The sequence below is a fragment of the Dreissena polymorpha genome, chromosome 8 (genome assembly GCF_020536995.1).
Source record: "Dreissena polymorpha isolate Duluth1 chromosome 8, UMN_Dpol_1.0, whole genome shotgun sequence".
NCBI classification, from domain to species: Eukaryota; Metazoa; Mollusca; class Bivalvia; order Myida; family Dreissenidae; genus Dreissena; species Dreissena polymorpha.
The window spans coordinates 104,660,325-104,720,689 of record NC_068362.1 but is presented as its reverse complement, the minus strand read 5'-3'; the positions used below and the strand labels follow the sequence as shown (position 1 = coordinate 104,720,689).

The 60,365-nt window shown below is 35.8% G+C and overlaps 2 protein-coding genes and 1 non-coding gene across 6 annotated transcripts; 2 read left to right on the top strand and 1 right to left on the bottom strand.

Moving 5' to 3' along the window:
* Window positions 1-725: 725 nt before the first annotated feature.
* On the bottom strand, window positions 726-12,220 carry LOC127842686 (4-galactosyl-N-acetylglucosaminide 3-alpha-L-fucosyltransferase FUT6-like). The gene is made up of 3 exons (XM_052372323.1): window positions 12,134-12,220; window positions 3,520-4,289; window positions 726-1,459 (listed from the first exon to the last, which is right to left on the bottom strand). The coding sequence occupies exons 2-3, from the start codon at window positions 4,270-4,272 to the stop codon at window positions 908-910; spliced, it is 1,305 nt and encodes a 434-aa protein (XP_052228283.1). The 5' UTR covers window positions 4,273-4,289; window positions 12,134-12,220; the 3' UTR covers window positions 726-907.
* Window positions 12,221-15,028: 2,808 nt separating this feature from the next.
* On the top strand, window positions 15,029-15,191 carry LOC127843284 (U1 spliceosomal RNA). Its single transcript, XR_008032194.1, has one exon. It is a non-coding gene; the product is annotated as a U1 spliceosomal RNA (small nuclear RNA).
* Window positions 15,192-21,744: 6,553 nt separating this feature from the next.
* On the top strand, window positions 21,745-57,317 carry LOC127842462 (WD repeat-containing protein 11-like). Of its 4 annotated transcripts, none has more exons than XM_052371990.1 (29): window positions 21,745-21,835; window positions 22,621-22,829; window positions 24,833-24,902; window positions 25,497-25,538; window positions 26,341-26,506; window positions 26,913-27,086; window positions 30,757-30,867; window positions 31,292-31,421; window positions 31,903-32,086; window positions 32,645-32,738; window positions 34,227-34,414; window positions 34,687-34,906; window positions 35,164-35,361; window positions 35,651-35,723; window positions 38,367-38,478; window positions 40,018-40,236; window positions 41,867-41,973; window positions 43,515-43,647; window positions 44,589-44,754; window positions 45,551-45,625; window positions 46,080-46,197; window positions 46,509-46,574; window positions 47,300-47,384; window positions 48,156-48,299; window positions 48,848-49,014; window positions 49,433-49,527; window positions 50,296-50,468; window positions 53,806-53,950; window positions 56,835-57,317. In XM_052371990.1, the coding sequence occupies exons 2-29, from the start codon at window positions 22,765-22,767 to the stop codon at window positions 56,951-56,953; spliced, it is 3,639 nt and encodes a 1,212-aa protein (XP_052227950.1). In that variant the 5' UTR covers window positions 21,745-21,835; window positions 22,621-22,764; the 3' UTR covers window positions 56,954-57,317. The 4 variants fall into 4 exon arrangements, with proteins under 4 accessions (XP_052227950.1, XP_052227949.1, XP_052227947.1 ...); XM_052371989.1 differs by lacking the exon at window positions 21,745-21,835 and adding an exon at window positions 22,229-22,287; XM_052371987.1 differs by lacking the exon at window positions 21,745-21,835 and adding an exon at window positions 22,240-22,313.
* The last annotated feature ends 3,048 nt before the right edge of the window (window positions 57,318-60,365 follow it).

Genomic DNA, 60,365 nt, shown 5'->3' with positions numbered 1-60,365 from the left:
TTAATAATGCTAATGGAAACACATTGATCTTTCATAAACAAGTCCAGAATGCTTTCTACCCACTTGATGCAATTCATCCTTATTCAAACTTATTCTGATTTTCTTTACAACCAACCAAAAGAAAAAATAAATACATATTAACCCTTTTTATCAAAAAGAAACCACAAAAACAAAAATGTATATATAAGCATATGTTGTATAACATGTTTGAACATTATTGCTACTACATGGTTTATTTTTGTCTTATGATCATACGAATGTTTTCATTGTATGTCTTTTATTGAATAAAAAAAGACATTGATACTGTGCGAGATGGAATGTAACGCATTTAAAGAGGTGTTACAATTGCCCTTCTGGTACGACGGTTTATGCAAAACTCAATACTTTTAACATTTTTAAAGGTTAATTATGAAAATAATATAGAATTAATAATTATTTTTATTGTTTTCTTTATATTATCAGAATAGGGAACAACAATACTCTTATGACATAAAATGTACAAGTGCACAGAATGCAATGGTGTAGTAATTGTTCAGTGTGAAATTGTTGTATCCGCTTAGCATTTTACATTGGAGATCAAATAGTTTCACGCTGAACACAAAGCTTACAAAGTGTCAAAATGCAATTCTGCATCCCTATAATTTTTAAATTAGCCCATCTATAATAAAAATTATGTTTACGCTATTCCTCACAAAAGATATCGTTAATAAAAATTATCTGTTATTTTAAAAAGTCAAAATGTTGTAGTTTGAACGTTTTCCTTTTTGCGCAGTTGTTCACAAATAACAAATTTTTTCATTTATTTATAACTGGCGGAAAAGGTTCTCATTTTTTTTATTGGAAAAGGTCAAAAGCTAGATAAGACAGCTACACCGAAACAAAAGACAAAATGAAGTTAGTATTGTTTTTAATATTTACACCATTTCCATACACATCCGAGGATACAAATGATAGTAAAACATCCTAGCAGTATATACATGGTAATTGACATGTGGAATTTAGAAAGATCGTTTGGTGCCCAGCACATGACTTCATGAATATAAGTCACGTGATCAGAATACGATTTTCGGTTTTCTTCCAGCCTATTTAGTTTTTCACAAATGCTACAATAAGGCGATGGAGCCCAGGGATTAGGCGATAAATATTTTGACTTCTCGTTTAAATAATTTAAGTATTTGTCTTCGGAATCTGCTATTTGTAATAGATACACTACTAACTCTTTCGCGGATTGAAACCGCGCGGTGTCAATGAAAGTGTTTTCGGGTAGCAGACGACTGTAGTTTGCACCGCCTCGCGTAACAAGAACTATTTCCCATTGAAAGTAGCGGAAGAATTTCTCCGTAATATAGTCCGTACAAAGGCTGTTTTCGAAGCTCAGATAGAATTTGTAGTCCATTTCGATTGCTCTTTGAGAAACGTCAATATTTTCACTTCCCGAGCAGCGTCCGAAAATATCAACCTTAAACGAAACCAAACAAGTTTACTTTTAGTATTTCAAGTAATGGGAGCACGCATTGTTCAATAAAATGCATCACAATACTTCACAGACAATGAACAACCATGCGATATCAGTATGGGACTTTTGCAGAACTATATTCACAAAGTATACTGTGTCGTAACCCAAGAACATCGAGGGGGTGGCTTTAAAGAGGGACCCCGGGGCGGCGGTACCTAGTGCGCTCAACGCGCTGGGGAAACCGTCTCGGGGATGAAGACGACGGCTGATGACAACAAGTGGGACATAAAGGCGGAGCTGTGTGCTGCAGCGGTGCTGCGTTCAGACATGAATTTGTCTTTTGAGATTGTCTATCTACCAGTGCACATTAAGGTCTCATTGGCCACCGTGCACTGGTCTATTTGGATCTAAATTATTTCTTTGGCGAATACCCGGGAAGCCGGGGTTAATTTGACCTACTTTGGCTCTAAATTAATCTTTCTCTCCTGAAAGGTCACAGGGGCAGGTCGGGCTACTATACCCTCGTGAAGAGGCCAGTAGGACCTGTAAATAAACTCTGAAATACACACGGAAGTGAAGGAGAAATGCTGATCGGTAATCTCCGTAGAGTGCGGAGGGAATTCGGAAACTTCGGTAGATTCCGGATTGTGCCTTTCCGTTGGTTAGGTGGCGCTCTGTTCGCCAGTATATAAAGGCTTGCAAATAGACACGTTAGACACTGTAGCGGATCCGTGGTCTAGTGGTAACACACTGGCTTTACAATCCAGAGATCGCTGGTTCGATCCCCCGCTGCACCTAACCTACTAACTCGTCTTTCGCATGAGACGTTAAATCGAGGTGCAGTGTACTAGGTGCTATACACCGGGCACTAAAAGACCCAGGGTCACCTCTGGAACGGGGTGTCTCCTGTATCTTGCACTATCCCCCGTAACCAACTAACACGTCTTTCTGGGGACGATGGCCATATGGGAGACAATCCCGGTGCACTCGATAAAAAATAATGAAGAACACGTTAGACAGTTAGTCCTCCGCGAGGGACGTTAAACGGGGGTGCAGTGTATCGGTGCTGTACACCGGGCACTTAAAAGAACCAGGGGCGCCCTCTGTATCCCGCTCGAACCCCCACTAACACTTCTTGGGGCGGAGAGCACAAAAACCACACACAAACTATAAGGAATTAACATTATTGCCAATAAGGATAATGCTAATCTAGAGATAATAGGAATACTGCAAAAACCATTTCGATAAAAGGCAAACCACTATATAATCCATTAAAAAACAAAAAAAAAAAAAAGCATCTAGTCACATTAAGGTCTCATTGGCCATCGTGCTATGATGTATAATATGACCTTATTTTCTCCCAGGTCGATACATCTGTAGTCGAGAACACGCTGGACGACCTGTAAATAAATCTCAAATACACACACACACACACCACGTTAGACAGTTCTCCGGTGTATGAGAGCGGATCAACATCTGAAGAAAAGGGACGTTACTCTAAAAAAGACAGTGCTCTGGAGCAGTTGGGTATTTACGTTGGCTGCAAGCTTTAAACGGTGCTGCCCGGGCTGCAGAGTTCCTGTTTCTTGGAGAGGGTCTTCAGAGGGTTGGAATCTATGGACGTCGTACAAGGCAGTGACGGAAGCTTCACCTAAGGCCTTGGGGTAGATTCACGGAGGCGGTAGCCAGTAGCTTCACGGAGACGGAAGCCGGTAGCTTAACAGAGGCAGAAGCCAGTTGCTTTTAAGGAGGCCGGTAGCTTCACCGAGGGATTGGTGAAGGGTTGCGGCTTAATTGAAGCTGGGAGTAATAGGAAGCCGGAGGGTTCGTTGAAGACATCGGTCCCCTCTGTGGTCGCATTGTAAATTATCGTAGCGATTCGATTATTTTAAGTTCATAATCAGAAGGCAGGTAACCTAAGGAAAATTATAATTACATTGTTATTTTGTAATTGGCCTTCCGAGGGTTTCGGAAGGAACATCGGCATTGTGAGGCCGCGCACATAGCGCTCGGTGGCGGTCTCAGGTAGTCGGCGGCTCGCCCTACACATGCAAATACCTTACCTTCAAACCGTAATCGATCATTTCCTGTACGTATTCGTCCCTCATACTATCCGCCCTACAGTGGCTCACAATCCATGCGGCATGCTTGGTTTTCCTTCTAAAAACACTCGGTTGAACCGGCTTGACACCTGGTTGTAATGTTTCCAGCATACCATAGGGGAAGAAGATGTCTGAATCAGTGCGATAGGACATGGACCAATTCATCGTGTTCGACCAGCTTTTATGTCTATAACCATTAAGTTTGTGATTTATTGGCGATTCTAACCCGAAAAATATCCATACTTGATCAGGTCGTGTGTCGACTCTTTGGATTGGAGGCGAAAACATATTTGGTTGAGTCATCGTAAACACAATGGCGGAATGGTTTTGGATGTTACCTGTGTCATCGTCAGTCATGAAGCAGTTTTGATAGGAGCATACTCTAGAAATCGCCTCGTTGGCGCGATCAAGCCCAATCCAGTCTGGTTTCTTGTACCATAATATTGAATGTTTTACTGAGTTATTGTTACTTCTATGTTCCCGGCTTGATTTAACGCCCTCCTTCACGTCAACCAGTGTTCTGTGATTTTGAAATGTAGCCTTTACGTTATTTTCTTGAGAACGCCAAGTTCCAATGGAGAATGTGGGCCAGTATTGGTGGCCGGTCATGTTGAACATTATCTCAATCATCCCGTACATGCCAAGAGTCGCTACGAGCAGCAGGAACAACAGCGTCTTCAGTACTCGTGCTTTGCACACTGGTAATTGTCGCATACCTGTCTTGATAGGAACTGAAATAGACGAAAAACGATTGGCGTTACAATCCATTTTAAAAATGGGCAATCAACTTTATGCCTTTCGGTGACAACTGCAAAATGTCGATCTGGGTTGATGGAACCATCAATATAGCAACGATATCGCGGTGAGTAAATGGAAATGGTATCCGCGGGGCGAGCAGATCCCGGGAAATGGTATCCGCGGGGCGAGCAGATCCCGGGTTTGACCCCCACTCTGGGAGCGTTCTCAGGTTCTCCTTAAAAATCAAATATATTTTCCAGGAAACAAGCTATTCTTGTCTATAATGTTTAAATACAGTACAGCCAACGCGGAACAAACATATTTCGCGATCCGCGGCGGCAAGGGGCAACGAGTCGATGCCGAGTCGGCCGTTGAAGCCGCATCAGTATGTGGCGGCAAGTCGCATTCGCCGCGAAGCTTCGCATCTGTCCACCGAGACATGCCGCGGCAAGCCGCGATCCGCGACATGACGCCGAGTCCATGCGCATCTTCAAATCAAAATCTTTTGAAAATGATAAGTCAAAGAAATTTAAAAGAACAATAAAAGTAATATTTAATATCATAATTATTTTAATGTGTGCGGTTTCAAAATAGATAAACTAGTTATTAAAAAAGCATGCTGTTGTTTTGTTTTTAATGATTACATTCCCGTTTCTAAAGAAATTGCTGTCATCCGGATAGAAATACTTATTATTTTAAAAGAATGCAAATAAAAAAAATCGAATTTATAAAAACAAAATAAACAAACAAAATACGATTATCACGGGCATGTATTAATAAAATTCCAATAATAATTTGCCATTGTCATTTTTAGAATCGGCTAAAGTACTTTAAGTTACTTTTTGTGCGTTTATTGTGCCGTATGATTATTGTCTTTATATTAAACGATCAACAAACATATTTGTTTTGAGTTTAATTTTAACGACAACATGTATTAGCATTTAAGCATATTTAATGTGTCTGGCCAAATTAGTTTGTTTCCCGCCCGTTGTGTATGTATTTCACACATAAATGTCACGTAATTATGTTTTGGCACATACGTGTGGTCAAGACTCCAGCAGTTGGTGGATTTATAATTGCTTGTTGTTTTTGTTATTATATTTTAGCTGAGACAATTAGCAGTTTGAAGCCACAACACTTAACACTTAATTGTTAGTTTGTTAATTATCAACTTATTATAACTATTGTTTGACTATGCGTTTATAAAGTAGTTTCATTGTGTTTATATTATACAGTTGATATCGCTAATCATCATCGTTGGTTCTATTTTAAGTTATGGGTCAGAGATATGGGGCTACACAAAAAGTAAAGAAATTGAAAGGATTCACTTAAAGTTTTGTAAGCGTTTACTAAATGTCCCCACAAATACATGCACTGCCGCAGTCTATGGCGAACTGGGTAGATACCCTCTGTTTATAAATCGCTACGTTCGCATTTTAAATTATTGGCTCAAGATTATTTCGACTGATAATATTATCTTAAAGCGTATCTGTTCCCAGGCTCTAGCCGATTGTGACGATGGTAACCGAAATTGGGTACACAATATAAAAAATATGCTTAACGAATACGGACTTACTTTCTTATTTGATAATGCGCATTTTTTAGATGTAAATACATGTGTATGTACCTTTAAAAACAGGGTAATAGATAACTTCAAACAAGAATGGTCTCGTTCCCTTGAACGTAGCTCTGTGTTCGATATGTATGGGCAGTTCAAAAATACCTTAGAATATGAAACATATTTAGATGAAGTCCCTAGAAGCCTAAGATATTATGTTTGTAGATTGGGAATGTCTGCCAATCCTTTACTAAGCCAGACTGGGAGACACATTAATAAACCTTGAAATGAAAGATATTGCTTGTACTGTTTAAATAACAACACATTTGATATAGAAGACGAATACCACTTTGTATGTATATGTCCTTGCTTTCCCGATTTAAGAAAAAAGTATATAAATAAGAAATATCGTATACGACCATCAGTGTTTAAATATATACAGTTATTGAAAAGTGTAAATAGAATTGAACTTATCAAATTATCTTCATTTATAAAAGAAACATTAGGTGTACGTTCTGCCTTTTATAACAATATTGTGTAATTGTTCATCTCCACTGCCTATTGGCAGTCATTAATAAACCGACTTTAATAACCTATTGTTACATGAATAATACTTACTTCTTTCTTACTGTTTATAAACTGTATGTTTATTCAATAACAATTGCTGCAATGTATTTCTAATACACCATTGTTGAAATGAAATGTTGTTAGTGTGTGAAATTCACGTTGTCACTTTGTAAACTATTTCTTGTGTTATAGACGATGTACCATGTACAAGTCTGAAATAATCCATGTACAAGTTTGAAATAATCTGTCTGTCTGTCTGTCTGTCTGTCTGTCTGTCTGTCTGTCTGTCTGTCTGTCTGTCTGTCTGTCTGTCTGTCTGTCTGTCTGTCTGTCTGTCTGTCTGTCTGTCTGTCTGTCTGTCTGTCTGTCTGTCTGTCTGTCTGTCTGTCTGTCTGTCTGTCCGTCCGTCCGTCCGTCCGTCCGTCCGTCCGTCCGTCCGTCCGTCCGTCCGTCCGTCCGTCCGTCCGTCCGTCCGTCTGTCCGTCCGTCTGTCTGTCTATCTATCTATCTATCAATACCCGATAATCCCGTTTCTAAGCAAATTCCGGTAAATATTAACAATAAAAGTGCTCAAGACCCACACACATTCGCAATTATTCTTAAGTATCAAATACATGTTGGCATTTGTTAATATTTAAAGATGTGATGAAATAACGTCAAATTTGGGCGTTTTTTTCCCACTGAACACGCATAAATCGCCTGACGTGATGTTCATGTTTTTATACTTCTTTATTAACGTTTCGGCACACGCCTCTATCAAAATATGGACACTATGTGTTATCTAAATGTTTATGTTATTTTTTTTCAATACAACGTATAAAATAATATTATACCCCACGTGACTTTCCAATCTTGAATTTCAATATAGATATACATAGCGTGCGACCATCTTTAATGTCGCATGGGGCATTATACATGTATAAGGTTACCCTCGCGCGGAGCTGAAAATAGAACTACGGAAAACCCAACATTGAACCAATTTTATAATAAAGAAATAATATTTTTCTATCGGTTTGTTGTAGAATAACACACGGTAATGAGTATAGATACGTCGGAATAAAATCAGACTTGTTACACGGCTTCTTGCTGACCCCGAACGGTTTGAGAGAGGGTCGGTATATTAATATTGGTCAGTAAGAAGCTGCGTACGAATTTATCTGACCGAGTACCATTCTTTCTTCAGCATCAACTTAATAACAGGAGAAAAGATTCCTATATTGTATTTTATAAGAACGTCTTGTCCATTTCGGTGCAGTCATTAAACGTTACTAACCTCATATTAAAAGCTTCTGACCTTATATTGAAAAATACGCGGTCAGCATGTGACCTGGCTTGGTAAATGAAAAACGAGTATTCTGAACTAAGTAACTTAGTAAGATCGATTGAGCACCACGTGATCTAAATTAATGTTCTATAACAGAAAATATTGTTTTGTATGATCAAGTGTCAAATTTAATTTTATATAAAACATCAATCAAAGAATAGCAAAATAATCCGTGTTATGTTACATTGCCATTATAGTATCGCTATAAATTTAAGATTTTTTTTTAAGTGAACGTTATCCGGGGGGTATGCGTATACGGGAGCTTAACGCATTTAAGTGAGAACGTTGGAACAAAACTTTAAAGATGGCATTGTTTGTTGGGTTTTCTTGAAGGAAGAGAGGATATTTTTACCCGGTAAGCCCCTTTGTATTTATAATCATTTTAAATGAATAAGCCCTTTCGGCTGTCCGGTTTTTGTGCTTCCTACGGTTTTTTGTTTCAAGATCGTAGACGTCGGGATTAAAAAAATATTGAAGGAAAACCGTCCACAAATCTTGTCTACTTACGTTTGAGAAATGGGATGTACAAATATCATTTTCTCTTATAATACACAGTATTGATGCACGTGTACGGTAAAATATAACTAAAACCATGATTATTTCATTTTCCCGACGCCGTTTTACTATATCTCTTATAACTAATTTATTGCCAAAAACTATTCGTGTAACCCCTCTTTTTGGAACTGACTTCCTTTTAAGCACATTTTGGGACATGACTTCCAAATGACCAGAACAGCTCATACCAGTGTAAGAAGGTAATACACGAACTTTCTGTCGTGAATGAATTTACCATTGATATGAATGTTTTAAAGAACGTTTCCTCTGTTGAAATGCATACCTCTTTCATACTTTTCAAAGACACGAAACCTCAAGCTACATTACAAAAGATGAAATATAACTTGTATTGTTATAAACTGCGACATAATACGTGGGGAGCTTCACTTTTTTGCAATATACATGTACTTTTAAGCAGCATAGCGCCCTTTTTGGATGGGATATTATGTTCTGATGTTATGTAATCGACGTACCGGTTCGGAATCCATTTTAAACTAATTGGCGGGTGCATACAGCAGCGGATAATATGCAGGTCAAAACTAGATTTTACATCCGGTTATGCTGGTTTTGACACCCGACGCATATACATTGTATACATTTATGAATGAAAGGCTTCATGAACGTTGACGTCGCTCTTGATTACCAGAAAAATTCTCACGTACGGATTTCAACCGTCTTTGTTTACAATCTATTAAGTGCACAAGCACTGGAATTTGTATAGCGTTTTTTTAAAGGTGTATGTCCAGCGCGTGCGCCGAGAAAACAGGGCTTAATGTATTTTTTGTTCAACTCTATAATATTTATATCAAATCTGTATGAAAAAATGTCGGTGAACATTAATCCGGTGTTAATTTTTGAAAACATCGAGGCGTTCATTAATTATGGATCTAAAACGGAGCATTAATCTGCATATTAAAAAACACCGGGCGTATTGCATTTTAGTTCGGAGACATGTCGAAAGAAAGCAATAAGAGGTTCAATTATATATGAGCAAGTCTCGCTGCACACGATTACGCACTTACTTCTCGTATATATTTGACTCTTATGAATCTTGGCAAATACCTAGTGTTTTATTTTGCTTAATCTAAATTAAGTCATGCATCTATATGTACTTTAAGCAGCATAACGTGACTTCCAAATGACCAACAGCTCTTTCATATGTGAAAGAGATTGACACGAAATACCTACCCATCTATAATAAAGTTTATATGTGTACTTCAATATTATAGTTTTCTAGCATTTTATGTGGTGCAATATAAGTGTTTTCTTAATCATTTTACTGTAGAATTATAAAAATGCTGTACACAAAACCTGCTGACCAACTGAATCAATTAGCCGATTTTAAAGAAGATGGGTTGTGGGGTGGCTGATGTACGATATATTTAGAATGTAGAATGTTTATCAGCCTTTCAGTAATATTTTAATTAATTAAATGTATTTTATGACGTGTCGAACTTGTTCTGATATGAAATTTTCTTTAACCATGCTTTTACTGTCTTTTCAGATGATGAAGGTTAAAGGGCGATAATAAGTGCAACTTTCGTTGCAGTATAAAATTATGTAATTAGGAATTTAAAATAAGCGGAGGACTGGTATAACATTCCCCATTTATGGACCACATGAGTTTAAATGTAGAATATGCAAGAGAGAGTCCTTCAACAGAGCCGGATTAAAGCAGCAAATAAACCAAACGAACCAAACAAAAAATGTACAGCTGATGTATTATGTGTTTGTTTTTGTTGTATTTCATTATTTCTACATAGACAAGTGTGACATATAATTGCTATGAGTGCTACATAATTACACGTTTTGTTCCGTATAAGTCATGATGCTAGTTTCTCACCTTTTATGAAAATAAACCATTATCTGTGTTACGTCATTTCTTCCTAGAGACATCCTCTGCATACATTTTCAATTGTATTCAGAACTTACATACATGATTAAAAAAGACTTGGGTCGGAATGAATTCGTTATGCATTTGACATATAAACATAACTTAAGATTAGAAGGCATTTTAGGAACAAACGAAATAATCTTTCTAAGTGAACCGATACTTTATTCCCTCAATACAACAGTCTTAAATAATATGTATTCACATAGGTATTAAAGAGAAAAAATACATGTATATATTGATCACTTCTACAGAAATCATATCGTGTATTGCATTTGCACAAATCTTTCTATCCACTACAAATTCACTTTTTCGATTATAATAATAGTGACCAACTCAGGACTGGTTTAAACGAAGGTCGTCATAATGTGTCACATCAAAGTCATATACATGTATCAGTATCGTTATGGTAAAACGTGTCAAATGTTATTGTATTAAATATATATAAACAATTAATAAATGTATTTAAGTTTTCATTAAAAAAAAACATCCACCGATATGCATCATCTAAGCAGGTGTCAGGTATTCCAAAAACATCCACCGATATGCATCATCTAAGCAGGTGTCAGGTATTCCAAAAACATCCACCGATATGCGTCTTCTAAGCAGATGTCAGGTATTCCAAAAACATCCACCGATATGCGTCTTCTAAGCAGATGTAAGGTATTCCAAAAACATCCACCGATATGCATCTTCTAAGCAGGTGTCAGGTATTCAAAAAACATCCACCGATATGCGTCTTCTAAGCAGGTGTAAGGTATTCCAAATTGCTTCATGTATTCCCAATCGCAACAATCGCAGTATTTGGTTACAGCAACCTTATACTAGTATCGAAACGGCTTTGCTCTTTTCTGTTTTTCATTACACTTATATTGCACGTACATGTGATTGTTTGGCGTGGTACTTCGACGTTATCTTTTTTGTTTGATTGGTGGGTTTTCATGTACTTTTCGCTTTCTAGAGCGGTACATACTTCGTTACGCCGTCTTTTTAAATCTTGGCATACTCGACGTATATAACTGGTGTCTTGATATCTGGAAATAGTAAGCATAGTATTCCGTTTAGTAGGCATTTTATTCCGTTTGATGCATATTCAAACATAAGTACATGTGTATGTCCATATGTGTTAAAATAAACAGGTAAGAATTACACTGTGTTAATAATACCGTTGAATGTCTATATTACACACACTAAATGTAAGCGTTAAGTACGCGATAAAACATATAATAATAATAATTAATAATATAACAATTTATAAAAAATATAACACTTGATTTCCTCAAGTGGATATGTTTCCAAAACATTCACACCAATGCGGAATTCATTCACGAAAGGTTTTTCGCATAAAACCTTCTTACATAGGAAATAGCTGTTTATCATATGGAAGTCAGGTGCCAAAATGTGCTTAATAGGAAGTTTAGCTCCATAATGGGGGTTAACCCGTTATAATTCGGCATTAAATGAATAAATAGACATAAAAACGCGTCGAGATAATAAAATAATTGTGATTTATGTTATATTTTACTGTGAACATGTACAAATACTGTTTATTGTGAGAGAAAATGATATTCGAACATCCAACATCTCGAAGGTCAAGAAATTAAACAACAAATTTGTCGACGGTTTTGCTTCAATAACTTTTTTATTCCGACGTCTACGGTATTGAAACAAAAACCGAGGGGAGCACAAACACCGTTGAGCCGAAAGGGCTTATTCATTTAAATGAAATATAAATATAAACTGGCTTACCTGGTAAAAAAATCCGCTACTCCTTCACGAAAAACACTAAAAAGATGCCATCTTGGAAGTTTTGTTCCAACTTTCTCACTTAAACGCGCTTAGCTCCCGTATACGCATGCCCGCTGGTAATAGTTTATTCCAATAATGAATGTTAGATAAATAGAATACCTTACTAACATTTATATAACTGTGCACAGCTTACCTCTAGTTTCACTGGTAATTCAATTTTCAAACTTTTTAAGTTAGCTTCCTTAACTTAAGCGTTGATTCAATAATGAAACGAACAAAGACATGTCTAAATGTAAAGCACTGATTCACGTGATGCGTGAAAAAAAGGGTGTCGAATTTCAACGACATGAATTTCGGTAGATTGTTTGTTCAGTCGATAGAGTATTTATTCAGTCGATAGATTATTTGTTCAGTCGATAAATGTATCCAGTATGATCAATGTTCACTCAATAATGAAATATCATGTTACCAGCGTTGCATGAGATCGTCGGTAAGCGGGTGCTAAATGACTGCCAACAGACGCTCGATTCTGTCCCCTTAGACTATATCGCGATGCAATGTCGAATTCTCTGATGTTTTCGAGTACATTACCACACTATCTTTGGTATCGTTATTTTAGGTCGCAATATACTTATTCCAATCCTGATGTAATTGAATGTAAAACGATCAAATCCAGTTAAAAATAAAGTCAACATTTTTCACGGAGGGAACCCCATAAACATACATTTTCTTAAAAAGCATTCTAAGCTGAATGAATTTAAGAAAAACAGGTACGTCAAGTGATATGTAAGAAAGAACTTAACAAGTATCAAAGTTCACTTTGTTTTTCAAGTCTTTTATTAATCTTTCTCTTTCAATATAGCATATAGCTTTTTCTTTAAACGACCCGATCTGTCAGGTACAATGTCGGCCATATTTATTGTCATTGTATTTAGCTTGCGGATCCTACATTTAGTATTTCAATGCGTATTTATAGAAAATTCGTAGTTTTCCGCACATTCCCGGATAACGTTCGGAGTGACGGATATGTACGAAAGAAGGCGATATTGCACGGAGTTTATTAGAGTGCTAATACCTTTAAAAAGTGTATCAGAAAAATTCTTCATACTTTCTCCGTAGACACTCGTATATTTTCGGCCTAGACCGTCAAGTGAGGAACTTATTCTCGCATGAATATGCAAACAATAAGGTCACATAACCCCATACCGGAACTCCTGTTTGCAGGGTTACATGCGGTCAGTTTCATACTTAGCACACATTGTTCAGTGCATGTTGCATAAGATATGTAAAATACATTGCAAATGGAATGTTTTGGTATCAATTTGAAGGTATATTTGTAAGCAATAAGAAAAAAAACCATTTTTGTGATCTATTTTTTCTGTTGATGGTTCCCGGCTTCGAAAGTAGGTCATACTATTTGAGCCCAAAATGGTCGCCTGCACAGCTGTCAAAACCGTTGTGCCTATTCTAAGGTGAATATTTTGAGTTACAACGTATATAATTTAATCACATCCATTTTTACAAAAGATTGTGTATTTATCTTTCCAATGATGTGTGATAATATAGTGGGTCATTGCTTGATCATGGTAAAAATTGATATCGAACTTCATTTATTTTATATGTAATATAGAAGGAAATTAATTGCGCATGCGTAACCATAATAAAAACTATGTCGTACCCAATGCTTAGCAATTTTGCTTCAATAATATTTTGTTTCACGTTTTATGACACTTTCATGTTATATAGTGATGTTCTGTATTTACAATGCGGGTTATTGAGATCTGCGAAGAACTTCTTTGCAGGGACCTATTTGTTTGTATAGGTCCCTCTTCTTTGATTGCGCACGAATGACCGCAAGGTTGTAAATCGGACTTTTGGGAATTCATTCATTCGTGGATGTTTTGGCAGCCAGCCCATTCTGACTGTCTCAGAAATTTGTATCATTACTATGGCCTAAGGGCTTCGCCACAGGCCAATAAAAATGCAAATTGCACAGTTACAGCCATGTGTTGATTTTATGAGTTTATTTTTTTTGTCATCATAGTGATGAAAACAAGTCATACACAGGACAAATGACATGGTCACTTGTAGTGTCTATCCCACCTTTACAACAGCGGAACAATTTGTAGCACTGGGGATGACAAAGAAAAGTTGAGACATAAAGATAAAACATTGTATGATTCTTGTTGTTTGTGAGCTATGGGATTCTTTATAGATTGAGTCATGTTAATTGGAATGAATATGTGGTTAATTCTCATCCGTATGCCTCTGCCATTACATAAACTCGTGTTCGCCATAAGTGCTTATTGAGTTGTTATTCCTTTTCTACTGTAATACATATAAAATAAAGCAAACCAATGAAAATTGCCTTTCATTATTATAAAATAAGGTTATGTTTGCAATGTTAAGTTATTTGTGAATGCTGTCAAACGTATCTGACCAAAATGCCGATGGTATGAAGATAATCAATAATTGAAAATTATGAATTTTCCGTCACCAGAAGTAATTAAAACTTAAACGAACCCAAATTCATCCTGAGATAATATTTGATAACATTTAATTTTAAAATTTTGTTTATTTTAAGTATAAAGTGTAAATTGTTCGTTATATAACGTCACAAATCATGCTAAACAAAACTGGTTTTTGAAAACCACAAAGATAAAAATGTCCGACTCAAGGACAAAATCGACTCAAGAGCGAGTTACCCTACTGCTATTATCCAGGGGAGAGAAAGCGTTAAGTTGAAATAATTAGAGTTGTCAACTATAAATACATCAACTATTTATAGATTGGCATATAACGCTTTGTTAGCAGCATACGGGGTATTTATAGAAATGTGTTCATTTCCTCAATGAAGATATGTAAATTTCTTTGATAAAATTCTTCAAAACTATTAAATAATTAATATAAAATCATAATTTAAAGTTCAGATAAAATTGTCTACCAATTTATAGAATGACTTAAATAGAGCAATTTCTTTAATAATAAAATTTTGGAAAAGGTTGATTGATTCAGATTGTTGGCCAATTTTAACATGATTGCGAATATCGTGACTGAGTATAAATATTAATATCAACCCAATCAAATCATACTTACCTGGTACAGGGAACACCTTGATCAAAAAGGAGGTTTCCCCAGGAAGAGGCCCTTCCATTGCACTTCGGTTGGGCTGACGCCTGCGATAGCCCCAAATGTGGGTTACTCGGGTACGCAATTTATTTGTGTGGGGTCTGCGTTCGCGCTAACCCTGAAAACTGGCAAATGATTCTTGTCGACAGTGGAGCGAAATATGCTGGCAACATTACATAACACATTAAAATTGAATGTGAATATGTTCATTGGTTGTCTTTAATTTTCAGAAGCCCAATCTAGTCCAAATTTGATGATATCTGAAGCACCTATGTCTTTTTGTTGAGGCTGTCGGCCATTTTTTTCCCTAGACTGATATGACTAAAGATTTTCATTAAGACAATTTTGTTAAAGGTTTTATAGTTTTTTTTTGCTGACATGTTATTTGTAAGACTATTGATGTAAGCCTTTAGACTTTTATAAACCGAAAATCAGAAAAACGTCTCGCGGTCAGGTGAATGTTTTCCAAGGGATAAAAATGCCCGGATATGGGATGTTGGCAGACGAAATGGATAAGATATTTAATATAGATTTTTTTTATTCTTACAATTTTTCACTTACAAACTCTTTTGGAAGATTTTACTTTAAGAATTCTTCTAAGACCATTTTTACAATAGGTTTTATGTTTCGCTGAAGTCCAATAAAGATGACGTGGCTTAGTGGAAGCGCGTGCGCTTACGGATCATGACGACACGAGTTCGAATACCGTCATCCGTTTTTTTTTCAACTTTTTTTTCTTTCTTTAAAAATAAGTGAAGTCTATTAAAAACATGAAAGATTTGTAAGCAATCATATCTTATGACATTTGAAAATCAAAGCGCTGAAGGCACTGAATTTGTTCGCTGTTGTATAATCTTAGACTCAACTCAGTTTTCAAAATGATGTTATTATAATAGATTTTTATATCGCAAGTTTGAAATGATCACAACCCATTCAAATTTATAAAGAGTGTGTCTTAAAACACAGGTCGAGATGTGTTTGTGCTTTTTTCAAATCAATGATACAGCTAATCAGCGTGCACAGGCTAATCTTATTTGACATGCATTAAGCCCCGTTTCCCCTGAAAGCAGCCAATATGTACAGATTTCAATGATAAACAGTAGACTGACCAACGTTGTCTTAAATAAATAGGGCCACAAACTCACACAATGTCTACTTTTCAGTTGTAATTTGGTGTGTTAACAACAGAAAGCAAAAATGATTATTTTCATAATATTTAAGTTTGTTTTTAATATTTTCCAATAAAATTTGGCATACATATACTTAAGTATACAAACGATATGTATGTGTTATTTGGTGGTTGTAAGTTATATTGTTATTGATCTACAGAAAAAAGTTTTTCGTTGTCTGCTTGAAATTCAAATTTCCCTGTAAATGCTAAGCACCGCCAAATTGAAATATGAACTTCTCTCAGCCAATAGCTAGCGAATGACTCAAATCAAGTTAACATGTAAATACAGATTCAACTAGATGTCTGCTCAAACACGTGTTGCTGTTTATAAACACTCTAATGTTATCAGCAAATCACTGGCAGATAAACCCAGCCCACTAGTTAATGTAGGTTAAAATTTTACCACCGCAAAATCAAGCAAGTAAGATCCGGCTTTTAAATGCTTTATGTACTGTACCAGTGAAACAGAGAGATGCGGTGATTAAAGCAGACTTTTAGCATTATCGTCTGCTAAAGTTTACTGGAGTTATCCACACAGGCAGTCACGGGTGACTGTTCCTGCCGTAGCTAGCCCATACTGATCCATACTGATTTGCAAATTTGCGTCTGCATTATTTGTGAGCTTGGCTTACAAATAAAAATGTCAAAACATGTTAACAATTCCCTTAAAAACGTGGATAACAACACAATTTTGATTAAAATTTCGTTGTTCCACAACCTGTTTCATATATATGCCTTCATTCCAATAAATATGTTCCTAATATGTGCCTTATGTAGGCAATCTCTATGTTCCATTGCCCTTAACTTAAGGTGACCACGGGGACTTTGCTTGTTTTTCTAGGGGAGACAAACTTAGTGGCTAATGATTTGGTGTTTTTCTAGAGTTGTCCCCCATTATATTTGCCAAGACTTAATAATGTGCATTATATTCATGGTTCTGTGTTGGAAATGGTCTACTGAAATATGTTCAGTTATCCAAAAATAGGCAAAGTTATGTGCCAACATTTAGTAATAAAGTAACTTTATAAAAGTTTCATTCCCACAGTTGTTCTCACCAGATTACTCCGTAAAAACAAGTCTGCATGTCTGCATTTTGTCTGCAATATATTTAGAGGATAATACACGGCTGAGCAGGACCGGGCAGTGATAATCGGCCCGCAGGGAGCATAACGGCCCGATTATCACTTCCCGGCTCAGCCGTGTATTAACGTCTATAATATATATCTTACTTTGTTTTGTTTATCTTTGTTTTGTTTTTTTCTCTAAAATTTATTGCAAACCAGCTTTCCGTACTTTTATTTTTATCCAATTGATTACGCAATTTATGACGTATTTCTGTGATGTAATATATGTGACGAAAAACACCAGTTTTAGCTATTCGGACGTGAAAAGTATAAATATTAAATATTTTTGAAGTATCGAACGAAAGCAAAAACGTATTTCGGATTGTGCATTTGTCGTGCATAATTGGAAGCTTTGATAAAATTCTTGTAAACTCTCCGACAATTCATTCGATTTTGTAAATCGAGTTTTTGGTGGCAGTGGTTTGCTTTCGCATATCAATACAATGAATATAGATATCCGGATAAAATAACAGAAAACGGCTTGCACAACGTTGTTATTTTATTATTATAAGCATCGGATTAAAGTTGTCATAGAGGTTAGTGTGTCTTTTACTTTTTAAATTTTGCTGTTTGGTGAAATCTGTTAAAGCTCAAATAGAGGCATCAATCTAATGTGAAGCAAAGTTTCATTTTCTATTGGTATTTGTAGTATCCAAAGTGCGTGCTACCTGTCATTAAATAATCCAAATATGATTGATTATTTCGTTGATTTAAGGCTAAGACTGAATGTGGACGCACACTGTCGGCCCCATGACCGAATATTTATAATGACCCCGAAATGGTGATAATTGCATGAAAAACTGTACACATTTGTTACTATATATAGTAAGGTATGTATTATCTATATTATATATAAAGTTAAAAAGATAATTGAGCCAAGCTATGCGAAAACATTGATTAATGTAAAGGGTCATCCCATATTAGCCTGTGCAGTCCTCAGATATTTTATTTGATTTTATTTTAAGTTAAAAGTAAGTATCAACTCAGCGAAAATTAAGTTTAGACCAAAAGTGTACACTTTACGCACATGCATAAAGCCCCAGTTTAGACCAAAAGTGTACACTTTACGCACATGCATAAAGCCCCAGTTTAGACCAAAAGTGTACACTTTACGCACATGCATAAAGCCCCAGTTTAGACCAAAAGTGTACACTTAACGCACATGCATAAAGCCCCAGTTTAGACCAAAAGTGTACACTTTACGCACATGCATAAATCCCCAGTTTAGACCGAAAGTGTACACTTTACGCACATGCATAAAGCCCCAGTTTAGACCAAAAGTGTACACTTAACGCACATGCATAAATCCCCAGTTTAGACCGAAAGTGTACACTTTACGCACATGCATAAAGCCCCAGTTTAGACCGAAAGTGTACACTTAACGCACATGCATAAATCCCCAGTTTAGACCGAAAGTGTACACTTAACGCACATGCATAAATCCCCAGTTTAGACCGAAAGTGTACACTTAACGCACATGCATAAAGCCCCAGTTTAGACCGAAAGTGTACACTTTACGCACATGCATAAAGCCCCAGTTTAGACCAAAAGTGTACACTTAACGCACATGCATAAATCCCCAGTTTAGACCGAAAGTGTACACTTAACGCACATGCATAAATCCCCAGTTTAGACCGAAAGTGTACACTTAACGCACATGCATAAAGCCCCAGTTTAGACCAAAAGTGTACACTTTACGCACATGCATAAAGCCCCAGTTTAGACCAAAAGTGTACACTTTACGCACATGCATAAAGCCCCAGTTTAGACCAAAAGTGTACACTTAACGCACATGCATAAAGCCCCAGTTTAGACAGAAAGTGTACACTTTACGCACATGCATTAAGCCCCAGTTTAGACCGAAAGTGTACACTTAACGCACATGCATAAAGCCCCAGTTTAGACCAAAAGTGTACACTTTACGCACATGCATAAAGCCCCAGTTTAGACCGAAAGTGGACACTTAACGCACATGCATAAAGCCCAAGTTTAGACCAAAAGTGTACACTTTACGCACATGCATAAAGCCCCAGTTTAGACCAAAAGTGTACACTTTACGCACATGCATAAAGCCCCAGTTTAGACCGAAAGTGGACACTTAACGCACATGCATAAAGCCCCAGTTTAGACCGAAAGTGGACACTTAACGCACATGCATAAAGCCCCAGTTTAGACCAAAAGTGTACACTTTACGCACATGCATAAAGCCCCAGTTTAGACCAAAAGTGTACACTTTACGCACATGCATAAAGCCCCAGTTTAGACCGAAAGTGGACACTTAACGCACATGCATAAAGCCCCAGTTTAGACCGAAAGTGTTCACTTAACGCACATGCATAAATCCCCAGTTTAGACCGAAAGTGTACACTTAACGCACATGCATAAAGCCCCAGTTTAGACCGAAAGTGTACACTTTACGCACATGCATAAAGCCCCAGTTTAGACCGAAAGTGTACACTTTACGCACATGCATAAAGCCCCAGTTTAGACCAAAAGTGTACACTTAACGCACATGCATAAAGCCCCAGTTTAGACCAAAAGTGTACACTTTACGCACATGCATAAAGCCCCAGTTTAGACCGAAAGTGTACACTTAACGCACATGCATAAATCCCCAGTTTAGACCGAAAGTGTACACTTACCGCACATGCATAAAGCCCCAGTTTAGACCGAAAGTGTACACTAAACGCACATGCATAAATCCCCAGTTTAGACCAAAAGTGTACACTTAACGCACATGCATAAATCCCCAGTTTAGACCGAAAGTGTACACTTAACGCACATGCATAAATCCCCAGTTTAGACCGAAAGTGGACACTTAACGCACATGCATAAAGCCCCAGTTTAGACCGAAAGTGGACACTTAACGCACATGCATAAATCCCCAGTTTAGACCGAAAGTGTACACTTAACGTGCAGATTTATATTTTTAGTTCATCATAGCCAGCTTTTCTGCTTGTCTTTTCTGTGCTGTGGCATGTACGTCTTTGACTTGTGGATACTTTTAAAGCCACATCATCAGCCAATCTTCTTGAAACTTGGTCAGACAATTATATTCTTTCCATATGAAATCTGGTGTAAACAATTAGGTCTGTATGTCGACTTGAAAAAGCTCAAAGAGACTTTAATAAAAAGTCACTTGTTATTGCTAAGAAGATTATTTTGTTCTGTTGATATCTGTGAAGAGTTTGAAAATGGTGGCTGCCCAGTGGTTTATATGTGACTGTATTGAAACATTGCAAACAAGCCAGAGATAATCTTTTCACCCAATCATCATTAAACTTATTCTGAACATTTGATCTTATAATAATAATTTCTTGGGGACGTTAAAAGTTGTTTGAGAGCAGTAATTATAATCACTGGTTTCCAAGAGATGATGCAGTTTTCCTGGTATGATGCTATGAAAATTATGTGTACCCGACTTTTATTGGATTTTTCAAAATGGCCAACCTGGAGCCATTTTTGTTGCCAAATTTTCAAAAATGGTCAGAACATTTGGTCGTATAACGTCTCGGTCAAGATATAATCTGCGTCACACAGGTTAAAAATACTTAGCTAGAAAACACATTAACTGCACAAAGATCACGAAACATATCACATTAAATTAAGGTTTTGTAGGTCTCAGGTGAGCGCCTGAGGGCCTTTTGCCCTCTTGTTCAACAAAGTTTGTAAAGTATTGTTATTTGATTGTGGTATGATGGGTCCTTTTCGCTGGAGTGTAGAGTAAAACAGGTTAAAACTTGAGTTTTAATAGTTATTATTCTGAAATGGTGTTCGTAGCGTACATTCATACCTAGCATTGGGATTTTTATTTGGGTCAGGTCGGTTCAAGATCATGGTCATTGTTGTTAAACAAAAACGATTGTCACTGAATACATTTATATGGGTTACGGTTTTGTACTGAAATAAAGAGAATTTTTACCTTATAGCCAATTCAAATAAACTATCATAAGATTGCATGTGGGACATGTTGTATCAGGGTTATTGTCAGTGCTACTAAAACTAGAAAGTTTGAGTTCACTTTCTTGAGTTTGGATGGACACATTGTGCCGGCATTTTGTCTGTAGAACTCTGACTTGTAAACACAGCCTGTGAATGCAGAATGAATTAATAAATGAAACGTTTTTTGACATCCTGGTTTCGTGGCTTGTTCGTGTTACTTGTTTTGTTTAACACTATATTATAAAATCATTAAGTTAAGTACGTTATATCATAGTATGTAATAATTAACAATCATCCATGACATGTACACCATAACCCGTTGGGAAAATGATGTATCAGTCGTAAATGTAAAGTTAACTGTGCATGATAATCTTCTCCACTTAATAGAGTGAAATTATCAACGTTGAGGATACGGTCAGCTGTTATCTTATTTCAAGCAATGCAACATCTTAACAAGATAATTATGTTTAGTAAAATTTTAATAAAGTCTGATTAAGGTTGTTGGAGACATTATTTGGACCGGGATTATGTACGAAATTAATCTTGAAATACGCACATGAACATGTATATGGGCCCTGCTCTGTGGAAAGGGAGTTTAATGCATGTATGTAAGGTGTCGTCCCAGATAAGCCGGTGCAGTCCACACAGTCTAATCAGGGACGACAATTTCCGCCTAAACTGGATTTTTGCTAAGATGAGTCTTTCTTTAAACAAAAAATATCATAAAATCGGAAAGTGTCGTCCCTGATAAGCCTGTGCGGACTGCACAGGCTAATCTGGAACGACACTTCACACACATGCATTAAACCCCCTTTTCACAGAGCCAGGCCCATATTTACTTTCTGAATCATAAAGGTATCATGTATCTTATCACACGTGGTACATCAATTAGCTATTGGCTATATTATGCTCGGTGGGTCCGTGTTAATGTATCATTTGTTATCATCATACGTGTAGGTTAACCGCATACTCTTATTACTTGTTAGTATCCGTGCTAGGCAGTGGAGGTTTTCATACACTTAATTTTGAGAATTGAAATAAAAAATACCTCGCTCTGTGAAATGGGTTTTAATGCATGATCGTAACGTGTAGTGTGTACAGGCTAACCAGGGACGACACTTTCCCCTTATATGATACTTTTCGTTTAACGAAAGTCACTTCTTATCAAAAATCTAGTTTAGGCGGAAAGTGTCGTCCCTGATAAGCCTGTGCGGACTGCACAGGCTAATTTGGGACGACACTTTGCGCACATTCATTAAATATCTTTTCACAGTATATATATATATAATATACCTTGCTCACGTGCTTTCCTAGAGGCGCTTCAAGCTTTACGTCTCAATTTACTGATTCGATGGCCAACGGATTTAAAGTGCCAACAAGGGAATATATGAAATAAAGCTCGAATAGTGAGGTCAAACTTTGTTTATTTTTACATGTAAGTTGAAGTTTTACACAAAAATGAATCCGTGTCCGAAAGTCATCACTGGACATTTGCATCAACAAAATAAAGGCGCTTTTGACTGGTGAGTATACAGCTGTTGTTAATTTATCAAATGCAATAATTAATTAATTACATTGAATAATATTCATTCAAAATAAGTGGACGCGTTCTTAGAAGGTTCTTGCAATAATGTTTACTAACACATTTTCCTTAGTTCTTCTTTAAAGGTCTGATCTTTCATGAGTACATACGTACAGCTCATAGCCACCAGGAGGGTCAATAGTTTGGAGTTGGATTAGTGCAACTAACATTTCCCCATTAAAATTAAGTGTACTCGTTCATATTAAGTTTTTTTTACTGTTCCTCTTACACATGTACTATTTCACAAATGACACTTGTCAATTTCGAAGAACAAAAAGTGTTTAGTTCATTTGGACTTTTTTCTAGTTTCTATCTTAAAGCAAGTATTCAAGACTCAATGAGGCATATTAACAGCTGTTTCTTTGTTATAGAAAGTACATGTATACGTTTTCATTCAAGGCTATTTGTTATTTTCACGGATACAATGTGCACCGCAACATATATAGTAAATGCTTTGAACTGCGAGGCTTAGGCATGCTGTATATATATGTGCCTTGTTCTGAGAAAACTGGGCTTAATTCATGTGCGTAAAGTGCCGTCGCAGATTAGCCTGTGCAGTCCGCACAGGCTAATCAGGTACGATACTTTCCGCCTAAACTTGATTTTCGGTAAGGAGGGACTTCCTTGAAACTAAAAATACCATTAAAGCTGAAAGTGTTGTCCCTGATTAGCCTGTGCGGACTGCACAAGCTAATCTGGGACGACACTTTACGCACATGAATTAAGCCCAGTTTTCTAAGAACAAGACACATATATGCTGTTATTGCAGGTACGAGTTCATGTCGTGTACAAGACATGACATGCTCAGTTATCGTGACCTTGAGTATTACATATAGGATCTGGCACGAGTTATTTTGGGGCAATTGCACTTTACCGGTACGTAAAAAAGAAGGGAAAAACGTACCCTAACCATAACCCGCAAAACCTAACACCTAACACAACATCTAATAATCCTTTTTATCCTATATATTTCCTTAGTATCTGGGGCTACCGCCCCAAAACTCCCGCTTTGTCGATAGTGGTAAACATCTGCGTACCGGTAAAGTACAATCCAGCCCATATTTTATTAAACGAGTTCAGGAATTTTGTTAGTAAGCGAGCCTTTGGCGAGCTTACTAACGAATTTCCTGGACGAGTTTTATAAAATATGGTATGAAATGACAACGAATGTCAGATTTTTTTATCACATGCTTTTAAATGAGCAAATTAAATAAATATTTACGCAAACATAATGAGAACACCCGAATGTTGTTTACATTCCGTGACGTAATTCGACGTTGCAACGTCATTTCCGCAAAATAACAAAATGCGATTGGTCAATCGAACGAAAACTAAGCAATGAAAACGCTTAACAAGTATATTACACATGTGTAAGATATATAGGATCTTACACGAGTTGTCATATCATATCATATTTTATTAAACGAGTTCAGGAATACGAGTTTAATAAAATATGGTATGATATGGCAACGAGTGTCGGATCTGTTTTATCACATGCTTTTAAATGACCAAATTAAATAAATATTTACGCAAACATAATGATAAATGCCGAATGCTGTTTACATTTCGTGACGTCATCTGACGTTGCAACGTCATTTCAGTAAAATAAAATGCGATTGGTCAATAAACGAAAACTAAGCCAATGAAAACGCTAAAAAGTATATTACACATGTGTAAGATAAAAATATATGTAATGGTTATATTACATGGGAAAAGGGTATGGCATGTGATGAAAAAATATTCGTAATGGTTATATTATATAGGAAACAGGGTATGGCATGTGATAAAAGTTACGAGTATCTTATACTATTTCGAATCGAAACATCTCATTACATACCGGGAACTATTTTTTCGACTTCCTTAAAACACATGTTGTTGTTTTATGGCATACCTCATGTTGTACAATGTATGATGGTTCTTAAGTAAGTATTACACTGATGATAGGGGTTTCCAAGGATTTCTCGCCTACGGATGCCAATGCTATACGGTGATCGTGGACCCCAAGAGTTTACAAGTAAGTGCTAACTAGCTGACATGTATTATGCGTCGTCATAGAAAATATTGCGGATATATTGGTTTTCTAATGACGGTCACATGACAAACCTATCTTGTCTCTGTCATATAAAGAGCAAAACACTTTTCATATTATGTTCGTTCATCATTGTGCGTTGGCTTGATACTATAGCAATGTATAATAATCAGGCATTTATGAGTTATTACCTTGAAAAACGCGGAAAATGGCCACTTTCAACATCTCCGCTTTTTATGTCTTACTTTATTTGTCTGTTTTACTCCGGAAACGTCATGAAAATGTTTGCGGGAACAATAACTTTGTCAAGTTCGCTGATCAGCTTAATAGACGAATGACTTAATTAAAACAGCCGATGTATTATCTAAATTGACACTTTGTTCATGTACGTTTGACTGTTTTTCAAAATAGCTCGAGTTATACCTGATATATTGTAATATATATTTTTTATAGTTTATCTACATTGATAGTTTTTTTTTCTCCGTTTTATTTATCATACGGCTTATAAATATGTATACTCCATCATGTGTTTTCTTTAATCCATACACTATAGATTGACTTATTTGCAATCTGCTGTAGGTCATACAGACTGTTGGGCCACAGAATGGATTCGTTAACTATGTAAGCAACCATTGTTATACCAAATTTTAAATTCGTATTAAACACCGGATAAGACACCTATATTTACATGTAATAAGATTAAGAAGTATTTCATATATACATACTCATATATGCAACTAATGCAGTTTGTTGGTTTCGTTAATAATTTTACTGCGCAGAAAAAAAGTTTGTTTGGATCGTATCCATTCATTACTCCAAACTGTAATACAACAACAACAACAACAACAAAACTGTAATACAAGTTTGTTGTTTTATTGTTGTGCCATGCAAATTGAGTCGTTTTGACTTAAAGGGGCATTTTCACATGTTTTGGCATGTATTGAAGTTTGTCATTAGATGCTTTCAATTGATACATGTAAACATTGGATCTAAAAAGCTCCAGTAAAAAAAATAGAAAAAAATGTAACCCTCAACAGAGCTCGAACCACTGACCCCTGGAGTCCTGAAGTTAAAGTCTACCACTTAGACCACTCGGCCATCCGTGCTCATACAATTATTTATGTATTTTATACTTTATATAAGCAATCCTCGCAGTTTCAAAAAATATAACGACAACAACAGAACTCTCAAAATTATGCAATCGTTATGCAACGCTTTATATTTTTTAGGTTTTTAAATATTCAAAAGATGCATGTAATGGCTATTTTAGAGCATGATAAATGTTCAGTATTGTTTCCGCACAAATATCATAACGCAAATGAAGATTTGCGAATCTGAAACAACTGGTTTTTTATTGTGTCAATTTACCATAACGTGAAAAGGCTCCTTTAAAGGTTTGCCATAGTCTGTTTTCCCTCCCTAGGTCCGCTGGGCCGAGGAGGACTACCACCACATGTTTGCCACCGGAAGTACATACACGCTGCACGTGGCGAGCGCTGACACGAGCGGGACAGTGGTCATCTGGGACGTGGCGCTAGGTAGAGCCAGGACAGTACTAGAGGACGAACAGTCGCACGCGCTTATACTGGGTAGTGTTACCTGTACTGAGAGCGTTAACATTAACGTGTATTGGAATTGGAGTGTTCTTTATAAGAGAACAATTTTGCTTTCCGTTTTCAACTTATATTTGTAAATCAACCTTTTTTTGCTTTCAACTGCAAGCAGTATTCAGGACTGATTTAAGTTGATCCGGACTTACTACAGTCCGTTCTAAAAATGGGTAGGTCTGAAACCAAAAAGACTGAAAGCTTAATATTGCCTTTATAAAAGAAATGAATGTTCATAAGGTATTTTATATCTAATTTATATTAGGGATTGAGAATAATGATGTTGCACGGGATGAAGACTTATTGAAGAAGAACAATTCAAAAGGTGTACAATGCATACATTAAAATCGCTTCGGAACCTCTAGAGTGTGGTATTTTCAATTATCAGGTATGGAATGGCAAAAGGGTCACACCGACTCGCACGATCTTCTGTTTCTGCTCCGATCCCCAGATACTCTGGAATTGTGGGATGCGTTTTCTGGAACGAGGCTGTGGCAGAAAACATTCCCATTAAACATTCTGGCATTTGACATTGATCCTTTTGACATGGAGCGCCTTGTATGTAAGTGTCATTTCGAGTGAAAATGTTGCTATTTAAAGTGAATACTGCACTCAATTGCACTCCATTCACTGGGTACTTTTTTTATTAATATTTCCTATATGTATACTGACTTGTTCAAAAGGCTTGGATCGGGTCAGATTGATGACGAGTAGGTCACAAGAGTTGTGAATCGTGTTATTTCTTAAATTTTGATCCAGCATTTGTAAACATATTGCAAAATATGTATTTTTCCAGAAAGGAAACTAATTTCCGCGTTGAATAAGACCGAGTTCATGGAAATCGCTGCACAATTGATGAAGTTATGGCTGTTCAAATCTATGCAACCTGTTTTAGGGTCATTTTGAGTTGAATACCTTGTTATATATATTTGATAGTGGATTTTTTTTTCAGAGAAGTTGATGTTTCGTTATAATTTGATTATTTTTCATTCAAAATGATGGTTTTACTAATTAATATCATAGCCACACGCTAACCACCTGTGACTTGTTCATGATAATTATGATGAAAATGATAATTGAAAAAATGTCATAGATACAAAAAAAGATTTTTATATTCTAAAAGCTACATAACACTTATGACATGCTCATTTATAATGATCAAAAATCGAAATCGGAAAAAATATAAGAAATAGAAAAATAGAAGACAGTTTGAAAGAGCTAAATAACGCTGATGACTAAGAAAATAAACATACATGCTCGTTTATTTATGATGTAAAATCAACATCGGAAAAATAGGAGACAGTTTGTAACAATTTTTGTATCGATCATTTCAAGCAAATACGTACGTTACCAACATATTGTTAAAACTATTATTCAAATTTTTAAGCATGCATGGTGTAGTGAGTTAGCGGTAGCTTTTGCTTCCCATGTTCGGACCGCATGGGTTGCACATTTTTAATTTTATCGTTTTCATTGTTAATATAATTATTTCAAACTATGAACATTATTTAAGTTTTGTGCTGGAAATTTGCTCTTTGCACAGGCAAAATCAACCATTTGCATTCAAAAACTCCACCATGCCACAACTTATATAGGTCTTCATGTTTCAAATGGGTTGTGATTATATGTTTCTGTACATTTGTGGATGAATCAATCTTCACTTAATCACACTACGTTGCCCGATTTCTCAATAATGCGAAATACAAATGTACGTTTAAAAAACTTTTAAAACCTACTCACCCTAAAGAATTATCCGTGAGATTCAAAAACACCCGGTCTTTAGCGCCATCTCGGAAGTAGCATTGGCTCATTGGCGTCGCTCTGGAGAGCGGCGACTAGTATGTAATGCATTTTTTTTCGCTTATGGGAGGAGAAGTTATTTTACGGATCAATGTATATATTTTTGTTTTAAGAATATCTTGCATAGTGGTGATTTTTTGTGTAAATTAGTGTAAATAAGTACTGCATTTGTGCCTATTACATTTATTACAACATTTATTGCCAATAATGCAAAGCTAATTGTTTTAATTAATAACTGATCCACAACTGATCACAGGGGAAAGATCACAGGGATTGGGCAAATACGCGAAACTTTCTGGTTTTGTATAAAAACAAAATATAATCAAAATATATTTATTATGTGGAGTTTCTAATTTGCTTATTTAGTGGAAAATCAATGTGGTACGATATTTGACGACCTATCGCACAAGCAATTTTGTTGGAAGGCGTAGTGGTACGAAAACGTACAATGTATTAGTTTATTAATAGACATATAATAACGATCGCCATACACAACTTTACCAAATAGCAGTACATAAATAATGTCAGCCGGAATAGCTCAGTTGGGAGAGCGTTAGACTGAAGTTGTTTACGCAACAATCATCTAAAGGCCCCCATATTCAACCCCGGGTTCCGGCACGAACGGAACAGTTCGGCGGCTGACAATTTTTTTCAGTCAGGTTAATAAATATAATAAGGCTTTATTTTATGTAGACATTTTAAAATCCATTTTACTACAATTGGACATGTTTATTAAAATTAATGGATGCCGCGTGGTGACAACGTTAATTAAAATTTCTTACGTCACTTAAATATCTTATAAAAAAATACACGTGTTTTTATATTAACAAATAAATGCAAACAACACATCTATTATCCATGTTTTTTTATGGTTGTCGATCATAGGCCCTAAGTACTATCCCTACCACATATAGAGCGCGAAGCGCGACACGTATTATTGATTGTAACAATGAGCTGCGATAAAGGAAGCAGCCGCTTATCAAGGAGGAGCTGTGTCCCAGAAACCCGTTTCCCTAGAGTCAAGCACTCCTCGGAGTTTTGTTTTAAGAACCACATATAGAGCGCGAGGCGCGACATGTATTACTATCCAGGTGGTATGGGCCCTTTAGCATTATCCGACCATTACGTCCAAAGTTATCTTCCTTAGAATTTGAGAAATTTTGAAATCGTTGTTCGAAGTCCAAAATTTTCATCCGATTCTTCCCAAACTTGCACAGGTTTTTTTTATCAATGAGGAACCAACCCAAACTCTATATGAGCAATATCGGACCATAAGTCCAGAATTATGTCTCTTTGAATTTAAAAATTAAAGTGAAAAACTGCTTGGTTAGGTGATTATTTTAACATTTTTCATCAGATTCTTTCCAAACTTACAGTGTGTTCATATCAATGAGCATTTCACCTCATTTAAAATGAGAAACATCGGGACAATAAGTCCAGAATTTTTTTCTATTAAATTTGACAAAATTTCCACTTGTTTAAAAGATTTCACAACTTTCGTCTGAATCTTTCCAAACTTGTTAAGTTTTTTTATATCAGTATTACTCGAACCATATTGAAAATGATGAGCAATAAATCTATTATGCTCTTTTACTGAGTTTCAAAGTATTGTGAAATGCAGCTTCTTTATGCAATTTACAGTTTTCATTCAAAAAATTTTCTAACTTTTACAGTGTTTTCATATCAATGAGTACTCAACCCCTACCGTTAATGAGCAACGTAAGAATAAGTTCACACTCATCTCCCCTTGAAGTTGAGAAAAATATGAAATTACGCTTACAAGATGAAGCAGATTTTTTAAAACCTACACAGTTCTGTTCCATTAATGAAAACTGCACACGGATGCCAGTAAAAAAATGGAAACCAATGTAAATAAAATGAACTATGAAATATTTGGGGGTTACAACACAAAATCATAGATAATGGTTATTTGGGGGTTATAACACAACATCATAGATAATGGTTATTTGGGGTTTATAACACAAAATTATAGATAATGGTTATACCAGTATCTTTTTCTATTTTGTTTAAAATAATCGGCCAATATATTAATATTTACAGTAGAAAAAAAATCGTTCCATGTAACTTCATTGAGTGCCGTTTACACTGAAATTCCCGACGCCCTTTGATGCTTTGCATCAATACTTATCTTGTTTAATAATGCATCGCAAAAAAGAGTAAGCATCCGTGATTAACGACATTGACTGACTTGAATATTTGAAAAAAACAACAACACCACAACAGGTCAGATTTTTTAAAGAAAAGATAAAATAATATTTGCATACTGCCATTGGAATATGTAGCACAAGGAAACCACACCAACACGTGGTCCAGAAGAGTCTAAGCGTTATTGATGAAGGGTCTCAAGACATTTTTCTATAAGAATTTAAGACAAAATTTACAAACAGCTATTATGTTTGTGTGTTCTCAAGGTTTATGTGAGGCGCCGCGCGTGCTGGTGTGCACGGATGTCTCGGTCATCAAGTCTCCAGGGGACTCCTACAGATCCATCCGCCTTGCGGATCCAAATCCCACCGTTACACGTACGGAGTTCAGCAGTGCTTCAATAAACATCTGTAGTCGTTATAATATGTATTACTAGTACAAACTATTGCTTCATCGATCCCAATTCATTGTAAATAATTTCAGATTTGTGTGGAGTTTAATGTTGTTGTAATATTGGTTAATATTTGTTTTCTTCCATTGTTGTTTGTAAAAGTTGTATCAAACAGACGCCGAAATATTTCAGTTATTTTCAACGAGCCCATAGGGCGAAATTTTCCATTATAGAACAATATGCGACTACTTCTGCTACAACCATGCATTATATGAACTTTAAATGTGTAAACGGGGCATATTGGAAGGTTAGGCATAGCTTATCACGAACATCAAACAACGCAAAACAAAGAAAGTTCTCTTGCATATGGTTATATACATACACAATTAAATACGCTTTCACTTGTCCAGCTTCCGGCAGCGAACGGCGGACTTCCGGTAGCAGTATGCAGCGCCTGGCAGCCCGCAGCACAAGCTCACTTTCCAAGATGGCGTCCCTAGCAACCAACATCCTTAATGTACCAGACCCGCTGAAAAGAAGGTCGGTATTTTACGGTTAGGTGAATCATCAGATCAATCTGTTTTGGCATTGCTTTTATTGTGTCCGGTTTTGAATACTTCAGAGATGGGGCGTTTAGTAAATCAACATTACAAATCATTTTGTTGAAACGATATGCATACATTCATTCATTCATTCATTCATTCATTCATTCATTCATAAATTCATTCATTCATTTATTCATCTTGTCATTTATTAATTCATTTATTCATTTATTTGTTCGTTTGTTCATTTTGTTTCATTTTTCTCCTTCTTGGTCATTATAATAGAATCATCTTCTTCTTACTATTAATAAACCAATTACCATTTGTCCTTTTTAACGGAGCAATTATTATCCTCAAATGCAAACAACAACACCACCTATTTTTGTTCGATTTGCTAAAATGAAGGTCGCCTACCTCTGGATTCGTTGAGTGCATATACAACCAGATCCTTTCACAGCATCTAAACACTTCAATCACAGGAGCAGCGCCCTATCTGATGACGATTCCGACGTGATGACGTCATGTGTTCAGGTGGTGTTCAGCCCCGCCCACCAGCATCTCGTCCTTCTCGTGTTCCCCTCTGAGATACAGACACTTGATATCGAGGTGGACATCGTGGTCAGCGCCATCAGGCTCGACAAGAACGCGGCACTCTTTTTAAAGGTTTTATTGACTTTTTATTTTATTATTTGTATGCCCTATGCGACAATAATGATTTAAAATTAAGTGTATGGCGTTCTTACAAAAAAAAATTTATAGCCAGATTGTGTCGGAAAAAATGTATAGGCAGGACAGCTAAAGTGATCGAAGCGTTTATGCCGTGAATTGTTCGACATTATCATTTGAATAGAATATAAGGCACATTGGGTCAAGATGAAAAGTCATGATCACCGTAAGTAAATACCGACCAATAGTCTCTGCTCAAAATCATGGCTGTATATGTGTCTCGTAGGGTAAATTTCAGATTAATAAAATATATTATCAATTGAAAGCTATAATAACTTATCTTGTATAAAACAGTTTGGTAAAGAAAATAACGCAAACACTATTACATTAACAGGAAAAGTCTAGCGCGCTGATCTCCGACATCTATTATTACATATATACATGTATATATATTTGTGTTTGTTGCTAGCTTGTCATATCTATTTCTCTTCCTATAAACTTTGAAACTTTCATGTATATCCCTTTCTAGTTTGTCAATGTCTAATTTCTTGTCAGTGCATCCCGTGCCAGAACGTGGACGTGTTGTTCTGTCTTCATGACAACGGCAGTGTCTCGCTGAGAGTCAAACGTGACAGAATTGGCTCGCCCGGTAAACGAGAAGATAACTGACTGAAACGCAATTGTTCATATGAACCGCGTTCTGAGAAAACTGGGCTTAATGCATGTGCGTAAAATGTCGTCCGAGATTAGTCTTGCGGTCCGCACAGGCTTATCAGGGACGACACTTTCCGCATACATTGGATTTTTGCTAGGAAGAGACTTCATTGAAACGAAAAATGTCATAAAAGCGGAAAGTGCGTCCCTGATTAGCCTGTGCGGACTACACAAGCTAATCTGGGACGACACTTTACGCAAATGCATTATTTCCAGTTTTCTCAGAACGCGACTCAATTATAGTCATGATTTGTTTGATACATAGAGGATATTTGTTGGATTCGGTGGAATATCGAATTTATTTCACGAGCTTCGCCACTCGTGAAAATATATATTTTCTATGATCACGAGTGAAATAAAATCGATATTCCATCGAATCCGACAAATTTTCTTTTTATTTTATGCTTTTTTTTTAGCGTTTATTTACATTGTAAATGAGTTTAACTGGATAATTTCGCTGGATTGATGACGTCATTTTGTCGAAAAAATGACGTCATTTCACAGTTAAACAGTGAAAAATATCGATATTTGTCACTGTTATTTTTCATTTTTTAAAACAGTGGAATACCAATTTTATTTCACTGATATTTCTCTATAAACCACCGGAAAGCATAAAATAAATGTAATTACATTACTCTTTTTGCCGAAGGCACTCATTCCTTTTGAACATAAAAAACTTGAATTTATTAATCACCTCGTGGGGATAACCTTGATGATATCCATGCATATTCGGTCACGTACATGTTTAAGAAACAACATTCAATATTTATTTATCATTATGTTCTTGCTTATGTCTTATATGGAAGAGCAGTCCAACCTTGGGCCAGAAATTAATGAGTTTCAAGATTTTGATTGGGACAAATACAAAGTACACTAAGTTGTATAGACTTCAAATCAATTATATTACTTCTATTGTTAATATGAACACCATCCGTTTTGCTAAATTTTATTATTTTTAATGAATAGGCAATACAGATCAGCCGCAACATTATTATTTTAAATTTCGACTTTAGATGTCAGCCTTGTACGAGTTTTCTTCTTTCTATAATTTCTATAATGTACATATGAAAATGAGCTGAATCGCTTTGATGATTGTTAACGCTTTAGTAAATTACGTTTAGCCCATTGATGCTTAGCGTCTATAAAAAAGGCCTTTGCAGACAGCGTAGACCCAGATGAGACGCCGCATGATGCGGCGTCTCATCTGGGTCTGCGCTGTTTGCTTAAAGGAATTTCTGTAAGAAATATTATATATATAAATAAATATACTAGACATCCCTGATTTTGAAAATAAATTGATCCAATTTAGAAGGTTGGGAGAGTCCACTAGGCATAAATGGGTTAATCTGTCGCGATAGGTCAGTTGATTCTTACTTTTAAACAAGTGTCCATCAGACGTAAACTTTACCTAATATTCTTTCAGAGCATGCAGATTTATTTGATCTTACGTACGAGCCACGCTGCCATTCCGACTCCCTCCGTCTGCTACGTCATTGCAAGGTGTACGGCTTTACGTGCCAACCCGCCACAGAGAGACAGGTGTCGCTGTTGCTGAGCGACGGTAGAATCATCTTAATTGATGTCATGGCAACGGATTTCACAATATCTGGTGTATGTAATGAATTTCCCTAAGCTTTTACTTCTTGGCCTTATATTGCGTATATATTTCTGTCAATTTAAGTTATACATAGTTCAGGCATTGTCGCGATTATTTTTTATTTTCCAACATGTTTGTAAAATGATAAAAAATAATAATTAAGAATGTAAACAATAATGAGTTTCTGTAGGATTAATGAAATATGTTGACAAGGATAAGAAGAATATAAATTAAATTAAGTCAGTATTTGTACACATGTATTTTTGATTAATATTATTTTGTATAGGACAGCCTTCTTCCGTCGAAGATAACCACAAGCCTGGCGGATGCGATCGGCGGTCGTCAAGTAATGGCAAATAGTATTAATTGCATCCAGACGGAAAATAAGATAACTCTTGGTATGGTTATGTCGGGGCTCGTTAGCGGACTTGTCTCCCCTGTAACTGCACTGGCCATGATCAGAAGTCGTACCGTCACTCAAAGAGTCAACGAGTTGCTGGCAGTTGGTATGTAGATTATTGTAGGGAGTATATACTGTGGGTATGCGAGGCATAAAAATAATATCACTCCAACAATCAAACGTAGTTTACTAGTTTTCCCAAACAGATCAAAGCATCCTAGCTAATAAAAAAATGTTATTGATTTATTAGAATGTTCGTTAGAAATACGTATTCATGGTTTCCACTTCAACATGTTGCCATTGCATTCATTTTTGTACATGTGAATCACAAATATAAAAGTTGTACATCTACCTGTTTTCAAGGGTCCGACCAAGGGACGGTCCAACTGCTGAATGTGTACACAGGTCAGGTGGTGTCCGAATACAAGTTGTTTGCCGCCCCTGTCAGGGGAATCGAAGTAATAAGCGAGCTACATCTGCTGGCTTTCTCATACCCGGACCCATCCTCCTATGGCAATAGGAAGGTCCGAAGTGATATTGCAATATTAAATATGAAATCAGGTATAAAGTACTTCGTATAATAGTGAACTATGATCGTTTAAAAGATAAAATTAATAGCACACGTTTAGTTTTTAAAGTTTTATTTGAACAATTACCTTCTATTACTCGTAGACTGTCATTTTTCTTTAAATGTTTTAGTTTAGTTTGAATCGTGTAATTTATATAACATCACCAAAATACACAAGACGTGTATAACACACATTATAAACACATGCTTCATATGAAAGAGAGAGTGACAGTGTACATAAAGTTATTACCATTAGATAGAAAACATGTCACTGTATTACAGGAAGGTCGGACTTTCTCTCAATTAACAAAGACAACAGAGGTGCCATTGAAATGGCTCGTATATCTCCGGCCAGGTAATTAAACTGCGATTGTAGTGTTAAAGTTGGTTCGTATATCTCCGGCCAGGTAATTTAACTGCGATTGCAGTGTTAAAGTTGGTTCGTATATCTCCGGCTAGGTAATTTAATTGCGATTGTAGTGTTAAAGTTGGTTCGTATATCTCCGGCTAGGTAATTTAACTGCGATTGTAGTTTTATAGTTGGCTCGTATACCTCCGGCCAGGTAAATTAACTGCGATTGTAGTGTAATAGTTGGCTTGTATACCTCCGGCCAGGTAATTTAACTGCGATTGTAGTGTTAAAGTTGGTTCGTATATCTCCGGCCAGGTTATTTAACTGCGAGTGTAGTGTTAAAGTTGGTTCCTATATCTCCGGCTAGGTAATTCAACCGCGATTGTAGTGTAATAGTTGGTTCGTATATCTCCGGCCAGGTAATTTAACTGCGATTGTAGTGTTAAAGTTGGTTCGAATATCTCCGGCTAGGTAATTTAACTGCGATTGTAGTGTAATAGTTGGCTGGTATATCTCCGGCCAGGTAATTTAACTGCGAGTGTAGTGTTAAGTTGGCTCGTATTTGTCCGGCTAGGTAATTTAACTGCGATAGTAGTGTTATGTTGGCTGGTATATCTCCGGCCAGGTAATTTAACAGCTATTGTAGTGTTAAAGTTGGCTCGTTTATCTCCGGCTAGGTAATTTAACTGCGATTGTAGTGTAATAGTTGGCTCGTATACCTCCGGCCAGGTAATTTGACTGCGATTGTAGTGTAATAGTTGCCTCGTATACATCCGGCCAGGTAATTTAACTGCGATTGTAGTGTAAAAGTTGGTTCGTATATCTCCGGCCAGGTAATTTAACTGCGAGTGTAGTGTTAAAGTTGGTTCGTATATCTCCGGCCAGGTAATTTAACTGCGAGTGTAGTAGTAAAGTTGGTTCGTATATCTCCGGCTAGGTAATTTAACTGCGATTGTAGTGTAATAGTTAGCTCGTATACCTCCGGCCAGGTAATTTAATTTCGCGTGTTATGTTTAAGTGATTTATCGCATTACTTTTGTTATTGTATTGTTCTATTGAAAAATGGCATTTTGAAAAGATAGTTGTATTCTTAAAAATGTAAGAAGCTGTTAGCTACAGATGAGCACCTTTAACATAATGATACACATTGCAATTATTTTGATAACGAAGCTGGGACTTAAATGTCTTTCGTCATTGGCGTCGCACTGAAGTGCGGCGACTAGTATGTAATACGTTTTTTTTCGCTTATCGGAGGAGAAGTTATTTTACGGATCAATGTATATATTTTTGTTGTCAGAATATCTTGCATAGTGGTGATTTTTTGTGTAAATTAGTGTAAATAAGTACTGCATTTGGGCCTATTACATTAACTACAACATGTATTGCCAATAATGCAAAGCTAATTGTTTTAATTAATAACTGATCATAGGGACTGGACAATAATAAAAGATCACAGAGACTGGGCAAATACGCGAACCGGTGAAACTTTCTGGTTTTGTATAAAAACAAAACTTCTTTGTTCCACTATCCTAGCAACCACCTATTTACTAACAAAGGCGCTTTAGAGCGCGAAGCGCGACACGTATTATTAATTGTAATAATGAGTCTTGATAAAGGAAGCAACCGCTTATCAATGAGGAGCACCATCACAGCACCCCAGTCTCATTACTATCAAGTCCTCCTACAGGTTTTTTAAGAACTACATATAGAAGGCCGCCGGCCTGACCCGTATCTTGCCAGTGGTATGGACCCTTTGGTTTGGATCTTTAACCCCGCTCACTATCCAGCGTTTAAACTTCCGGGTTTACATTTAAATCGACTATTTATAGCTTATTAATATCTTAGTTAGGAGGTGATTTTTCAAGCGGTTCGGTATTGTAGTGGTTACACGCTCGCTTCACATGTGAGAGGCCCAAGGTTCGAGCCCCAGTAGAATCAAATTATTTTATTTGTGTTATATGTTAATTTTTTGTTTTGGTGTAGACATTTTAGTTTAAATAAATATGCTGTTTTATTGCAACCATTTTTTGATTTTATTATGCCCATGAAATATATGTGGAAGAGGTTGGGGGGGGGGGTGTTCGTAAACACATTAAAACTTTTACAGTGTTTTCATATCAATGAGTACTCAACCCCTATCGTAAATGAGCAACGTAAAAATAAGTTCAGAATCATCTTCACTTGAAGTTTAGAAAAATATGAAATAACGCTTACAGGATGAAGCAGATTTTTTAAAACCTACACAATTCTGTTCCATTAATGAAAACTGCACACGGATGCCAGTAAAAAAAGGAAACCAATGTAAATAGAATGAACTATGAAATATTTGGGGTTTACACCACAAAATCATAGATAATGGTTATTTGGGGGTTATAACACAACATCATAGATGATGGTTATTTGGGGGTTATAACACAAAATCACAAATAATGGTTATACCAGTATCTTTTCCTATTTTGTTTAAAATAATCGGCCAATATATAAATATTTACAGTAGAAAAAAATCGTTCCATGTAACTTCATTGAGTGCCTTTTACACTGAAATTCCCGACGCCCTTTGATGCTTTGCATCAATACTTATCTTGTACTCATTGCAATAACTGTTTTAAAAACAAGTGTATTAAAATCAATTCATTTTTACATCAGGCTTCATTTAGTGATTCTATACAAAGAGCGAACCCTGGAACTCTGGAACCTGCGGACTCAACAGCTCATCAGCGATGACGTCATAGACGCTGAATTGAAACCAACGCTTGTTGTAAGTAACATTATTCTATTTCAAGTAAGTTTATACTTTACATGTTTTATGATATAATTAAGATAATTGTGTTGAAAGTTCACAAGTTCAATTCCAGTCGTACACAAAGACCTGTGGCCAAAATACTTTTGAATATAATAACATAATAAGATAAGTAAGAGAATATTTGTACATTCGTGTATAATTCATAATGATCAAAATGCGATAAACAATTCTATTGGAAAAGAAAAAAATAAAGTAACAAACCATTAAACATTGTGAGAGTTGCACATTTGTAGGGGTTGATATATCTATATATCATCCGCTCCAAATATGATACCTATATTATTGTTGCTTTGTTATACGAACCCAGTATGTGAAAGAAATCGTGTATCGAATAAGAAGCATTATTCAATGAAGAAAAATGACTTAATCTTATTTCATTACAACAATGACTATAAAAAGTCGCTATATTCGCATTCCAGAACACCACTGATGAACAGAGTTAGCATATTCTATGTTTTTATTAAATATTGTAATGTCTACATAATTATATCTTATTGAATTAATAATATAATTTAATAGTTTTGAAGCTTGAAATGTTGACATTTTAATATCTAATTTATCTAAAGTTGTTAGTCATTTCCATGTAGTAAGTAAGCGTTTATAATGTTTACAATACTGATCTTTACTTTATTTGGATACATCATCGTGCCACTTTCGTCTACACCAATCAAGTGTTGTTTAAAAGTTGAGACCTATATGTGTATTATCTTCAACATAGTTATATGTGTATTATCCTCAACAGAGTTATATGTTTTTTTTCTTCAACATCCTGGCCATAGACGAAACAACAATTAAAGACTAAATCGATTTAAAGATTAACAGCATGACATACAAGGTTCAGAGACTTTAAGTTATAAATATTAATTTCTATGAAACGTTTAAATTTCATTTCAAGTAATTTACACAAATAGCGTATACACTTTGTATATTATAGGTTACCCATAGTGGTTATCTACCGCATGCACTTTTAGAATTGTTGTTCTTTACATTAAAATTAAAAAAAATGCTGTTCTGAACATCATATATATTTTCTTAACTAGATAACATCGGTTTTATACACACTTTTTGGGGAACATCTCTCTGAAGTTATCTCAAATAAAAGAAACAAATAAGCACATAATTTTTACAAATAATTGAGTATAGATAAGAGCAATAAGGCCACCGCCTACTACACTAATCACATTAACTTCACATTTCACATCAAATGCACATATAACTAGTATTGTATGAACAAATAGCACCCACCAGGCAACACGTATTAACCCAATAATGTTTCACACAAATAACACTTCTATAAACACGCATTGCACTATTTAATTAGTGTAATCGCATTTGTTTCTTGTTTATTCACATTGTTTTTTTCTGTTATATCACTTGTTTTCTTTCTGTTATATCACTTGTTTTCTTTCTGTTATATCACTTGTTTTCTTTCTGTTATATCACTTTTTTTCTCTCTGTTATACCACTTGTTATCAATCTGACGTTTGCACGCAGACGTGGTACAACCAGGCAACAACGACGTCGTCTAAGCGGACGGTGGTGGACGACAGGGGCGTCTCTAGGGAGGTAGAGGAGCGCGCCGTCCTCGAGCAGCTGTTCGTCGCCTCCATAAAGCCCGATAACTCCCCCTCTCTGGTTAGGTTCAACGTGTCTAAGGGAGCCACGGAAAAGCCACCCGCGATCTTTGATCTTTACAATATGTTTCCCATGGAGGTAACTTTGGCGTTTTGGCAAAATAAAAATGTAAACAAGTGATTATTAAAAACATGTTTCAACAAGCGAAACAATAGATAATTGGATAATTAATTAAAAGTCCTCATTCGAAATCGGTCAAATAATTAACCAAGCGTTTGTTACGCTTTTTCTCGATAGTCTGTAAACTTTTCGCTACCTTTTAACACATTCGATCATATAAGATAAACCAACTTTAAATTAACAAAACGTAACTAAAAAAACCTAACCAATGTTTAGTGATCTTAGGAGTAGCATACGGCATTGTCTGTTTGCCCTTATGAAAGACACGTTATACTATATATGTGTCTTGTTCTGATAAAACTGGGCTTAATTCATGTGCGTAAAGTGTCGTCCCAGATTAGCCTGTGCAGTCCGCACAGGCTTATCAGGGACGACACTTTCCGCTTTAATGGTATTTTTAGTTTCAAGGAAGTCCCTCCTTACCGAAAATCAAGTTTAGGCGGAAAGTGTCGTCCCTGATTAGCCTGTGCGGACTGCACAGGCTAATCTGGGACGACACTTTACGCACATGAATTAAGCCCAATTTTCTCAGAACAAGACACATATAAGTATAGTTGTAAACGCTTCGTGCGAACGGATTACGAGATGCTTAATATGCGGATCTAAACCGGAGACTTCACCGGATCTCACAAAAAAGAAAAACAACACAAAAAACTGTTCCACATCATAATGGTTTTACGGACCTTAAAGTGGTATTTATGAGCACGATGAATATCATATCAAATATTGCAATCCTATATTTGTGCACACCTTTTCTGGACGATAGCCTTCAGCAAAAACAAATCATAGTTATGTGATCAAGATCAACGGAGAGTTATATTTTTAATTATTTCAATATTATTTAATGCTTAAATTTGCTTTAATTTACTTAATCCCTGCAAACTGAATACTTTACGAAATGTTTTCTTATATTTTTATAAATAAAATTTACCAATCAATAAAAGAAAACGCCAGTCTCATTAGTTATGAACTCATGTTGAGTTAAAAGTTTTAACCGAATATGTTCTTCTCATACCAATCTCCATTCATGCAGAGTTGTCGTTCTTTGCTCTCACATACAATTTCTGCCATCACAAAAAGTCCTACCATATTTGGTAGGATTTGATTTCTTTGGTGTGAGTATTATATTATGAAAAGAAGTATCATTTGCTATTATATTTTGAAAATAGTATAGATCTATAAGTTTAGGTTCATAATAAAAAATGATTACCTTAATTTAAAAAAAAAGTAAAAATAGCATCAGTAAAGTTATTGTACCACGTGGCTAGGCTATCATCACGTGGTTGATTATAAAGGCAGTGATTTGATTCAGCTATGCTGGTTCCAGTCAAATCCTTGCGCGGAGGATGCTACCCATTTATGCCTAGCGTCCTGAAAAAAGGACATTGCAAACAGCGTAGACCCAGATGAGACGCCGCATGATGCGGCGTCTCATCTGGGTCTGCGCTGTTTGCTTAAAAGGAATTTCTTTATGAAATATTCTTAATATAGAAATAAATATACTTGACATCCCTAATTTTGGAAATAAATTGATCCAATTTAGAAGGATGGAAGAGTCCACCGGGCATAAATGGGTCTCGTTTTACAGAACAAGCTGGAGATACAACAACTGATATGGCAAGGGAACAGACTCATGATATCTTTTCGTGCAGGGCAGATGTACACGATAGATGGCAAAACGATGAAATCTGTAAGGTACGGAGATAAAAGATAGTTTATTATATACACGCGAATAAAGTCTCAAGGGGATATTTTGGAGGCCTACTGTCTGTTAGTTATTCAGTCCATAAACAATATTTTTAGTTTGTGGAGCGAAATACTTCCACTGTTCTCAGGCCTCGCTTCTCGCCGAAATCATTTAGATCCCATTTTATTGAATAATAATCATTATATTTGAATCATTTTTAAACTCCTTTTGACGAAAATTGGAAAACCGGCAAACCCCAATTAAATACAACTCAACCGTAAACTAACTTAGATGTCGTGGATGGTAAAACACACCGTTCACACAATGAATTTTATCTCTAGCAAAACCGCATCACAACTCTCTACATTTTTGTCCCTTCAGTGAAACGAAATCACAAAGTTCACTAGCTTAGTTGTCTTTTCTGTGAAACCAAATCACAATTTTCAGTCCAAACCAAAAAACTCCATTAGTTGTCTCTTTATTGAAACCAATTACTAAGTAACATCGTTCACTCCATTTGTTGTCCCTGTAGTAAAACAAAATCACAAAATTCACTCAATTCGTCGTCTCAGTGTTTGTGTAGTAAACCATATTCAAAACGTTCAATGCTTAGTTGTCTGTGAAGTAAAATCACATTACAACGTTCACTAAAGTAGTTGTATCTCTAGTGAAGTCAAATCACAAGGGTCACTCAAATAGTTGTCTCTTTATTGGAACCAAACACCATCGTTCACTCAATTAGTTGTCTGTTTAGTGTAACCAAAATCACAAAGTTCATTGAATAAGTTGTCTCTTTAGTGAAATCTTATTTTAAAATTCACTAAATTTGTTGTCTTTGGAGTGAAATAATATCACACCTTTCACTCCATTAGTTGTCTCTTTTCTAAAACCATATCACACCGTTCATTAATTAAATTGTATATGTAGTAAAACCAAATCACACACTTCATTTCATTAGTTTGTTGTGAAACACAATGACAATTTTCGTCGAATAAATGGTCAAACATTTTACAATCAAAGCAAATACTGCACTGAATAGTTTTCCCTGAAGTACAATAAAAAAAAATAAACACTAATTCCATAAGTTGTTGGTGTTGTGGAATCAAATCAAAACCTTCGGTCCAATAATTGTCGTGGTGTAAAATCAACGGTCAAACCACACAGTTCACTCTTTTAGATTTTGATAGGGCGAAATCAAATTATGTGCCGCTTCGGTGAAATATACACCTAGCGTTTCGTCCTTTTGTAATGTATGCTCCTCTGATACTATATAACGATTACGGCCAAAACGGATTTTATTGAGATATTGATGTATCCGAGCGGTGAGCAATATAATGTGGCATTCGATTTGTTTAAATTGACCATGGTTTCAGATGCTGAAGTAGTTTCATTTTACTCATGTATACAACATGTCGCTCACTTGTATTGCATGTTACACCTGCTACACAATATAAACTTAAACAAAAGTTCCAAAATCCGTTTTAATTTTTAAAATGCAAATTATTCAAACGATATTCACAAATCCGTCATTGAGATTGTTCATTTCAAGGTCTAAAGCAATAGAGCGACGTGGGTCCGAGGTACAGAGTATTCAGTTCGCCCCTGGACATTCATGTTCAAGGTTCATCTTGCAGTACAAAGACTGCTTCCACATCTGCGAACTGAACAAGGACACGTTGATTGTACGTAGCGTGGTGCTTACTGTTTGTTGAGAAGTATTATTGCATTGAACATTAGGTAGTCTCTTTCGTTTTGCGGGAGTTATAATAACTTATTGACAATGACGTATAAATAGGCCGCGCTCTGTGGAAAGGGGATTTAATGCATGTGCGTAAAGTATCGTCCCAGATTAGCCTGTGCAGTCCGCACAGGCTAATCAGGGACAACACTTTCAACTTGTATGAGATTTTTTTTTCGTTTAAAAAAAGTCTCTTTTTAGCAAGTGAATTGGTTTATCTGGACGTAGTGTGGGGTTTGGCGGGGCCTTTCAATGGTTTAAAGCCCCTTTGAATTGACCGTTACACTCATTTTATGTTTTATATCGTGTTAGATATAAAAGATGAAACTGCCTCTTGAGTTTCATTAATCGAACATTTGATTTTGTCTTAATGTGGCGAATTCCACAATGTCCATGGAAAACTATGTTACAAAATGAATCAATAACATGAAACGTTTTCAATAAAATTAATTTTATCAAAATGTAAAATAAAATAAATCTGAGGTACTACGCTTTATCCTAATTATTTATTAATTTTTTTTTCATGTTAAAATATTGATGGTTCATTTTTATGTGTGGCTTTAATGTATAATTTTATTCAATAACATAACATATCATACATATTAAAATACGTTAAATTTTTTAATTTATTATATTATTAATGTTATATTCAAGCGTTGTCTGTATAATCTTCAAATTTTATATAGTTATATTTTCAGTAATTTACAAGGCTTGTTACCGTTATATATGTATATATTTTGACTTGATTTAGTGCAATATCTGGACATAATTTAACATTAGGTCGAGCCTTCGAACTTTGTGGTCTCTTTACTACAAAATAACCAAATCTGTACTAATGCTTGTTTGTATTCAACATATTAAGTGTTAATTTGTTTCGATTTGAAGTGTGAAGTACTGGTCGCCAGTCCACAGATGTCGTCTGACTTAGTCAGCGTATGCTGGGCAGGACCAGACAGCGTTGCTGTAGCAACTGAAGATGGCTGCATTCACTTGCTTGAGGTTTTACAGAAAACGCCGAAGTCGCCGGCGATATTCGACAACAGCGAGAAAGGCATGATCTTATATGTGCACCAGTTTGTGCCTTTTTAACATTATTAAGGGACCTTTTCACGTTTTGGTAAATTGATTTTTTTTCAGATTTCCAAATTTTCGTTGTAAATTTGATATGTGCGAGGAAACAGTAATACTGAACATTTACTATGCTCGAAAATATCCATTATATGCATCTTTTGACGATTTAAAAACCTGGTAATTATAAAGCGTTACAAACGCGAAACGATTGAATAGGTTGGCGAGTTCTTTTGTTATCGTTATATTTTGTGACATTACCAGGCTTGCTTGGATACATTATAAAATACACCACTAACGATAAGAGCACGGTGGCCGAATGGATTCAGTGCTAGACTTTTTCTCCAAGGATCAGTGTTTGGAGCCAATTTGAGGATTACTTTTTTGTCTTGCTGTCATTTTAGTATTGTTTTTTTTACTGGCTAAATTTAGTTCCAACGTTTACACCAACCAATTTCAAGCATTTTATGACAAACTTCAATACATGTCGAACTCTGTAAAAAGGTCACTTTCAGTACGCGTGAACGAAACAATTCACTGCACTGCACTTTCACCGTCACAATTCATCTTCAATCTTGTATTCAAACATTTTAATTACATAATGAATGAAGAAACCGTATACATTGCTCATTGTTTTTAAATTGTGTTGCAGTACATGCATTTCAAACAAGAATGTGTTGTGATTAAACACGGTATGCTATTAAAGTGCGTATTGTTTAACTTATACATAAATAAATGAGCATGATCATTCATTTGCTAAATTACACATTCATTTTCAGATGACTTTGTCCACGTCAAGACGCCACCTGTCTTATCGAAATCAACTTCTTCAGTAGCAAAGTGGAACCTTTCAGGTTAACTTAAATATGGGCCGTTCTCTGTGAAAAGGGGATTTAATGCATGTGCGTTAAGTGTCGTCCCAGATTAGCAGTCCGCATTAACAGACACTTGCCGCCTTAACTGGATATTTGCTAAGAAGAGACGTTCTCCAAATGAAAAATATAGAAGCGGAAAGTGCCGTTCCTGATTGGCCTGTGCGGACTGCACAAGCTAATCTGAGACGACACTTTACGCGCATGCGCATGCAGTAAACCCCATTTTCCCACAGCACGGCCCAATTAGAAACAGAAAGTTTAATGATGTAAATTATGTACACGTAATCTGTAACGTTCCAGCGTATCTGTGGCATGTGCTGGCCTGTTGTATTGCCAATTGGTCACTCGCTGTAAATACAGGTTCCAATGTTGTGCCGTTAAGAGTTCTCACCTGAAGTCGCGACTGAAGTCCCTCTTTTGTGTTTATTTGTAGACGTCTTTAGCCCGGCCTTAATGGAGCCAAAGCTGGCATCGCTGCTGAAGTTTAGTTTGCAAACAAACATCGAGCCATTCAATCAGGATCTGGAGAAATACATCGTTATATTGGACAGGTATGCGAGTGATTTGTAGTTATTCAGTTGAACGTTTGACATATCTGTCGAATACAATGCTCTATGAAGATTGCCAATTGTATTTACTCAACGGGGTATCAATTCACCAAATAAAGCGACATACAGTTATATTCTACATAAAGTTTCTTTGTTTATATTAGTTTACATGAACCATCACAATCAAAGGAGTGCGTGCAGTTGGTTTTGATTATAATCTCTATGGCTTAACGTGTGTTAGTTTACAAATACTTGAGCTTTTATGTAATGACAACGCATTTGAAAGATCTTACCTTAAACAAAATGTTTTCCAGAGATGTTGTTCAATACATAAGACATCCGAACACAAGAATTGCAGATAGGTGTATTGAAGTGGCAAGGTAAAGTGATATTCGTATCTTAACCCATTTATGCATAGCGTCTAGAAAAAAGGCCTTGGCAAACAGCGTGGACCCAGATGAGACGCCGCATGATGCGGCGTCTCATCTTGGTCTGCGCTGTTTGCTTAAAGGAATTTCTGTAAGAAATATTCTAAATATAGAAATAAATATACTAGACATCCCTAATTTTGGAAATAAATTAATCCAATTTAGAAGGATGGGAGAGTCCACTAGGCATAAATGGGTTAAGAATGTTAAAAGAGATGTGAGAGATTCATGTGACACTTAGCATTGTTTGATAATAAGTAGAAGATATGCGCATTTGTTGAGCATATGTATATTATATTTGACTGACATGTACATAACTTTTTTTGTTGATTGTTAGTTTAAACTTATTTATCCTAGCTGTGTTTGATCGAAAGCCTAACGCTTATTGAAACGCTCTTGGGTCCGTTTTCTGAGAAAAACCGGTACTCGATGTTTAAGGGATCTGCCCAAAATACGCTGTCGCCGAAGGGATCGAACCCGTGACCTCTCGGACGTTAGGCGAAGACCATGTGTACTACTCCACGGCGAACGTTGTTTTAGCTTTTTGTGTAAAGTAAAAACTAAACATGCTGTTAAATATATACTCAAATGCATGTACGAAGGACGATTTAACGGTTGTATGCTACTTTTACACTTTATCAATGTCACATTATTATAGCAATTGTGATACTAAACAGATTATTCGGGGACGAATTCGATACTGAGTTCTGGAAATTAGTCAAATTTGTATGTTTGCGGCGTACACCGGAGGTTGGAAAACTGGTAACATTATTTCCCACAGCGCAAGTCCCCTGTATTTATTCTTTCCAAAACATATATTGACCAACCTTTATATTTATTTGTCACTTCTTCCTTAACCCTTTTATGCCTAGAGTCTAGAAAAAGGGCCTTGGCAAACAGCGTAGATCCATAATGCCTGATGCGGCGTCTCATCAGGGTCTGCGCTGTTTGCTTAAAGGAATTTCTGTAAGAAATATTATAAATATAGAAATCAATATACTGGACATCCCTAATTTTGGAAATAAAATGATCCAATATAGAAGGATGGGAGAGTCCATTAGGCACAAATGGGTTAAGGACAACGTTAATTCAGTCGTTCCGTTACCATTGACCATTGCTGAATATATACGTATACCTAGGTAGCAAATTTTACAATTTCATAATTAGGTATAACGTAGAATCACACATTACACACTTGTCAAACAAATGCTTTTAAATATAAATGCAATTTCAGGATAAATAGACACTTCCTTCACCGAGGAATCAAGTTATGCATTATAGTTTAGGCAATTCAAACACGTTTCTGCATTTTGAAAAAAAAATCTATGTTTACGTCGGCGCTCGTTTACATTACTTGAAATATATCAGTATAAAAAATAAAATGAAATTGATAATCGCTCCTTACCGTTGTCAGAAATGACGTTCAGTTGTGAATAATATTTTATCATACCACTACATTGATATAATGAACTAGACAATTTAATTCGTCTTAATTTATTTATTTCGATTTATTGTTATATGTTGACATTTTAGAATACTGATGTTGGAGGTAACCAGTCGTCTTTGGGTTCAGACGAAATCACATCGATTGGTGACATGGATATTAGTTTTCTCAGAGAAAAAGACAACTGTTTAATATCCGCTTTCGGAGACGCGATGCCGGCTGATGATTTTAAGGTTGTTTAAAATTGAGCCTTGTTCTGAGAAAATTGGGCTTAATGCAAGTGCGTAAAGTGTCATCCCAAATTAGCCTGTGCAGTCCGCACAGGCTAATCAAGAACGACACTTTCCGCCTAAACTAAAAATACCAAAAAAATCGGAATGTGTGGTCCCATATTAGCCTGTGCGGACTGCACAGGCTAATCTGGGACAACACTTTACGCACATGCATTAAACCCAGTTTTCTCAAAACGCGACACAATTTCTAAATTCGTTTTTATGCACTGCTAAAAAAGTTCAAAAACTGGCTTAAACAATATTTGTATAATTTATGTCAAATATTTTTTAATAATATGATCAAATACACTTTGGTGAATTATTATTTGCAGACTGTGATCCAATTTAATTCCGTGAAACACTTTGAACACTGAAATGAAAATCTTAACATACAAAAGTATTTATTGCGTTAATTAAGTGGACAAATTAGCACATCGTGGATCATAAATATTTGCGCATCATTCCAGCAGATGTTTATCAAATACAATCTGTTTGTGTTACATCTGTAGACGTATGCCACCAGCAAGCTTGCTTTGCATAACAAGCGTCGAAGCGACATGAGGGTGAAGGAAATATGCAGCAGACGATACATCTTGCTCAATAAAGTCGACATGGCGGTGTCCGTTCTTATGGAAACTGATATGGATCATGACAGATTCAAAAACGATTGCCTGAAGTGAGTGCATTATATAATAACTTTTTTGCCGCTGCTTTCGTTGCTACAGGCGGCTGATTTTCATATTCGCCTTATCAAATGACCTCCTATGATTACTGAATGAGTAAGCTAGATCTCTCTGTCTGTCAGTTTGTTTAAGATTGTTTGCAAAAAAGAGCTGTTATTTACAAACGCATGTTTGGTTAATTCATTTTTCAAATGATAAGTATCAACCCAAAAATTTACTCGCGTGTTTTATTGTGGTCAACAATAAATTTTACTAAAATAGAACGTTATTTATCTATGCAAAAAAATAAAGAGGGATAACATTTGCGGTACAAATTTGGTTTTCGGTTGACCAAGTGTTAACTAAAAAATGTGATTCGCGTTTTACTTTCGTCAAAAATGTAACCTACTTATTTGGTTTTTGGTTGTCAAGGGCCTGCCTGACCTCGTGTGTTGTACAAACCAACACATCCATGAGCACCATCAAGTTGGCCGCCACACACCTCATAGCCGCAGGGCAGCTCTATGGTACGTTTTACAACGAAACAAGCAACTTACAATTATGATATTGACTTCATGGATTTAACAACAGTTAACAATATTTTTGCATTTTAACGCACATATATACATGTAACGTATGGATTGTGTTTGTAAATTTGCTGATAAACGCTTAGATACTTCACTTTTATAAATTAATGCCTGCTGTTCTAAAAAGTGAATCGTACTTGCGTTCTCATGAAAGACATAAAGTATTCTGTGATCGATTGATTTTAGTATTGAACGTTTGTTGGAAAAGTACAATGCACACAGAAAGTACATAAAACATTGTCTTTAGACGAAGTCTTACTTCTTGTTTGATTGATCAAAGCGTCTTTGCTTATATTAAACAACATTCGCTGCCATTATTTTAAACTTATATTCTCTTTAAACAACAAACATATTCTGTGTTTGAATATACTTGTTTTATTTGTGCTGTATGTCGACACTATTAAATACAACTTTATATTATTTTTCATATGAGTCGCGTTCTGAGAAAACTGGACATAATGCGTTTACGTAAAGTGTCGTCCCAGATAAGCCTGTGCAGTTCACATAGGCTAATCAGGGACGACACTTTCCGCTTTTATGACATTTTTTGTTTAGATGAAGTCTGTTCTTAGCAAAAATCAAATTTAGGCGCGTAAAGTTTCGTCCCTGATTTGCCTGTTTAGACTGCACAGGCTAATATGGGACGACACTTTACGCACATGCATTATGCCCAGTTTGCTCGGAACAAGGCTCATATATTTTGTTTAGACGGCATTGAACTCCTGTGTTTGATTGATATGCGCATGGACGCCTGCAAGTATCTGATCTCGCACGGCAAATGGAGTGACGCTATCTGGCTAGCAAAGACCAGTCTGAACCAACAGGAGCGGACGCTGGTGATCAAACGATGGGCGGAACAACTTCTTAACACCAACAGAATGGTATGAATTAATAAAATTGGTGATAAAGCAATTTGGTGGGGTTCTCTGGTGTGTTGTTTAGGAAATAATATTTTCCTATCATGGTTTGTTGTCGAATAACCCACAGTAAGGAGTATAGATGCGTAGGAATTAAATCACGAGTGCGAAGCATCGAAGCGATAACACGCATCTTTACTCCTTACTGTGGGTTATTCGACAACAAGCCTTCATAGAAAAATATTATTTCGATTCTAACACGATTGTGATTAATTTGTTTAAACTTTTGGGCGTGAACTATATTTATCAATACTTCGACCTTCTTATTACAAAGTTCACTATTAAGTAACGTCATGGAATTGTACAAACATATGACGTCGGTTTCATTCATAAATATTTTGCAAATGACGTCACTTTCTTTGAGAACAACAATCGTATAAACTAAATGACGTCAAGTTTATTGGTGCTACTGAAAGCTGACATGATATAAATGTTTTCTTAATTACGTTTCTTAACAAATAACATTCTTTGCAGGCGTGGTTATGCCACTTATCACCAAATATACAATTCGTTGTTTCATTACATTTATATACATGCTACATTTATTACATTTCTTATAGAGCGGGTTTAAGCAAGTGCATTTTACTGCAATATTTTCTTTATTTATTGGGAACTATTTTCGAAACATGCAGCTCCGCCCATAATTTATTTCAGAATAACCAACGATTGATTTCCTTCTTTGTCTAGAGAAAAAAAGTCGAGAGCCGTGTTAGAATTTTAAGCAATAATTTTCTGATTGACACGCCATAATATTCCAACAGTCAACACAACATATACACATTTAATAAATATATTTGGGAATTGCATATGCAAGGATAACTTCTACACATTTATTTAATATATGCTTTACTACAACGCATCATGACAATTAAAATGTATATGTCGAACACATATATAAAACCATAAATACTCGTTCATGAATAGTAAAGTTTAATAACACGATTTTGATCCATATCATTAACATCAATTTTATTTTAAATTATTCATAATACATTTGCCTTAAAAGTGTAGTTATTAGCGGGCGTTTACCGTTCATACGTATGGAAATTTAGACATTAAATTACATAAGAATACCACATATGGATGCGACTCAAAAAAATTTGCCACGCGACATATATTTTCGCGATGCTATTTATGACCTTGAACAAATCAAAAACACTTTGACATATGCTAAATCACATTTAAATACATACCTCAGGAAAAATTATATCAATGACATCATAATTGTGTAGCGAATTGCACTAAATATTCTCGCATTATTTGTTTTTCTTTGTTACCGTTCCAGAATTAAGTCATTACTCAATTATCTCCCCTGAATGCTCTTCTTCAGTGGGTATAAGCTGAAGACTGGTTCACTACATATAGTGACAGTCTTTACAAAACACAATTTAGGTGAACATAACCCGTCTTTAATGTCATGAATGCGCAGGCTGAATTACACAACATTCAATTGTATTGAATTGTATTTCGTTACCGTTTTAAAATTTAAACACGAAGGGTATCCCGTTTGATTGTGTCCCAAAGTTGAATGACACTTGCATAAACTTGGCGCACGAAATATCTCGTGCATATAAGACGCCACATTGCGATTATTTAATTCCAAATAAACCAAATTAATTTTCTAAAAAAAGCGTTACACTAAGTAAGGTAATTGCATATGTACAAGATTCAAAATGTGAGTAATTTCAGGGATAAACTACAACAAAAACGTATTTGTTACATAAGCAAGATAAGTATTGATGCAGAGCATCAAAGGGCGTCGGGAATTTCAGTGTAAAAAGCACTCAATGAAGTTACATGGAACGATTTTTTTTTCTACTGTAAATATTAATATATTATCCGATTATTTTAAACAAAATAGAAAAAGATACTGGTATAACAATTATCTATGATTTTGTGTTATAACCCCAAATAACATTTATCTATGATGTTGTGTTATAACTCCCAAATAACCATTATCTATGATTTTGGGTTGTAAACCCCAAATATTTCATAGTTCATTTTATTTAGTACATTGGTTTCCTTTTTTTTCTGGCATCCGTGTGCAGTTTTCATTAATGGAACAGAACTGTGTAGGTTTAAACAATCGGCTTCATCTTGTAAGCGTAATTTCATATTTTTCTCAACTTCAAGGGGAGATGATTCTGAACTTATTCTTACGTTGCTAATTTACGATAGGGGGTGAGTACTCATCGATATGAAAACACTATTAAAGTTTTTATGTTTTTACGAACCCTTCCACCCTCTCACCCATATATTTCATTGGCATAATAAAAACAAAAAAATGGTTAAAATAAAACAGCATATTTATTTAAACTAAAATGTCTACATCAAAACAAAAAGTTAACATAGAACACAAATAAAATAATTTGATTCTACTGGGGCTCGAACCTTGGGCCTCTCACATGGGAAGCGAGCGTGTAACCACTACACTACGGAACCGCTTGAAAAATCACCTTCTAACTAAGATATTAGGGTTAGCTATTAATAGTCGGTTTAAATGTAAACCCGGAAGTTTAAACGCTGGATAGTGAGCGGGGTTAAAAGTCCATACCAAAGGGTCCATACTACTGGCAAGATAAGGGTCAGGCATGCGGCCTTCTATATGTGGTTCTTGTAAAAACAGCTCTGTAGGAGGACTTGATAGTAATGAGACTGGGGTGCTGTGATGGTGCTCCTCATTGATAAGCGGCTGCTTCCTTTATGAAGACTCATTATTACATTATCAAGACTCGCGCTCTATAGCGCCCGTATTAGTAACTAGGTGGTTGCTAGGATATAGGAACAAGGAAGATTTGTTTTTATACAAAACAAGAAAGTTTCTCCGGTTCGCGTATTTGCCCAGTCTCTGTGATCTTTCCCCTGTGATCAGTTATTAATTTAAACAATTAGCTTTGCATTATTGGCAATAAATGTTGTAGTAAATGTAATAGGCACAAAATCAGTACTTATTTACACTAATTTACACAAAAAAATACCACTATGCAAGATATTCTGACAACAAAAATATATACATTGATCCGTAAAATAACTTCTCCTCCCATAAGCGAAAAAAACGTATTACATACTAGTCGCCGCACTTCAGTGCGACGCCAATAAATACAATGCTTAAACATTAATAATCTCTGTTGATAAAATTTTAGATACTTTAATTTGCACACATAACTATTTGATTTCGGAAATGGGTCTTTAATCTTTATATTTCTACGTTGTATTATTCTTTAAATTGTGTTTGTGTGTGTTTTTCTTCTTCCAGTGAAATCTTGTGAAATACTGACCTAGATTCTTGTTTATGATTCAGAACAAGGCATTAAGCCTGCTTCTACTGGAGGGTCAATATACGGCCTGTCTGAAAGTGCTCTGTCAACAGCGATATTACGATACAGCAGCCTTGTTTCTTCAGACACTGGCCCAACATGGGCTTCTGGACGAGAATCACGAAAGCGGTTAGTATGGTATGGCTGTTAAAAGTTAAAAGAGAAATATATTTATATTGTAAAATAAATTAAATTTGCCTGCCTTCAATTCAAAAATATCGCGACCAAGTTTGCGCGTATATATTTATATATATATATAATATATATATATATATATATATATATATATATATATATATATATATATATATATATATATATATATATATATATACTCGTGATCATAGAAAAATATATTTTCACTCGTGGCTGCATTTTCTATGATCACTCGTGAATTAAAATCGATAATCCACCGAATCCAACACATATCGTCTATATTAAATTTTACGGTATGCTTGTGTCCGTCATGTTGTAGCCATATCAAATGCATTAAATTGCTTTTAATTTTGTTTCGCATACATTAAACCATACAACTATTGCTTAAAGTATATTACATAGTATACAGATACTAGATAAACGGGAAATTGCTTTCCCATTTTGTCATCTTTATTGATACAGTATACTGTTTACGCATATATTGTGGGAAACCCGTTGATTACAATAATATGTTGTGGCGTAGTGACTTAAGCTCTGGTCAATTCCTCAATTAAGAAAATCGACATAAATTTCATCAGCTGTGTCTCTTATACTCTGTAACATATCTAGGGGCTATTACTATAAATAAGTGACCGTGATGTTACCACTACGTGTTTTCTATATACAGTGACTGATAGGTTTTCTATATACAGTGACTGATAGGTTTTCTATATACAGTGACTGATAGGTTTTCTATATACAGTGACTGATAGGTGTTCTATATACAGTGACTGATAGGTTTTCTATATACAGTGACTGATAGGTTTTCTATATACAGTGACTGATAGGTGTTCTATATACAGTGACTGATAGGTTTTCTATATACAGTGACTGATAGGTTTTCTATATACAGTGTCTGATGGGTTTTCTATATACAGTGACTGGTAGGTTTTCTATATACAGTGACTGATAGGTTTTCTATGTACAGTGACTGATAGGTTTTCTATATACAGTGACTGATAGGTGTTCTATATACAGTGACTGATAGGTTTTCTATATACAGTGACTGATAGGTTTTCTATATACAGTGACTGATAGGTTTTCTATATACAGTGACTGATAGGTTTTCTATATACAGTGACTGATAGGTTTTTTATATTTTAATGTCCGGGCTTTAATAATCGTGCCTGTTTATTTTGTCATACTATGACGGCAAATGCAACTATTTTACATATTTTATCTATGTACTTATTGTTGTTGTTATATAACCATCCGAGCGCTATGGTGCATAATGCTTATTTATAGATGTGTATGCATAATAGTATTTGCTTTTATTATGCAAATACTATGTTTTAATTATGCAAGCTTCTGACAACCGTCTGCATGGTCTTGTGTTTAAATATTATTTACAAAGCAAGCTATATGATTTTTACATAGATTCAATACTGTGTATTTTATTGGAACGATATTTTGTCAGAAAAATATAATTTAGTGAAAAACAAACGCTTACGAATATTGATGTTGAATAACTCACTGACGTTGTGTTTGATACGGCCGAATTAACATTTTTTAAGTTAATTACATTCTTAACGACTTAAGTTGTGAATGATGCTACAATCTCAGATTTGAATGCTCCCCGAAAGTAGGGAGCATACGAGTCGCGTTCTGAGAAAACTGGGCATAATGCATGTGCGTAAAGTGTCGTCCCAGATTAGCCTGTGCAGTCCGCACAGGTTAATCAGGGACGGCACTTTCCGCTTTTATGGTATTTTCGTTTAAAGGAAGTTTATTCTACACGAAAATCCAGTTAAGGCAGAAACAGTCGTCTCTGATTAGCCTGTGCGGACTGCACATGCTAATCGGGACGACACTTTACGCACATGCGTTAAGCCTAGGTTCCCAAAACGATGCTCATATAGTCAACGCTTCGTCCGGTCGTCCGAAGTCTAATATTATATGAACCTTGGTTCGCGTGGGTCTGAAACGAATTTCGTGATTATCATTTCTATCCTACTCGATGACCGTCCGTCCGTCATTTCGACCGTCCTTCTTTCTGTCCTTCCGTAAAATCCTTGCCATCGTAAAACCTTCCGTATCGGCGCAAGCTACCAGAGTCAATAGTGTTAATACGCGCATTCTTGTCAGGTTATTGCGGTCCAATATATTTTAGGAAGTTATGGTTATTTAATTACCCATATGTCATTTTGCGAGTTTGCACGAGATCTCGGACATAATTTATCCTAAATTGATCAAACTTGATATGCAGCATCACTATATTCATACAAGTATACATATACGCATCGCTGTCCTTTGATTATTTTTGACGTGTTCAGATGGATTTTCGTTTCCACTCGAGATCTAAGGAACTATTGGCCCGAATTCGAGACGTATTATGCATTTGCTTATAAGTGTAGTCATTTGTATTTTATCAGGTCGTTCCGCTCCGTAGATTTTGACGGAGTTAGCGTTGTTTGAATAATTATAAATTTCAGTGTGTTTGATGTCGCACATCAATGATCCAAATTTTATGACAAGTTATAAGCAGCATCCCAATTGGTCGCATATGCGTATGCTTGTTTTTTTCCCGTTCCGTTTATATTTTAAGCAGTTATTGTCATTGACATTTTCCGATGAATTTTACCTTACTGTAAGAGAGCGCGGACCTCATGATCCAAATATTATGAAACTTTATAAGCATTATCCGTACATGATGGTCGTGCGTACATTGTCATGTCATTCCGCGCCAGTGGGTTTCATGGTTAAATTGCCCTTCAATAAAACAACTCTTTTCCACTCATTCAACCCAAACATTATCAAAGAGCATCATCGGTGAGCATCCATCAGTGTCCCTGATATTCTTTTATAATATATATTTCAGGTCAGATTTATCAGGAATTCAGCAAGCTTTTGGCCGTTACAGGCTACAAGTCTGCCGTGGAGCGATACAGCCAAATGGGTAAAACCAGCGGAGAGAACAGCCTGGTTGATGTCAGCTGATTCATTATGCGGCTGCTGTTATGACCATGTTCGTTAACCAGGCATATCGAACGCAATTACATGTACGATCAATTGAATATGAAGGTTATATATAAGTATCAGAAGGATGTAATTAAATAAAAATGCCTGAACATGTCTTCGAACAGATTTATATGAGTATTTAAACGAATTAAATTAAATGATACAGTATTACACTTTTAGTTGAAAAATACTATTTAACTTTTTGTTGAAAAATACTCAGTAATGTTTTGTACTATATATTAATTAAAATGCCAGGAAAAACAAGCAATACATTTAAAATTATTTATACTTTTTCATATGTATGTGATGTGTAAATCAGTCGTGAAATAAATTGTCATTTTACCATGATAGTTTCTATTTACTTTTCAAATATTCATGTTATTTTTTTAAAGATACATGCTATATGGGCAATTAGTTCTACAAATAACATCAAATATGGTCTGTAGGTTCGATGCCCAGACTGGATACATGTGGTCGCCCAAACCCTTGATGTACACGTTTTGTTAAATGAAAATCCCTACTGACGAACTGACTTCCAATTGCTTACATTTGCTTGAGTATATCGATGTATAGGGCAATAACAGGAACTATGTTTGCAATGCATTAGCAAAAAAAACATATTTTCTCAACGAGAACTAACCAATTTTACATACGTCAACATAATGTGACAAGTACATATCTCTTCTTAATAGATCTACTTAAGGCTTGTCCTCGATCGAGTATTTTCTCTGTCTAATGCACCGTTTGAAAAATGTGATGCATTACTATGTAATGAGTATTTCAGTTAAAATCGAATGTTCATCAATCTGTCCGCATGTAACGATGTATTTAAATCGACTGAAAGACTGAAACTGGTTAACTGTCCTGGTAAACAGCGGCTCATTAAAGACAAATACGAATTGCAAAACTATGTTTGAATGAAAGGAAAAACAAAAAACATAATTTGTTTATTAAAACATGTATTGTCTTCTTTACTTGTACGTACGATAGATAGGGTTACCAATGAAAGTGAATGAAATATCAGTGAATTAAAACGGATAATTTACTGTTTCAAACAGTGAAAATAAACAGTGAATTTTGCCTGTTTCCCTGTGAAATGACGTCGTTTTATGACGTTTTAAGGTAATTTTTCGAGCGAAATTCGATTGTTAAAATCATTTGTAAGCATACAACAAAAAAAATTGTTTGATTCGGTGGAATATTGATTTTAATTCATTCGTGATCATAGAAAAAATATGTATTCACTCATGGCTGCGCCACAATTGAACATATTCTTTTCTGTTATAACTAATGAATTAGTTCACCGAATCTAAAAAATAGCCTGTATTTAATGAAGATCAATCGCGGACTTTACCAGGCGTCAAACCTACACCTGTCATAACCACAGCTTCACAGTTGCCTGAAGTTGTAATTATGTTGCTCTAGTGTATCTTTACCATTGAGCATTAAAATTGCAATTTAATGAAATGAATATCCTCCTTTTTGTTTTCTTTTGAAGTTGAATTATTATACTATGAACTTAATGTTTATAAATACGCGTGTGTTACTCTAGTCTGAGTCTGAGGTTGAAACCATGCCTATTTTTGCTTCGACTGTTCCAATGCAATGGCCCAAGCTTAACCCTTTACCACTTAGATACGTATTTGGACGCATTTGTAGTCCCTCAGAAAGATAAATTTAATTAAAGACCTTTTTTACTAGATTCAAGTTATAAATGCTCCATTTTCAACCCTTATATACTGATGTTCAGCAAACAGCATAAAACCTGAACAGCCTGTGAGTTACTCGCAGGCTGTTCTGGTTTTATGATGTTTGCGCATAGCTTTTTTCACTTTGCTTCCAAGTGGGAGAGAGTTTAATCATTATTTCATGTTAAATTTCGTATTGCATATGTTGTCTTTTAGTGTAGTGTATGGATAATTGTTCATTTATCTGACAAAGAAGACAAAAGTTTCATTTTCATAGTAAATTGTGTACTTTTATTAAGGCATGCAGACGAATGAAACAAAACGTACAGATTTGATAAGCCAGTTTATTGGACTTATTTTTTATACTGCGTTTTTTTATGAAAAGTATTCTTATTGCCTGCTTAGTAATGGAGTGTTTATTGAAAATGCAGTAAATTGAACTTTATAGTATACGAAACATAAAATCTTGCCTATTTGCGTACAAGATAGAAAAGAAGACTTATTAAGATCTATTTGTCAAGTTTATCCTACTGTTAAAGATTTATGAATTGTCTTCTCTCTAACTTCGCAAAGCATTGAATATATATCACAAACTGAAATAACAAATTACTTCGCATACATTTTATTATCATACCACCGCATTGATTTCTGCCCGATATAACGTTGCCTGATATATTTTTTTATATCATGGTCAACAGGAAGTTTTTATATCAGTCATGTGTCGAGGATGGTCATATTACTCGGAATCAACTATAAATTAATCATTTTTAGTAAAATCGAATCAGATTCAATGAAACAGACAATTTGATACCAAGATGTAATAATTTTAAAAACAAAATGCAACACAAAAAGCAAAACACATTTCTTGCATAAAAGCGCGCGTGCTCATGACGTCATTATTAACACTCAAACGACTTTTACGAAATCCAGATAGAGCCAAGTTGAGTGTCGCGTGTCGATCTTCGAGGTCGACACACGACATTCTCGCGACATTCTCTCGACGCCCAATACGACGCGCGACAATCATGCGACAATCAATATTTGAGTGTCGCATATCGCGCTGGGTTTAAGAAAAAAAAAAATTCGCAGAGAATCTTGACTGTCGACTGATTTGTCGCGCGTCGTATTGAGCGTCGAGAGAATGTCGCGAGAATGTCGTGTGTCGAACTTCGAGCGCGACACTCGACATTCCCGCGACATTCTCTCGACGCACGACAAATCAGTCGACAGTCAATATGATATATCGCGAGAATGTCGCCTGTCGACCTAAAAATCACACGACATTCTCTCGACGCACGACATTCTCTCGACGCTCAATACGATATATCGAGCCAATATCGCGCAATTGTCGCTTGTCGACCTAAAAACCCCTAGGTCGACACACGACATTCTCTCGACGGTCTCTCGACGCGCGACAAATCAGTCGACAATCAATATTTGAGTGTCGCATATCGCGCTGGGTTTTAGAAAAAAAATCACAGAAAATCTTGATTGTCGACTGATTTGTCGCGCGTCGTATTGAACGTCGAGAGAATGTCGCGAGAATGTCGTGTGTCGACCTTCGAGCGCGACACTCGATATTCTCGCGACATTCTCTTGACGCACGACAAATCAGTCGAGAGTCAATTTGATATATCGCGAGAATAGCGCCTGTCGACCTAAAATCACTAGGTCGACACACGACATTCTCTCGTAGAGCAATA

What these genes read in the sequence shown, in the direction of transcription:
- LOC127842686 (XM_052372323.1), bottom strand. Translation starts at nt 4,272, where the DNA reads ATGCGACAATTACCAGTGTGCAAAGCACGAGTACTGAAGACGCTGTTG. An exon ending in TGATCGATTACGGTTTGAAG is followed by an intron (nt 1,460 to 3,519) that starts GTAAGGTATTTG and finishes GTTTCGTTTAAG; the next exon opens with GTTGATATTTTCGGACGCTG.
- LOC127842462 (XM_052371990.1), top strand. Translation starts at nt 22,765, where the DNA reads ATGAATCCGTGTCCGAAAGTCATCACTGGACATTTGCATCAACAAAAT. An exon ending in TGGACCCCAAGAGTTTACAA is followed by an intron (nt 24,903 to 25,496) that starts GTAAGTGCTAAC and finishes AATCTGCTGTAG; the next exon opens with GTCATACAGACTGTTGGGCC. An exon ending in TGACAGAATTGGCTCGCCCG is followed by an intron (nt 32,739 to 34,226) that starts GTAAACGAGAAG and finishes ATATTCTTTCAG; the next exon opens with AGCATGCAGATTTATTTGAT.